This window comes from Callorhinus ursinus, unplaced genomic scaffold (genome assembly GCF_003265705.2).
Source record: "Callorhinus ursinus isolate GAN/ISIS: 27379988/994484 unplaced genomic scaffold, GSC_fseal_2.0 scaffold10, whole genome shotgun sequence".
In the NCBI taxonomy this organism is placed as follows: domain Eukaryota; kingdom Metazoa; phylum Chordata; class Mammalia; order Carnivora; family Otariidae; genus Callorhinus; species Callorhinus ursinus.
In genome coordinates this window covers 68,909,650-68,981,738 of record NW_027397072.1, presented here as the reverse complement: position 1 = coordinate 68,981,738, position 72,089 = coordinate 68,909,650, and the positions used below count along the sequence as shown (strand labels likewise).

The window sequence follows — 72,089 nt, the reverse complement described above, 5'->3', positions numbered from 1 at the left end:
AAATGCATTTTTTTTTTTTTAGAGTGAGGGAGAGAGGGATGGGGGAGGGGCAGAGAGAGTCCTAAACAGGTTGCATACCCGGCGCCAAACACCGACCTGGATCTCACAACCATGAGATCATGACCTGAGCTGAAATCAAGAGTTGGATGCTTAACCAACTGAAACACCCAGGTGCCCGAGAAAATGCAATATTTAAGGCAATCTTGGGAATCATTAGTAAGACATCAATTGTCTCTTTCTGAATTGGCAGAACGTGAGAATAGAGTCAAAGATTTCAAGAATTTAAAAATTAAATGGGCTGTTATTTGATTCAACCTCATCAATATTTTAGATGTAATGAACCATCTACTATTTCTCTTCTTTTTCTCTGTCCCACCAACTCTCTAGACCAGGGTTTGGCAAACTTTAGCCCACAGCCCAGCCACTTGCATTTCTAAGGAAAGTTTTATTGAAACATATTCACACCCATTTACTTATTTTCTATCTGCTTTAGTGCTGAAAGGGCAGAGTTAAGTGGTTCAACAGAGATCATATGATTTGCAAAGCCTAAAACATTTATTATCTGACCCTTTAAGAAAGTGTTGGATGATCTATGCTTGACATTCAAGATATGCTGGGCTTTTATATTTGGACTATTGATCAATTACTAGAGTTCATGACTACTGACTTCACGAGTCTTCCAAACCAAATGATCAACTGCTAGTACATTCATTCAAAAACTATCTGGTCAGAGACATCTCAGCAATGCATCACAGCAAAGGATCCGTAGTCTCATTAATGAAATCATATGTGAGTTAAGTGTGCTATATCTTTGACTTCATGAAAAATTTAAATATCTACACTAATTAGTTGCTAAGTTTTATTTATTGGTCACCTCATCACAAACTAAATAGTCTAGATTTTTCTTGAAAGTTTGAGAAGCTCAGGGCCCCTGGGTGGCTTAGATGGTTAAACATCTGCCTTCGGCTCACGTCATGATCCCAGGGTCCTGGGATCAAACCCCAGGTCTAGCTCTCCACTCAGTGGAGAGTTTGCTTGGGATTCTCTCTCTCTCCCTCTCTCCCTGCCTCTCCCATTGCTTGTGCTCTCTCTCTCAAATGAATAAATAAAATCTTAAAAAAAAGGAAGTTTAAGAAGCTTAATTATTTCCTATGTGGTCATATGCATGATTAATATTTATTGAGAAATCTCTTTTTATCCCATATAATTCAAAGCAACCAATGCACTGCCTTTAGATTTAGAAATTGGGTTTGCTTGATTTCTATTAATGAATATTTCTTAAAATATTCACCATGTCATTTTTCTTTCAAGGATCTTAGAATGTTTATATATTCATGTAGGTCTTTGTCATAATCTCACACTTTCTCTGTGTTGGTCAAGTTCTTCTGTTTTAACATATCATCAAGGATGCAGAAGTTTAAAGTTAAGATTAAGGTCAAATAATATGCAGTAGAGCTTAGGGCAGGACAAATTCAATTTTCCAAGATGGTAACATCTGTTTTGTCAATACAACTCTTATTCTTCCAAATGTGCATGTCAAAGTAAAATTTAGCATTTTAGAGAATAACTGAAATTGCCAAGAATATAGCATCATTTCTAAAATTTTACCAGCAGCTCATCATTTACTGTATGTTAAAATGTTTTGCAATCTTTATTTCCTGGAATTCAGTCACTGCTCATACACTAGTTTAAGGCAGATAGAATTTATGATATCACTTGCCCAAACACAAGTGGCAGCTAATCACTAAACCAGCAGCCACTAACCTCCAGTCAGAAAATAACTAAAAAAAGTAAAATAGGGACTGGGTGGCTGAGTTGGTTAAGCATCTTCCTTGGTCTCGGGTCATGATCCCAGGGTCCTGGAATAGAGCCCTCATCAGGTTCCTTGTTCAGCAGGGGGTCTGCTTCTCCCTCTCTCTCTGCCCCTCCTCCCTGCTTGTGTTCTCTCTTTCTCTCTCTCAAATACATACATACATACATACATACATACATACATCTTTTTTTAAAAAAAGTAAAATAATTCCAAGGTAGACTATTGAGTAACAGCATTAAAATAAATTTGCCTGATTCTAATTTTCTTAAGATGCGCATATCACTTACAGGTGGACATTTTCTTTCCCAGGACACAAACATGGAATAGTGCATGTATTGCATCCTTTTAAAATTTGTTAAAATTCTAATTATGCTTAATAAAAGTATTTCATTGGATTAAGTCAAGATATAGCTTTTCTAATATGTCCTTACCAGGGTGTGGGATAGGAAAGTTGATATTTAGGATCCTGACTGTAAAAAATCAGCAGCAGCAATAATAGCATAATCTAAAAAGTTACTGTAAACTCTTCTCAATTTAGTGGAATTTTCAGTCAGACCAGGTCCTGTGAATATAAGTTCCATATGTTTACTACCTACTGTGCAAAATAAGTGGTTACTCTATAGAGTTACAAAACCTCTACTTTCAATTCCAGGAGGTCCTTTCTAATATTATGGACTTAATGAAAAATAGAAGTTTACTGTAACCCTTCATTTATATTTCACATTTCAGAGCTAAAAGTACATTGAGAAAGCACAAAATTAAATTCTCTTATTTTTCAGGAGAAATTTAGTCTCATAAAATACTTTATCTAAGTATCAGAGAATAGTGATATATATATCCTCTAATAAAATATCCTTATAACTCTCTATCTTACCCATTCTTATCTTATTTTGCTTCTCAATGATTTCCTTACCTCACCAGGTATTCAGAAACAAATATTTGTAAATATTTGCTGAAAATATAGTAGTTGCCCTTTTAAAGTTTACGTTAGTCGGGAAGAAGAAATAAACAACAAACTATAAAACCAATAAATACATAAATTATGTAGTATGTAAAGATATGATAAATTCTACAGAAAAATTATAGGGTTAGAATGATGTGGTGTGGAATTTTAATAAAATAGTGATAGCTTCATTAACAAAATGACTTTTGAATACAGATTTGAAGGAGTTGAGAGAATTAACAGTGCAGATATCTATGCCACAATGCAGATGGCAGAGGGAGTCAGGGGAGGAATTTAGCTACTTGAGCATCAACAGGAGACCAGTATGGTTGGAGTAAACTAAAGAAAAAATCCAGAAAAGTTATGAAAATTCAGATAATGTGGAGTCCAGTAGGCCATTGTAAGAAGTTTGGCTATTATGCTGTAGGAATGGAAAACCATTGCATGAGTTTGAGCAGAGGAGCAAAATATCTGACTAATATATTCAAAGGCTCACTCTGGCTATGATATTGGGAATAGACTATAGACCACAGAAAGCAAATTATAAAGCAGGAAGACATTTTAGGAGGTTATTGCAGTAGTGTAGGTAAGAGATGATGGTGACCAGGGCTGTAGAAATATTTAAAAGACTTTAAAAAAGATATATTGTTTAAGAGCAGATAGGGTCAAGAACAATTTATTCACTCATTTAGGTGATACCTCAGTCTTTATGACCATAGGTTATTGGTCATGATGGTTAAGATTTGAATTCAAGAATCAGACATGCCTGAATTCACTGCCACTTAATGATTGCTAACTTTGGACAAGTTAATTGACTTCTCTAGGTCTTAATTTCCCCATTCCTGAAATTGACATGCTACTAGATAAAAATTTATGAATTTATCTTTTCAATTCTGATCTCTCCTTCAAGTTCTATTTCTATATTTCTAAATGTCTTATTAACCTCTCAACTGATTATACCATGAAAGTTGAAGTTTGATGTGAATTTAAAAAAAATCATGTATTATAAAAACTAGAGTAAAAGGTGGACAAGATATCCTAAGGGGGGGGAAAATGGAAACATAAACAAATAATTGTTTAGTCCACAAGAAGGCAAGAAAGTATTATGATAAAAGACAAAATCCTACTTTCTTTGGCAATACAAGAGCTACAGATACAGATGGATAGTAGGATGATTATATTACCAGGGAAATAAAAGGATAGTGACAGGAAAGCTTGAAACACACTTTTCTCACTGTACAGTCGATGGCAAAACAATACTTGGTGAGGGAGGTAGTAAAGTGATCAAAGAAATGGAAGAAGAAACAAGATACTCGTATGATTGAGAACAAGGAAGAGATATGTCAAAAAAAATGAGTAACTAAATGTATTGAGTGAGTCAGAAACATTAGTGAATAGAAAAAAAATCTTGTATTTAATGATTTTTCTAGACAATATTTTCTATTAAAAAAGTGGGAAAGAAGCCAACTGCACGAAAATATGTTAGGGGAGATGGGTTTATGTGTGTTCTGGGAGGGTGTTGTTTTAAGTTTTAGGATATAAATAGAAAATGGTGATTCTATTTTGAATTTTCATAGTGCCTTTTCAAAGTATTATCCCACCAGCTATATTTTTCTTCACAATAATCCCAAGAGGCCAGTAAAGCAAAGAGAGAAAAAATAAAAAACAGTGAGAAAAAAAGTACATATCTAGTAATACAGGGTTGATTAGTAGAAGAGTTGAACTAAATCTAAATGTCTGGAACCTTAGTCGAAAGTATTTATTACTAGATCCTACAGTTAATGGTCTTAAAGGGGGACAATATGTTACTCCAAAACATTTATCATTGCTTTAATAAGAATATAGAGATAAATATTTTCAGTGGCAAAAATGAGCCCCATTCTAAATAATTTTCAGCCTTGGATTGGGACCACAGTGACTATATCTGACAAAATCCTGAGACAATAAAAACAACCTTCAGGATGGGTCTATTCAGGCTCCCCAAGGATTTATAACACATAATGTCAGAGAGCTGGGAAGTTCAAAGGGTCCCAAAGAAAGAAGTAAATGGACTAATGATGTAAAATACAGTGGCTAACTGAACATAAAAAAAAAAAAAAAGTAAACGAAGGAAACTGAAAACTACAAGGACAAACCAACCACCAGCATGGTTCTCAGTGGGGATTGTGGTAGTCAGGGTGTTCTCCAGAGAGGGGAAGATAGATGTTTACATAACACATTACCTTAACTCCACTCAAAGAAACCAAGTGTGCATGATGGGTTTAGGTGGGGAACAGTTTTTTTTTTTAGGAGGTCTCTAAACATTATCTCCATATAGAAGCTTATTTGCATAATAATGTAGGTAACACTTCCCCATGGGCAGAAGGACCTGTGCATTAAGTGAATAAACTTTTTTTAGATGTCAATTTATAATGTATTCTGAGTATTGTTTGCTGCCAGGAGTGGTGTAGGTGAATGTGTACAGGTTACCCAATCATTGCTTACCAGAATACTGATAAAGGGTATATAAAGATGGCAAGTTTATTACTCGTCCTAGCATGAACAATTTACTAGTACCTGGAGGTAAAGTGTCAAAGTCTACCGAAACTATCTTGCCAAAATTGAAGTGGTAGAGCATTCCCTTGAAATCCTGCTAAACTCACTCATATTATTTATTTAATTTCAAGTAGGGGACAAAAGGAGAGAAATCCTAAGGCTAAACCAATTTCTGTGCAGAGTGAGGCTTCCACAAGTACAAATATGGTGAAAATTGCTATTAAAAGGGACTGGCACAGAATGGCTAAAATTAACAAGTCAGGAAACAACAGATGCTGACGGGGATGCGGAGAAAGGGGAACTCTCTACACTGTTGGTGGGAATGCAAGCTGGTGCAACCACTCTGGAAAACATGGAGGTTCCTCAAACAGTTGAAATTAGAGCTACCATACGATCCAGCAATTGCACTACTGGGTATTTACCACAAAGATACAAATGTAAGGATCCGAAGGGGTACGTGCACCCCAATGTTTATAGCAGCAATGTCCACAATAGCCAAACTGTGGAAAGAGCCAAGATGTCCATTGACAGATGAATGGATAAAGAAGATGTGTTATATATACACAATGGAATATTATGCAGCCATCAAAAGGAATGAGATCTTGCCATTTGCAATGACGTGGATGGAACTGGAGGGTGTTATGCTGAGTGAAATAAGTCAATCAGAGAAAGACATGTATTGTATGACCTCACTGATATGAGGAATTCTTAATCTCAGGAAACAAACTGAGGGTTGCTGGAGTGGTGGGGGGTGGGAGGGAGGGGGTGGCTGGGTGATAGACATGGGGGAGGGTATGTGCTATGGTGAACGCTGTGAATTGTGCAAGACTGTTGAATCACAGACCTGTACCTCTGAAACAAATAATGCAATATATGTTAAGAAAAAAAAAAGAAGATAGCAGGAGGGGAGGAATGAAGGGGAGTAAATCGGAGGGGGAGAAGAACCATGAGAGACGATGGACTCTGAAAAACAAACTGAGGGTTCTAGAGGGGAGGGGGGTAGGGGGATGGGTTAGCCTGGTGATGAGTATTAAAGAGGGCACGTTCTGCATGGAGCACTGGGTGTTATGCACAAACAGTGAATCATGGAACACTACATCAAAAACTAATGATGTAATATATGGTGATTAACATAACAATAAAAAAAAATTTTTAAAAGGGACTGGCAAATGAAACTATCTTGCTAAAAATTAATAATAAACAAACTTTAAGATGAAGAAATAAGATTAAAGTTTTGGAAATGCCAATTAGGCAAGCTTTGAAAGGAGTCCTCCCCTGCTTTTTTTTTTTTTTAAACTTAGAGATACCACATTCAGCTTCCAGTTTTATGCTTCCAGAGACTGCCTTTGGCTTAAAGGTATCATGGGAAACAAAGTCTGGTCAATTCAGGGAAGACTGGCCTACACTGTATGAGCCTGGTGCTGGGTCAGTTTCCCTACCTTCATGATGTATTAGGGAGAACAACAATGCCAGGCAGGGACCAGTAAAGAAGTAACAAATGCCGAACAGAGCAGACCTGACTGTGTATTCTCCTGGAGAATGTTGTAGTGAAACCTCCGTCAAATAAAAGACTCGGAGTGGTTATGTCATAACCATGTTTCTTGCATGGTGAGGGGTGATGGAACTTAAGTCTACTAACATTTATTAAGTGACCCCTATGGGTATGCCATTATTAAGGAGGTGAGATTGAATTCTAGCACCAAAGCAAGTAAACCAACAACCAAGTACAACCTACTTATCAAAATCTCAGTTTGGGTACTTCTTTCCACCAAACTGGATTTTCCTCAGAACTCCCCATCTCAATAAATATTTCTGGCCCCTAGACAAAATCCAGGTGTCATTCTTGACATCCTGACAATGACATTAAACAATATTTACAGTTTGTAAAAATGGGTGGGTGCAATGAAATTCCCACCAAGTTACCTTAAAAAACTACTTAATGGAAAATTCCCAATAAGGTTCTTAAAAGGGTTGTGCTGTCCTATATCACTAAAAATTTTGCTATTATATATGTTGTATTCATAAAGATAATAAAATAGATGAAATTGTTCATTAAGGGGCTCTACTTTAATTGGAACAGATCTGAGATATCCAGAATGTCTTAAAGAAGACACAAAGCCCAGTCTTTTGGAGTTGAAGTCAGACTACCCCTATTTCCTCAACTACATTTTTTTGCATTGTTTCAAATACACATCTTCAAAATGGTGAGGGTGGGTTCATGACTTTGGTGAGTGGCTGTGTGAAACAGTCTAAATTCTTAAAGGAAAAGATAATTGGAAGTGGCAACTGATATTCTAGTATTGAACTTGAAGCATCTGTAAGTCATATTTTCCCATTCATGTAATCTACTAATTGACTGCTGTATCAGTGAGTAAAATAAAATTTGGTGCTGATAGTACTCCACTAGCTGCACTGTAAATTCTGTCAGGTCAGAGATATTGTCAGTTATGTTTATAGCTGTTTCTTGCAATAGTTGTACCCAACACATAACTTCAAAAAGAACGAAAGAACTCCCATCTCCAAATCATCACCCAGTGTTGTTTATCTTATCTACTAAATAACTGTTAGTCTTGATAAATATATGTATTTATCTTGTCCTGAAAGCAAACACTAGGTTTTCAACTGAGAGGCAGAGTTAGTATTACTTACAGCAATAATCAGATTGGTTCCCCACACCCCATTCTCCCCTTTCAGGGTTGTGTGGTGACAGCCAGATGTCACCCTGCACATATAAAAGGGATTTTTTTTTCACTGAAGAAAGGAACCCTGAAATTATGACTCTGGGAGCTTATATGGGAGCTAGACGGCTGCCACTCCTCTCCCTCTGTGAGTGAGAGAGAGACAGAGAGAGAAATTTGGCTTTCTAACGTCTTACCATTCTTTGGAATGGAAATGGCTCATCTGGGTTTCATTGCCCTTTGAAATATAAACATATAGCTCTAGGGAGATGAATCTCTAAAATCTCTCAGGTGGTTTCTCATTCTCTCAGCCTTGCTATTCAGTTACCTTTAACTTCTAAGGATTCTCTTTTAACTGAGATTCTTTCCTCAGAAAACCCAACCATGAAGAAACATGAAAACACTCATATTGCTTACCAGAAGTCTACAGATTTCTACTCTTCTACCCTGTCTTCACTACCATGCTGTCTTATTTTCTCACCTGGACTGCTGCAATAGCCTTCTCCCCATCTTCCCTCAGCCCATATTGATTTTTCCCCTACCCAACATCTGGAAAGTAATTTTGCAAATGCAAAATGGATTATATCATACTTTAAATGGAACGTAGGTTATGAACTCTCTGATTCAGTTTTTTGGTCTCACTTGCCCCTTTAGCTTGGTTCACCTACCTTGCTTCCCTGCTAGAATAATCACCACTTTCCCAAGGTCCTGATGCCATCATTGCTCATCTCAGCACCACTGTTGGTCTCAGCACCCCCTTGGGGTGAACACAGTGTTCTGCATGGCCACCATCCTGGCCCTTGTTGAGAGACACTGCACTACCAGCTCCCAGTCCTCCTATCAGATCCAGGGAAGCTTTGTCTTCTCTGAAGGCTGCATGGGGCAAGGTGGGGGGTTGGGGGGAGGCAGGTAGAGAGTCACTGACATGTGCAACAGATGTTAACAAATAAGATTCAGGATATCACATGAATCTGCAGATAAATTGATTATTTCTTATTCCAGAGAGAAGAGAATACTCCTCGACTCAGTGACTCCATACAGCCTCTTGGGAAAGGTCTTGTGTGACCAAGAAATTGGAGGTGTTTTCTTTCAAACCTGGGGCCAAATCACTTACATACGTCTTGTATTGACTTTTGTGGTTTTCTTCCCTTACTTATCATTTTTCTTTCCCCTTCTTTCAATTTGAAACCCAAAGGAGATATTGGCAGATAAACTTGTTTCAGACTCTAGGAAATTCAGACTATGACACACTGCTCATTAAAATATTTCATTATTTATCATTTTAATAAGAGAAAACACTGGGATTTTTCACATGGCCTTTATGGTCATGCAAGGCCTGGTGCTTGCTTCTCTTGAGACATTCTTTTCCTTGCTTTCGAAACTCTGTTATGTTGTTGTTGTTGTTGTTATTGTTTTGTTTTTTTTTTGTTTTGTTTTGTTTTTCACTTCATTCATTGTATTAAAGATCTTTAAAACTGCAGGCTTCATATGCACCCGCCCTTTCCCCCCACTCTTACTCTTCCCCTTTGCACTGTAATTTATATTTATCTATCAGGTCTCAGATAAAATATTACTTCTTCATGGTTTCCCTTTTCTTACCAGATCTAGATGAAGTTTCTTTGATGTATGATTATATTTCCCTCTAAATATTTTTCAAAAATTTCTGCTCAGTGTTAAATAATCTGTGATGCAAATATTTGTCGTTTAATATTTGACACCCAGTTCACTCCTCCCACTGTAAATTCTATGAAGGCAGAAATTATGTCTTTTTTTAAAATTTTTCCATTGTAAACACAATGCTACACAGAGTCTGGCAAGTAGTATGCAATTCAATTAATATTTATTGAATAGGTGAACAAATAATTGGATAACTCAAAAAAGCCAAAAACACTTTCCTCACATTTTGAAAAGTGACATGGTTTGACCAGTTGTTTAATTACAAGAGTGCTTGATACACTGTAAAATAAAAAAGCACAAAGATTGACTTATTTCACTCAGCATAACACCCTCCAGTTCCATCCATGTCATTGCAAATGGCAAGATCTCATTCCTTTTGATGGCTGCATAATATCCCATTGTGTATATATACCACCTCTTCTTTATCCATTCATCTGTCGATGGATAAAGTTCTTGGCTCTTTCCACAGTTTGGCTATTGTGGACATTGCTGCTAAAAACATCAGGGTGCATGTACCCCTTCGGATCCCTACATTTGCATCTTTGTGGTAAATACCCAGTAGGGCAATTGCTGGATCATATGGTAGTTCTATTTTCAACTTTTTGAGAAACCTCCATACTGTTTTCCAGAGTGGTTGCACCAGCTTGCATTCCCACCAACAGTGTAGGAGGGTTCCCCTTTCTCCGCATCCCCGCCAACATCTGTCGTTTCCTGACTTGTTAATATTAGCCATTCTGACGGGTGTGAGGTGGTATCTCATTGAGGTTTTGATTTGGATTTCCCTGATGCCGAGTGATGTGGAGCACTTTTTCATGTGTCTGTTGGCCATTTGGATGTCTTCGGAAAAATGTCTGTTCATGTCTTCTGCCCATTTCTTTTTTTTTAAGATTTTATTTATTTATTCATGAAAGACAGAGGGAGGGAGAGAGAGAGAGAAAGAGAGAAGCAGAGGGAGAAGCAGGCTCCCAAGGAGCAGGGAGCCCGATGTGGGACTCGATCCCAGGACCCTGGGATCATGACCTGAGCCGAAGGCAGATGCTTAACCATCTGAGCCACTCAAGCGCCCGTCTTCTGCCCATTTCTTGATTGGATTGTTTGTTCTTTGGGTGTTGAGTTTGATAAGTTCTTTATAGATTTTGGATACTAGCCCTTTATCTGATATGTCATTTGCAAATATTTTCTCCCATTCTGTCGGTTGTCTTTTGGTTTTGTGGACTGTTTCCTTTGCTGTGCAAAAGCTTTTTATCTTGATGAAATCCCAATAGTTCATTTTTGCCCTTGCTTACATGTATCATATGACCTCACTGATATGAGGAATTCTTAATCTCAGGAAACAAACAGGGTTGCTGGAGTGGTGGGGGATGGGAGGGATGGGGTGGATGGGTGATAGACATTGGGGAGGGTATGTGCTATGGTGAGCGCTGTGAATTGTGCAAGGTCACAGATCTGTACCTCTGAAACAAATAATGCAATATATGTTAAGGAAAAAAAAAAGAAGAGAGCAGGAGGGGAAGAATAAAGGGGGGTAAATCGGAGGGGGAGATGAACCATAAGAGACGATGGACTCTGAAAAACAAACTGAGGGTTGTAGAGGGGAGGGGTGTGGGGGGATGGGTTAGCCTGGTGATGGGTATTAAAGAGGGCATGTTCTGCGTAGAGCACTGGGTGTTTTGCACAAACAATGAATCATGGAACACTACATCAAAAACTAATGGTGTAATGTATGGTGATTAACATAACAATAAAAAATTTTTTAAAAAGCACAAAGAAAGTAGAGCTTTTTAAGAATTGTGGCATAAATTGGAGAAAATGTCTGCATAAAGGTCTGTTAATGCTTTAATAATAGAGCTTAATGGGGTAGTAGTCCATTTGTTTCACCATTTCTTAATTAGAAGATAAAGTTTTTCTTTCCAAACGCATTAAAGCAAGAATACATTTATGTATCTGAGCTGAACTTGTGAAAGAAACACACATATATATACATTTAAAATGTGTCTTGACTTTTTTTTCATATGCCAAATCCCAAATTTTTATTCATTCAATTATTGTGAAAAACATAGTGAGTATGCAACAGTTAGGAGTTCGGAAATAATTTTTTCAGGCTAGCAACAAATTTTGTTTGGATTTCAGTTGATTATCAAAAAGAAGAAAGAAAGACAAAATAAGCAACATTAGTGATTAGAGCTTTGGGAAATTGAACATTTAAGAAAAAAAGGTGATTACTTATACTCCAGATTTTGGCTTCTGTTTTCAACTTTGATTTCATTTTGATAGGCAAGTTTCTATCTTGTCTCAGACTCAGCATTTGGATGAGAATGCAGGCATTACTTGGCAGGGCAAATGTTGCTGTAGACAGGAAAATAAATAATTATCATAAAAGTATGTGATTCAATATACAATAGAAAAATAGTTTGGTAGGCAGACTATTAAGATTATCCCCCATGGCATTCACCTTTTTGTAAGCCTGTCTCTTGAATGTACACAAAAACTTAGAGTATGCTATCACCACCACGATTAGATGGGGAGGGGATTTTTCAGATGTAATTAATGTAGCAGATCATCGGACTTTGAGGAAAGAAAAAGGGGATGAGGATGTATCATGAATAATAGATTGGGTCGGATTTAATCAGTCTTTTAAAAGCAGAGATTTTGTTTGTTTCTTTGTTTCTTCTCTTCCCATTTAGTCTAGAGGAAGAAAACAGTCATACTGCAGACTATATAGCGATGTGGCAACTAGAAGCTGAGAGAAGTCTCCAGTAAGTTAACAAGAAAGCAAAGATCTCAGTTATATAATCATAAGGAACTAAACTTGGCAGGTGCCTGGTTGGCTAAGTGGGTAGAGTGCATGACTCTTGATCTTGGAGGTGTGAGTTTGAGCCCCATGTTGGGTATGGAGATCACTAAAAGAATAAATAAACTTAAAAAAAAAAAAAAACAAGAAGGAACTGAATTTAGCTAACAACTTTAAATGAATTTGTATAATGACCTCAGCCCCGAGATGAAAACTGTGACCCCAGCTAACTTCTTGATTACAGCCTTGTGAGATCTGAAGGAAGAACCCAGCTAAGCAGACTCTAGACTCCTGACTATAGAAATTATGAGATAATAATTTAATGTTGTTTTAAGTTCCTAAGTTTATGGTAATTGTTACACATCAATTGAAAACTAATATAAGGAGCACAATCCGTTTTATTTATTTTTTTAAATCTTTTTCCCCACAAGCAAGCAGAATATGTCAATTTTAAGAAATAGTGGCTGCTACCCTCAAGGAACTTACAGTTTAATTTAAAAAAAGTTTTTTTTTAAATAATCAGGATTACACAAAGCCTTGCAGATTAACTTGATGAAGTCCTCCTTAACCACCTACATGATTAAACTGAATTGAACATTGAAAAGTTTAAGTATTTTATAGGAGAAGACAGTCCTCTGATATTATAGACAAATACAGAAATAAGAAATTAGTCCATCATTCTATCTTTCACTCCTTCTTCCCAAATGTCACACATTCTCAAAACCTGAATTCAGGATAATTATGACTGGTGATGAATATGATGTTAACTATTCATCTTGGTCTATGACTAGGCTGCTGAGTATTGAGTTTTTAAACTTTGGATTATTCTTAAGGGGGGGTGGGGGTTAGGGGTATAGCCGTACCTTAAAATATCACATGAGAACTCCCAGAAGGCCCACCCACAAGAAAAGGCCAACTTTTTCACTACTACTCAGCAAAAGGAAACCCACTTTCAACTCATTCATTCTCCTGCAAGCTGTTACATTAACTAGAGAATTATCTGTCAAAGAATTGGTTCCCCCAGTATATGCCATTAATAGTAGTAGGAGTTTAATCATTGCTTCGTCATGTTAATTAGTACTGTTGAACATTCTTGAGGCCGTATTTTGCTGTCCCATCAGGCTATCTCAGATTTATTGCACATTTAATACAAAACATGGGACATACCATATACAGGCAGATCTTTTTTTTTTTCTTTCATCTATTCATAATGTCTGACAGAAGTGGTTAAAGAAGTAAAAGGAAGGGGTGCATGGGTGGCCCAATCGGTTAAGCATCTGACTTCAGCTCAAGTTGTGATCTTAGGGTCCTAGGATGGAGCCCTGAGTTGGGCTCCCCACTCAGCAGGGAGTTTACTTGTCCCTCTCCCTCTTCCTCTGCCCCTGCCCCTGCTCATGCTCTCTCTGTCTTTCAAAATAAATAAATAAATAGATACTTTTTAAAAAGTAAAAGGAAAATTATATGGGGTTGTCATGTCCATAAGGGCCCTAATTTGAGTGAAACAGCACTCCCCCTCCCCTTTGTAATGAACTTTAAAGTAGATGGTTCACCTATGGAAAAGAGCAATACACAATTTTCTTATCAGATTCCATTTACCAGGGCTCAAGACTTGGCTAGTGAAAAGAATGTGGTCTGGATTTCAGGACACATGAGCTAGTCTCATTGGGAGCCCTGGAGAGAAAAAACACCAGGGGCACATCACAGAGGAGGTGATATTTGAATTTATTCCTGAAAGCTAAATAGAAATATGGATGAGAGAGATGGGGAAATCTGTGTATGTCTAGATAAAGAAAAAATATCCAAGCTTTAGGAGATTTGAAAGAGTTAATCACACTCCTGAACGTGGGGAAATGCAAGTAGTTGACTATGGCTAGAACAAAAATTTTTTTTTCGCCCTGGGATAATAGTAAGGTATGATGCAAAAGACATGTAGGAAAGGCATAGTTTGTGCAAATCTGTCATTTGTGATTTATATGTATCAGTGACCATCAGATGTTCTAGATAGTAATTCAGTAGGAGCTGATTTGTATGTAAAAGCAGAATCTCTCCTTGTGGGGAGGTGAAGGAACAGTAAGGAAAGAGAATTCTAAGTATTGGTACCAAGAATCAAAGTGGAAAGATACTTTTTAATGGAATGTAGTAATAGCCACACTAATTGCTCACACCTGAAATTATGATACAGAACATGGAAAAAGATGAACTATCCATGTATGGTATTAGTAGACTCAGTACCAGTGGCACTGGTAGAATAGAATATCATAATCTATATTAACAGCCGCTAGAAAAATTATCACAACATAGAGGAAGAGAAACGTGCTTATTAAATTACAGATTTCTGCTTCACAAATCAGCCTTAGTGAATTAGAATTTGGGGGGATAATTTCAGGAAATCTTATTTTTCACTGTCACCTCAAATGATTTTTTATAATTGCAAACCATAGCTCTATACTACACATTTTATGAAAGATGGAGAGTGTCATGTCTAACAGGTTTACTAGTATTTCCCCAAAGACTAACACATGTTATCTATTCAAACATATTTATTGAGGAAATTGGTGAAATCTGTATCTTCTTATCTAGATTATTTTCAAATTTGCAAAGTTAAGACTGGTAAGAGAAAATAATTTTTTTAAAATTTTTTAAAGATTTTATTTATTTATTTGAGAGAGAGAATGAGATAGAGAGAGAGCATGAGAGGGGGGAGGGTCCGAGGGAGAAGCAGACTCCCTGCTGAGCAGGGAGTCCGATGCGGGACTCGATCCCTGGACTCCAGGATCATGACCTGAGCCAAAGGCAGTCGCTTAACCAACTGAGCCACTCAGGCACCCGAGAAAATAATTTTTTAATGATAGGAGTGTTTGATACGTTTCTGAGAAAAATCATTCTTTCATAGGTAGCCATTTCAAAGACCAATCTGGAGATATTAATAAAAAGTGAAAAATGGATATCCTTTGAATTACTCAATCCACTTACAAGAATGAAACCTAAATGAATAAGTATGAAAATATATAAACATAAGGGTGTCCATTGCATTACTGCCTATAATAGAAAAAAAATCAGTAATAACCTAGATTCCCACTAAGTGTATATTTGGGAAATGAATTATGAAGCATTTATACTTTTGAAACTTAGCAGCTCTTATGAGAGAAATAAATGTAGTCTGATGTAGATAGATAATAACAATATCTATTTTGTGAAAATATTAACGGTGTATATATAACATAATACCATGTATAAAGTGCATTTTTAAAATGTATCTGATCTTTATACTCATAGAAAATACGTGGAAGCTTGCAAATAAAGTTGTCAGTAACAATGAGATAGGAAAAAACCTCAGTTTCCCATCCTGTGTTTGTTTGTTTTATTTTTTTACTCTCACATTACTACCACATTCACAACACTTGTGACACCAGATGCGTGGAGTTTTTCTCCCACCGAGTAATTCTCTGACAGTGGCTGAGTGTCCTGTAATTTAACTCAATCTAACACCATCTACCTAAAGATGGTGTCAGATTCCACAGGGTAAGGGATCAGTCCCATGAAATGACCTACTTCAGATGCCAATCACAAGTACTGTGTCCCAGGTTGCCCTTGCCTCCAACTTCTGTTCAACTTGGCTACAAATTGGAGGTTCCCATAATTCCTTCCTCAGGTTCAATTATTTGCTAGAGTGGCTCACAAAACTTAGGGAAACACTTATGTATACCAGTTTATTAAAAGCTTTGTAAAGGATATAGATGAATATCCAAATGAATAAATACATAAGAAGAAGTCTGAGAGATTCCTGAGTGCAGGAGCTTCTGTGTCTGTGGAGTTGGGGTGCATCACCTTCCTAGTGTGATGCATTTACCAACCTGGAAGCTCTCCAAATATTATACACTTGGGATTTTATGGAGGTTTCCTCACTTAACCATAATCAATTATTTACTCCATTTCTAATGCCTCTCCCCTCTGTAGGGAAGTGGGGGGTGGGGCTGAAAATTCCAAGTTTCTAACAATGGCTTGGTCTTTCTGGTGACCAGCTCCCATCCAGAAGCCATCCAGGAGCCCACTCGGAGTTACTTCATTTGAACAAAAGACACTCCTATCACCCAGCAGATTCCAAGGAATTTAGGAGCTCTGTGTCAGGAACCAGGGTCAAACACCAGATATTAAAACATAAGATATGCTTGGCACTCTCTTACCACTTAGGAAATTACAAAGGTTTCAAGGGATTTGTGCTAGAAACTGGGGGCAGAGACCAAGAAATGTATTTTCTATAATCTCAGTTATTTCTGTAAATGTGATTGGTAGGGGGCAAGTAAAGTATATACCTCTTACTCTTTAGAACTATTTAATTTTCCTATTTTCAACCACATACTGCTTATATAATATCAAATTAATACAGATTTTTAGATGATCTAGACCCACATGTACAGGAATTCTAACATTTTATCTTTGATATCTTCTCAGACATGGACAGATAGTTATGATAAAAACAATTCAATATATAACTTAGAGAAAAAAGTTAGGTAAAAAACAGCATTTTCCCCATATGTGAATACATGTTGTAGTATAGAAATAAATGGATAAATATACAAAATATTAATTTTGGGTAATGGGATGTTGGTAATTTTCATTTATGTATATTTTATTCTATGTTGGAATCTATGGAAACAAATTAGGAAAAAGATATTTTCATTTTGTTTTAAATAATTGATTTATGTATGTTTTTAGAATACTCTTGTAAGTCAATCTAACCTGTTTTCATATAAAAAAAGTTCAGCTGCTGATCTATTTTATTTTTTTATTATGTTGTTAATCACCATGCATTACATCATTAGTTTTTGATGTAGTGTTCCATGATTCATTGTTTGCATATAACACCCAGTGCTCCACGCAGAACGTGCCCTCTTTAATACCCATCACCAGGCTAACCCATCCCCCCACCGCCCTCCCCTCTAGAACCCTCAGTTTGTTTCTCAGAGTCCATAGTCTTTTATGGTTCGTCTCCCCCTCCAATTTCCTCCCCCTTCATTTTTCCCTTCCTACTATCTTCTTTTTTTTAACATATAATGTATTATTTGTTTCAGAGGTACAGGTCTGTGATTCAACAGTCTTACACAATTCACAACACTCACCATAGCACATACCCTCCCCAATGTCTATCACCCAGCCACCCCATCCCTCCCACCGCCCACCACTCCAGCAACCCTCAGTTTGTTTCCTGAGATTAAGAATTCCTCATATCAGTGAAATCATATGATACATGCTGATCTATTTTAAAACTCTAGTTATGGTTAGATGAATATTAAATTTACATCAATTAACACTTAAGCTATTAATTGAAATCCACTTAAATTTACTTCAGTTATTTTTTAGAAATTGAATACAATTCATATAATTTCTATCCTAAATTTAATGTGTTAACGAAAATGCATAGCATCTTCTATTATTCCTTTGATATTAGGTTAATTATTTGACAATTAGATTTATTCATGTCATAATCATTAAAAGTTAATGTACTTCAATATTCTAAAAGGATTTTGTTTCAAGTCAATGCTGAAACACACAATTGATTCTCTCTGGTTTTTCCATCTTCCAGTGAGTCAAATAGCCAACTAGAGTGGAATCACCCTTAACTGCTATCATCTATCAGTAGTTAACCCACCCAAATTTTCCAAAACTATTGTTAGATTTCTGAATTAAAAGAGAACATCAGTGGCTAATCACTTATTGGTCAAGCAGTCTTCTAATATTTTAGGAGAGGAAGAATCATAAAATATAGGAAACAAAATTAAAAAAATCATGTGTTATTGCCCATGTGACATAATTTTCATAGTGCTAACCCTTAGAATATTAAGTACACCATTAGCAATAGAGAGTAAGTATAGCTCATATTAATTCCAATAAATAAGCATTATTGGACTTATGTATATAGTTATTATATTTCTCTGTCAAAAATACCTATTCACAGACATAGTAAATGTTTTGTCATTTGAATATTTTACAGTAAAGGAAAATATCAGGTCAGTGTTTTAAATCTTCCAAATTATGAGGCTGTCTCCCTGCTTTAAAATCATATCACGAGGGGCGCCTGGGTGGCTCAGTCGTTAAGTGTCTGCCTTCGGCTCAGGTCATGATCCCAGGGTCCTGGGATTGAGCCCTGCCTCAGGCTCCCTGCTCCGTGGGAAGCCTGCTTCTCCCTCTCCCACTCCCTTTGCTTGTGTTCCCTCTCTCACTGTGTCTCTCTCTGTCAAATAAATAAAATCTTAAAAAAAAAGAAACCATATTACGAATCATTTAAATACAGAGATATGCAATTTTCAAGAACAAAGAGAAGACCAATGAAAGATTTTATCCTTTTTTTTTCTGTCTTTCAAGACATCATTTTAACAACCTAAAATTCTTTAATGAAGAATTGTTACTGCGCCACCTAGGTGCCCCGCACCCTAAGATTCTTTAAAAGCCACTATACTCACCTCTGCAAAGAGGCAGAGGCTGGGATCCCACAGTCAAATTCTCAAAGCATGTTTGAGTAAATGCTTCAAAGGGTGGGGCATTCTGGCCTTATTCTGACTACCCCACTGGATATTCACTCATAGTTCTCTTACATCATACAAAGTATATGCAAGAATGACAACTGTCTAACCTCATTTGGTTACCAAGAAATAGATGAATATGTTCTCTCATGGAATCATTAAATATGAGGTCAAGACAATTTTTGGATAAATATAATTTTACAAGCAAAGTTTGAAAACATTTTTTCTTCCCTTTACACAATAGACATAATTTCTCTTTGTGGAAGACAGACATATTTTAGAAAGGTCATTAGGAAAGGAAAAATGGGGGCACCTGGGTGGCTCAGTTGGTTAAGCGACTGCCCTCGGCTCGGGTCATGATCCTGGAGTCCCCGGATCGAGTCCCACATCAGGCTTCCTGCTCAGCGTGGAGTCTGCTTCTCCCTCTGACCCTCTTCCCTCTCGTGCTCTCTATCTCTCATTCTCTCTCTCTCAAATAAATAAATAAAATCTTAAAAAAAAAGGAAAGGAAAAATGGTTTTACTACCATGAATATGTTAAAAAAAACAAACAACTATTCATAATATGGTATCAGGAGGATCTTTCAACACCATAGAGAGTTGACTAAGGATCATCTAATGCTGTTAGATATATAGCATATTTTCTTTATTGATAAAATAAAAAAATACTAAATTAATTCACATTATCTGTAAATATTTCAAATATATTTTGACTGTGCACATGAGCAAAAGGGGACGGACTGAGGCTACGAAGAGGTGTAGCTTTTGCTATCTGCCCTTAGAATGTGATGACTAAGGACAGGACATAGACAATAAAGTCCTATTATATGAATTCAGTTCTCATTTATTATCTGTGTGACCTTGGACAATTTATTTAACCTCCCTATCCCTAAATATCCTTACCTAAAGGGCTATTGGATGACTGTGAAGATTCAGTGAATTAATATATATAGTATACTTCACATAATAACTGGTAGTTAAAAGTACATAGAATGCTTGCTATTCAATTAACCTGTTTAGAAGTCTGAAGAAATATATGAAACGATTAGCAATGAATAATGATAGAATATACTAAGCATCAGTCAAGTGGTATGGATAGGCATTTATATGTGTTCCCAGGGGAATGAAATGGAGCTTCTCATACTATACGCTTACTGTGAATTGCAGAATGGGTGGAATTTCATATAATGCATTTGTTTTCTATTGCTGTGTAACAAATTACCACAATCTTTGTGACTTAAAATATACCCAGTCATTAGTTTCAAAATTCTGTAGGTTAGAAGTCTCTAACCTTAGTTCCCTGTCAGGATATCACAAGACTAAAATCGATTGGCTGGGTTGAGTTCTTGTCTGGGGACCTGGAGAAAATTTCATTTCCCGTAGGATTGAGGACCTCAATGTTATGGGAAAAAGCATGGCCCATGCCCTTGAGAAAACTAGAAGAATACTATAGACATGCATGAAATAATTAGGAACAGTATAGAGTAAAAGCACATGAGAAGCTAAATATGGGCTAATAAGATATAATACTTTATGAATGCTGCGAAGAAGGAGCTGAGCTGGTTAAGATTCACCAGTGAGGGTCCCCAGGGTCTTGGGACCTAAATTGGGATCTTAAAGATGAGTAAGAGATAGCTCAATGATCAAGAATAAGCCAAAAATCCATGTAGAAAGTAGAAAATTAGTGGCACAAAACTAACACGTTACAGGGATGCCCGGGGGGCTGAGTTGGTTAAGCATCTGACTCGATTTTGGCTCAGGTCATGATCTCAGGGTCCTGAGATTGAGCCCCACATCAGACTCTGTACTGGGTGTGGAGCCTGCTTAAGATTTTCTCTCTCTCTGCGCCTCACCCTGCCACACATTCTCTCTCTCTTTCTCTCTCTCTAAAAATAGAAAAAAAATGGGGCACCTGGGTAGATCAGTCAGTTAAGCATCTGCCTTCGACTCAGGTCATGATCACAGGGTCCCAGGATCAAGCCCTGTGTCAGGCTCCTTGCTCATCTGGGGTCTGCTTCTCCCTCTCCCTCTGTTCTTTCTCTCAAGTAAATAAATAAAATCTTAAGAAAAAACAAACAAACAAAACAAAACAAAAAACCTACTAACACATTACAGAGGATAATATAGTCTGTCTTAATATTAAATGTTTAAGTAAGCATTTTTCATGACTGCCGGATCCAAAAAACAGTGATAGGGCAGTGCCAACCTCAATATTAAAATATAATTCACCTGGATGTTTTTGACAACATTAATTTGGTATGTAGTACATATTAATTCTGTTTCTAGAATACCATGAGAAGTCCTTTCAACAGTTGAATAAAAGAAAGACAAATTTCCAAGAACTATAAAATGAATGTAAGAGCTATAACCATTCTTAGAATTTTATTTTTAGTATTCTTGTGAGCTTTCACCCAGACTGCTAGTTTATGTCCTGTAAAATCATATCTTCATGAAAGAATTTATTTTCAGGAAAACAGTTGTGGAAATACAGGTGACATTGTTCTCTTTGTAAAAATGTAGTGAAATAAAATTTATTCTGGGAATATTTGGAGATTATAAGTGTTTATTTGTTTTGGGAAAAAATTCAACAACAAAAAAGTATATATAAGAGTAAAAATTCAAGCAGGCTTTAAATTTCACATAGCATAAGAGACTCTTAATCTCAGGAAATAAACTGAGGGTCTTGCTGGAGTGGAGTGAGGTGGTAGGGATGGGGTGGCTGGGTGATAGACATTGGGGAGGGTATGTGCTATGATGAGCGCTGTGAAGTGTGCAAGACTGTTGAATCACAGATCTGTACTTCTGAAACAAATAATACGTTATGTTCATAAAATAAAAAAAAATTTTGCATAGCAGCATTTCATGGTTAAAAAAATGGCATGTAAACATTATAAAGTCTTTCAGTGGAAAATGATCTAATAAATCTAATAACTGTACAACTGAGTTGTTAAAATTTTAGAAACAAAATTAAAAGTACATGAATTTCAGGGAAAATATACTTTAAATTTTTTTTAAAGTATTGGATGTCAAAATTCTACATACCAAAATATCACTAAAGAAGTCATAACAGTCATTGAATACTTTTATTTATAGATAAGGCTAAAAACTGTGAAGATTAGGAATATAGAAAAAAATAAATGTTAAAAATCTTGATAATGTAGATATTTGAATAGTTGGGAGGGAGAAGGAAGAAATATGAGGGAAATGTAACGATTCTGGTTTCCTCATTACATATAATTGAGGTCTGAAGATATTTCTATGTTAAAAATCTAGCATTAGTACTTTATACACATAAAGATTTAGAAGTAACCAGTAGTATAAATAGAATGTTTTATCTATCTACCTATCTATCCATCCATCCACCTATTCAACTATCTATCATCTATCTGTACAAAAATCTGAACAATGATAGGAAACTTTATTTTATCTATTTTAAACCATAAACAATCAAACAGGTAAAAAAAGTTGAAGGTATGGATTGACTATAAGTAAATTAAATGATAATATATAATCATAATGTAGAGAATGTATCTTCTATTTAAATTTCATGAAATAGTTACAAGAATGCATGGAAAGAAAAAATAAATTAAAAATAAGCATTTTATAGACCATATTACTTGTTGACACTGAAATAAAATAAGAAATTAGCAACAATTACTAAAGGGTGACTTTTTATTAAATTATTTTAATAAAAAAACACACAAATCTGATTCTTTAAGTGATCAGTAGCATAAAAAGGTATAAAGATACAGTAAATTTAAGGAAAAAAGAAATAAAATTATAGCTACAGATGGCATACAATGCAATAGAATAATAGACACACACTTTTCAACAAGTAAACTTGAAAGTTTTGATGAAATTCATGATTTTTCTTAATAAATAGAAACATAAATTCCACAGAGAGTAATGGAAATTAAATTTTTACTTTCCTAAATGTACACCAATCTCAAATGATTTTGTGTGTGAATACTACCAGGTTTAAAAAAAATAATAATTCCTACAGTATTTAAATTATTCCAGAGCATAAAAAAAACAAAAGACTTCCAGTTAATCCATACCAAAATCACATGAAGAAAGGACTTATAATATATGTGTGATTTCTATGTATATGCAACCATTCTTAATAGTTTCAAAATCTCACAATAAACATTAGCTTCTCCTTTTCTAACAACTTGAATTTAATCATCTACAAAATTCTATTGGAGTTCCCTGCAAAATATCTTTTGCTCTTTCCTCTTTGGTTTCCACTTTCTAAATCCAAGTCATACAACTCTGGCCTTACATGATGACCACAGTAATTTTAATAATTGGTGTCTGTGGTTCCAGTCTCTCATACCTCCAATCTTTCCTACACATTCCTTTCTTGAGATAATTTCTTTACCCCTTTCTTACCCTTGTTCAAAAATTTTCTTGTCTCTTCTCCAATTGGCACTTACAGTGTTCCTCTGTTTGTTACAACTTGTCCCTACAGCTTTATTTCTCAGGTCCCATCCAGACAACTCTAAACAAATTGTTCTTTTTACCATTCTCTAAAATATTCTGAGCTCTATGGATTTGTTTAATTTTGTAGTAATACTTAGAGTACTTTATTTCTCCCATTCTGGCTTTCAAACCCTTCTACAGTTAAGATTTTTTTTTAATTTTTATTGTTATGTTAATCACCATATATTACATCATTAGTTTTTGATGCAGTGTTCCATGATTCATTGTTTGTTCATAACACCCAGTGCTCCATGCAGAACGTGCCCTCCTCAATACCCATCACCAGGCTAACCCATCCCCCTACCCTCCTCCCCTCTAGAACCCTCAGTTTGTTTTTCAGAGTCCATCATCTCTCATGGTTCGTCTCCCCCTCTGACTTACTCCCCTTCATTCTTCCTCTCCTGTTATCTTCTTTTTTCTTTTTTCTTAAAATATGTTGCGTTATTTGTTTCAGAAGTACAGATCTGTGATTCAACCGTCTTGCACAATTCACAGCGCTCACCATAGCACATACCCTCCCCAATGTCTATCACCCAGCCGCCCCATCCCTCCCACCCCCAACCACTCCAGTAACACTCAGTTTGTTAAGATTTAACTTAAAATCCTGTAATCTATGAGAAAGTTCCCCTACCCCCTCAGTTGTATTGTTTATCTCTTCCATTTACACACAAACTTCTTTCTATATTACAGTATGTTTTTATTCCTCTTATATCAAAGTTGTTTTAACATGAAGCTCCTCCCTTACACTGGGAAGTCCTGAGAAGAAGTGATCATGTCTTAATTATTTCCACAGATTTCACAGCAAAATGATTGCACAGAAAAGTGATTAAGGAATGAAAGTATCTATGCTTACCCTAAATCAGTCTATAATATTTATCCTTAAAGCTGATAGTTTTAGCATTAGTAGAACTAATGCTAGTAAAAGATGGGTTATTAAGAGGAAGGTAGAATGTAAGATGCCTCAGGGTTTTCTCTTAACATCCATGTTTATCTTGTTAACCCTAAATGTTTTCAAGTGTGTTTGAGGAATGTGATATTGTAATTTTTTAATTAGACATTTTTACTTAAAGTTCACCTACCATTTTCTCCATAGTCAGTGTTAGCCGATTATTTCATTTTATTATATGGTGTTTTCTACATAATACTAGGATACATTCATGTATATTTATTTTACTGAGTTCACTATCAGTTTGTTTAGCCATTATGATCCATATGACTCATTTATTCAGCAAATATTTACAGGGCAACTACTAAATGGCAGAGACACTGTGTTCTATTATCCAGAATACTTGAAAAGGCATATTTGGTGCTGGGTGGAAAAATAAGGTTAGTTTACTACTTATCCAAGTAGGATGATATTTGGATGCCAAAAAACCAAAAGCCACAGTAATTTAAACAAGTTATTTATTTCCCTTTATGTGAATGAAGTCCAGAAGTAAATGGTTCAAGGCTGGAGTGGCCCTCTATGGTTTAAGGTTATCTTGTTGCTGTACCTTCTTTTTTTTTTTTAAAGATTTTATTCATTTATTTGAGAGAGAGAGAAAGGGAAGCAGGAGCTAGGGGAGGGACAGAGGGAGAAGGAAAAGCAAGCTCCCCACTGAGCAGGGAGCCCGATGCGGGGCTCAATCCCAGGACCCCAGGATCACGACCTGAGCCTAAGGCAGACACTTAACCAATTGAGCCACCCAGGTGCCCCATTGCTGTACCTTCTTTAGCACTTATATGTCAGACTAAGTCCAATCTGGAGAGAGAAATCACATAGGAAGCAAAACAGGGAAAGATGAATATAGTAAATTATTAATTGTAAAAGTTTTGGAATTAAAACATGTGGGCTAGTAAGACATTAAGATGGCTCTAAAGAATATTGAATAGTAGATGTGAAATATGTTTAATAGCAGATATGATATGACATATAATATGGTATGATATGTTATAGCCACTGTTCTAGGGCTGAGATAAAGCATTAAAAGAATTCCCCTCATCTACCTGCCCCCAATGAGGGATATAATCTGGATTTTGTTGGAGAGAGCAAAAACATAGCTCAGAATGGAGAGGAAGTTGCTGTGAGGCAACACTGGCAGAACATGTTGAAAATACGTTTTCTGTAAAAAAAAAAAAAAAAAAAAAGAAAATACGTTTTCTGTAACTTGCCAGAAATCGACACTCTAGGTTTCTGGGGAGGTGTCTCATCAAAGGCTCTCAGCTACAAAACTCTGAAGGAGGTTCCCAGGTAATTGTATGGCCACTGGGTGGTGCAAGATGCTGGATACTATATCTGGAGAAGCTGCAAACACTGCAAGGAGACTGAGCCTGGAGTTGTTGCTCATATTGGAGGATCTCAGTGCTAAGCAAACCATGCTCTACAGGAACCTGCATGGGAGACCTCAAAAAGGACTCCGGAACAAGATCAAACTCTTTCTTTCTGCAGTGTACTAACTTTCTTTCTCCAGCACTGTACTAACTAAGCTTAAGAAAAAAGGAAAAATATTTAAAAGGAACTGATCTAATTTTATAGAGCAGGCAAAAAGGGTGGATTTGGAGCTAAGAGGCATTAAACTGGAAACCAGCACACCCTGCGATCCAAAGTTGCAACTAGAGGAGGTATCACAATTCCAGATTTCAAGATATACTACAAAGTTGTAGTAATCAAAACAATATGGTACTGGTATAAAAATAGACACACAGATCAATAGAACAGGACAGAGAGCCCAGAAATGAACCCACATTTACGTGATCAATTAATCTATGACAAAGGAGGCAAGAATATACAATGGGGAAAATGCAGTCTCTTCAATAAGTGGTGCTGAGAAAATTGGGTGATACATGCAAAAGATTTAAACTGGACCATTTTCTAACACCATGCTCAAAAATAAACTCCAAATAGGTTAAAGATTTAAATGTGAAACCTGAAACCACAAAAATCCTAGAAGAGAACACAGGCAATTATTTCTCTAACATTGGCCATAGCAACATTTTTCTAGATATGACTTCTGAAACAAAGGAAACAAAAGCAAAACTAAACAACTGGCACTACATCAAAATATAAAGCTTTTGCGCAGTGAAGGAAACTATCAACAAAATGGAAAGGCAATTTACTGAATGGGAAAAGATATTTGCAATGATATATCTGATAAAGGATTAATATCCAAAATATGTAACAAACATGTACAGCTCAACACCAAAAAAATTAAAAAAGACAATCTGATTAAAAAATGTGCAGAGCATCTGAATAGACATTTTTCCAAAGAAGACTGATAAAGATGATAAATAAACACATGAAAAAAAATGCTCAACATCATTAATCATTATGGAAATGCAAATCAAAACCACACTGAAATATTACATTCTTCAGAATGGCTAAACTCAAAAAGACAAGAAATAACAAGTTCTGGTAAGGATGTGGAGAAAAAGGAACCCATGCACACTGTTGATGGAAATGCAAATTGGGTCAGTCAATGTGGACAACAATATAGAGGTTCCTCAAAATATTAAAAATAGAAATATCAGATGATCCAGTAATTCCATTACTGGGTATTTACCTAAAGAAAATGAAAAGACTAATACAAAAATATATATGCACCTCTACCATTATTTGCAATAGCCAAGATATGGAAGCAACCCAATTGAACATTTATAAACAAATAGATAAGGAAGATATATATATACATGATGGAATATCATGCAGCTATTAAAAAGGAGGAGATCATGCCATTTGTGACAAAATGGATGGCCCTAGAAAATCGTTATGTTAAGTGGCTAACTGACATAAATCAGACAGAAAAACGAATACCATAAGGTTTTACCCATATGGGTTATAAAAAAAAAATCCAAATGCAAAGCAGAATTGGACCTATAAATAAAGAGAACAAACTGATGGTTGCCAGAGTCGGGGGAGTGAGGGGATGGGCAAAATGGGTGAAGGACAGTGGTAGATAGGAGCTTGCAGTTATGGAATGAATAAATCATGAAAATAAAAGGTACAGCATAAGCAATATAGTCAACAATATTTTAATAGCATTGTATGGTGACAGATGGTAGCTATATGTGTAATGAGCATAGCATAATATATAGAATTGTCCAATCACTATGTTGTACACCTGAAACTAATGTAACATTGTGTGTCAACTATATTCAAATAAGCTATGAAGCTATGAAGAAGAATAAAAATGAACTTAAAACTAGAAAGCCCAATGGGGAAGGGGGTTTCTATTTATTTAAGGAGATAAATATATATGATATATGTGCATAAATATAGGAAAGGAGTAAGCCATTCTTCCCGAAACATGGAAGAATATTTGCAAATGCTGTGAGGTGGGAGGCATCTTGCTATATTTAAGGACCATTTAGGAAATAAATGTTGATGGAGAAATTAGTGGCAACACAGTAGAAGATGAGGTTTGGGAGACAACCAAGACCAGATCGTAGAGCTTTGTCAGCCATGGGAAGAAGGAATCTTTCTGATACATACAAAAAACATACAGTAACAGGAATGATTATCAGTTTTCCAGATCTTTGATCATTATTTAAAATCCATCCTCTCTTAAGTGTCTGCCTTTCATATTCATGAACTCTGGTAAATATTTCAGAGAATAGGACTAGATTTACAAGGCAAGGCGGGTTGACCACCAAATAGGGAAAGAACTGTATCCTGCATCTCCAAGCTGCTGTCTGAAAGTATCTGACCCAACAAGTGGCACTCTTAGATATTTGACTGATAAGCTATACTAAATTTGGGTATTTAGGCAGAAGGATGATATTTCACTTGTAACTTTTAATCTGAAGAAACCATTAAACATGGTGTTCCTCTTTCTCCACAGGCCTTGCATAAAGTTTTTTTTTTTTACATCTTTAAGGTTTTGAGATATACATTTTGTTGCATTTTAACCAGATAAAGTTAAAGATAGTGAAGTGATATATATTTAGTCTTACAGTTTATGAAGTACAGAAATTTGATTAAGAATGACAAGGGTAAATAATCTATGAGATAACACCAGACCAAGAAAGTGACGACCCATTATGAATGGAGATGTTGTAATTTAGCCTTCCTGAACCTTGTGAAGTTGTGCCTCAAATAAGAAAGAATTAAACCAAACAGAAAGAAGTTCATGCTATTTCTGTTTCATTTTGTTATTGTAATTTTGCTATATACACCTAAAAATTTTTTTTACCTGAAATAATACTCTTTTTCCTTCTGGGAGAATCAAATTAAAGTGTTGTTTGCTAATTCTCAGAATGCCATATTATCAACATTTAGGAGTCTAAAAATCCACAGGAGTGAATTTATGAGCCTAAAAACCTACAGAAGGAAAAACTAAGCTGCAAGAAAAAAAATGCCACCCAACCTACTTCTGTTACCCCCACAGCTGTATTTGAAAAGAACTAACTATTCTCACAAACCACCAAAATGTGGGACTAGAATGCACTGCTTTGAATTATACTTTATGATGACAGTGCATTGTGGCTTGTTTATTATTGTGTTTAGAGAGCTCCATAATATAAATTTTTTTTAGTGGTTTTCTGCTTTACCTGGCAGCTCCAAGCCACTTTCAGAGATACTACTACAGAGGATAATCAAGGTAACTTTTGATACTTCAATTCTTTACTTCAGGGCCATATTTTTCTCCATTTTAGACTACGAACCATCACTTTTTAGCACTAAAGCATGTTTGTGTGGTGAAAATATTTTTCACAGTTTTGATCTATTCTTAGGTACCAGGATCTACCTCTTTATTTGGTAGCTGAGTCCTTTGAGAATCCTCAGAAAAAAATATTACAAAGCCTAGGCACATGACAATGGATATATTTTCCTCATTTATCTCATCCAGTTCTCTATAATCTCTTATATCCAAGATATATTTAAGATACCTTCTTCACCACTGTATCCCATTATCAAAAGTAGTTCCTGATACATAGTGGCAGTTCAGGAATATATTTTAGTTGCATTATTTTTTTTCATTATATTGTGTCCCAGTGGGAGTTTTTATTATTCTCAGGTAATTAAGAAATATAAAGTAAGCCTTCCTTCCGCCCAATACAGCATCATGATTTTCTTGCAATTTCAATAACTTCTCATAAGCACTGACCATATCTTATTACCAGAAGGGAAGGGAAATGAGTCAAGGGGATAGTGAAGAGAATATTACCTGTAGAGGAACAAAGAATCACCTGCAACTTTGATCCTGTGGATGGGAAACAAGAAAAGAGCTGTGACAACTAATGCGGTTAGCTTTTGGCTGTAAGTGCTAAGAAGATCAGTCTTCATCACATAAGCAGTTGACTGCATCCTAAGGTAACACTTTTCTCTATTGGCTTCCACCATCACAATATATATCTTTGCGTTCTTAGAGATTCCAGTTTCTTTTTGTATGTGCATGGCTCCTCCTTTTCTGTCAATCTCATAATATGTGATTTCCCGAAGATACTTGTCTGAAGTTATTTCTTCTTCCCTCCCACTCTCCCTTTGTATGATATACGCTATGATCCTATTTGAGGATTGCTTTTAAACCTCTATTTCTATGGGTAATTTTTTTCTATCCTTTGGGTCCATTTTTCCACCAGCTTCTATTTCTAAATGGATATTGTAGAGATTTTAAGGGCAATGTAGTAAAATTCAACTTATCTTCTCTATAATATTTTTCTCTTACTGACATCTCATGACTTCAGAATGGTAAATTATTCTATAGTAGGGAGTGCAATGAATTAAAAGGGTGTCTTTTTGGTTAAAACAGTGATGTCCTCTCCAGCTCTGGTTTCCTCTACTGTACTATTCCTCCCCACTGACCAGACTGTCAGAGTCCCCTCATGCTTGAAATATCATCTAACATGATAAAATATTGCTTGTTGAATCTTGTGTTGCATATCTAGGGAGTAGGCAAAAAAAAATCACTAAATGAAGAAGGATTTCTACATTATGCACTAGAGTTTCTATCCTCCTACCCCACCCTCCCCCCCAAAAAAACCCAAACCAGGTTAAAATGAACAGAAAATTAAGCACATTTTATTTTTAAAATGGAGTCTTACCTAGAGGTCATGAGTAATTAAAGACATCATTTAAATCACAAATTTGAGGCACTGACCAGTACAAAGGACTGATTTAACTAATCAAGCAGCACTATTTAATTTACCGTAAAAAATTCCTCATTCTATTAAATGTTTCTGTTTAAGAGTTAACTGTGAACACATTTTGATTTGATATCAGCATCTGGAACAATTCTTAAGTGATTGAAAATTGAAGTCCAGCACATTGCTTATTAGCTATTCAATAGTTTCCTTCATTAATGGCTCAGTAGTCTCTAGGAATTGAAGAAAATGTTAGATTACTTAGCATTAAATGTTCTGAGATACTATCAATTTTTTCCACTGAAAATAAATGGTAAGCATCAAATGCATCCACATAATAATCACTCATGATATAAGTAAATTATTTTTAGAATACTATTAGAAACATATAATAAACAAATACAGAAGGTAAGTTAGATATCTAAGAAAAATTAGATAGATGCATGTATCATCCATTGTATTTGCTAGATTTACTTGGGTAACTGTTTATCCCAAGATGCTTTTATTAGCCAACAGCAACAATTCAAAAATCCAGTAGTATTGTCTATAGAAATTGCCCATGAATCACAGCATAGTTGCATCTTGTTTACCAGAGTGTCAAGCAGAGTCAAAACTGTGATTTTAATTCAAGTGGGGTTAAGAAGCGTTCTTTCTCCCAAGCATGTATTTAAATGAGTTGTATAGGGGCTTGGACTTTCTTGACTTACAAAAGGATGCAGTGAACCTTGTAAGTGCCCTTTGCCTAGCTTCTGTGTTTTTTGCTTGCAACATATTTCACCAAGGGAGCATTACCGTGTGACTACTGGGGCCATTTTGCACACATAATTAGAAGTTCCTTGGAATTTACATCATCTTGAGGCAGCTCTTAGCCAATGACTGACTGTTGCAGGAGTATAAAAACCTTCATCCCTTGTTTTTAGCCAGGACAAACAGTGAGGTGCAATTTATACCCTAGAGCTCCCCGGTAGAAAGAGCTTTAACTGAAATCACAGCTTTGTTTGGCTTCCTCCCCTTTCTTCTCTTGGTTCTCTTACACACTTAAAATTTTCTGTTTGGAATGCTTACTAATAAATCCATTGCATACTAACCTTCTTCTCATGACTTGCTTCTGACATTTAGCCATTTATGTATTTATTTTATGGCAGAGACGACCAGGGATGCAGGAAAAGGGAGAGGAGCATAGTATGGCATGGCAGTTCTCCCTGTTGACTCTCTTTCACTGATTTGGAATGCCAAGAAACTTCTAGAAGAAAGAGCTATTTTATGAGCTACTTTTTGAGATTCTGAAGTATCCATGATGATTTAAGACTAAGATGATAAATTATGGGAGCAAAGTTAGGGAGAGGGGCATTCTCCAAATTCTTGTGGCAGGCTCAGTATGTTTGAATACCTCAAGGACTGTTGGCTTAAAGCAAGAGGAGAGAATAATTTCATTGGCACTTGCAATGGAAGATTTTAGCAGTAAAGACAATGGTCGGGTACCATTAAGAGCAGTTCACAAAGAATATCTTCAGACTTGTAACTGAGCAAATGAGACACCATCTATGAAGAACAGTCAGAGCTTATGGAGAACCACAGAGAATAAAACTGTTATACCATTGGGAAGGCATCCTTTTGTATTCTACTAAGAGCTTGGTCAATCTACTTCTATAGTGTCTTAGAAAGATCTCATTAGGTATAACCTTACTAATTAAATAAGGATATCTTCTAAGAAACTTCTATTACATAATGTTAATTCTCATTAAGAACAAAAATAAAGAGATGCTAACTTTTTGTGGAATAAAAAGGATTTTTCCTATTACCCTAATTATAGAACTATGTGAAACTAAATTATTTTTTAAATTCCTCCAGTAAATCTGGTAGGAATATTAAACGTAAGTTAGCCTTCCCAATGTAACTCTCTTAGGCCCTTTTTGGAGCAGAAAAGAATAAAGAATTTCAACTCTCTGATGACAGCCATGTACAGAAGGGTCCTGGCTTTAGATCTAAGAATAGGAAGAAGTCATAAGGTCTCAAGACACTTGCCTGAAGGTTAATTAATCAGTATTAGTATTCATCTTCACAACTATATTTTTACTTGCTACCAATTGGCTGAGCAGATGGTAAAGGCTAGAAATCTGGCACATCTTAAAAAATAATCAGATCTCATCAAGTCAATTAGTTTTGGAAACTACATTAGAAATTCTTTGCTGACTTAAGGAGAAACAGTTTCCTAATAATGTTTGTTCTGGGACAAGATTTGTGCTGAAAACAATTCTTCTCTATTAATCACCTCCCCGTCCCCCCCACTACACACACACACACACACACACACACACACACACACACACACACACTTGTTGATGGAAACAAACAGAAGGAGGCTCACCCCCCCCAAAAAAAATAATAAAGGACATTTTATAAGCTAACTTAGTCTCTGGCTAGGAGAAGTCACCAGAATTTGATTCCTTCCACTTTGGCTTGCACCAATGGCCTAAAACAATTTCTTCTACCTTTAAAGGAACATATACACATACACAATAAAGAAAAAAGGAGAGAGAGAGAGAGAGAGAGAGATCTCAAAGCAGCAGAGAAGAATAAGAAAGAAACATAAGACATGTTCTATAAGGGAGTCAAATAGTCTCCTGCCAGCAAACCTGAGATGATTAATTGCCAGCTCCATAGAAGGTGGAAATTTTTAAAATAAGAGAAAAGAAGAAATGACCTGAGGAAACATTTAAAACATTAAACAGTTTAGCTTTCTCCAGAACTATTTGATAACCAAGTAAGAAAAGAGTATGACAGAATTGAATTCTATAATGCTCCTTTGGTAACAGGTTACAGATACTGATTATTTGAATTATCTCTTAGATGCCTACGAACTGACTGATGTACAAAGGTGCAAAAATACCAAAGAAGGTGATGGTGGTTATAATTGATTTGGAGGTGATGGTGGCAACTATGGTGGTGGTCCTGGTTATAGTAGTAGAGGAGACTATGGTGGTGGTGGACCAGGATATGAAAACCAAGGAGGTGGATATGAAGGTGATGGTGGAGGATATGATGGTTACAATGAAGGAGGAAATTTTGGAGGTGGTAACTATGGTGGTGGTGGGAACTATAATGATTTTTAAAATTATAGTGGACAACAGCAATCAAAGTATGGACCCATGAAGGGGGGCAGTTTTGGTGGAAGAAGCTCGGGTAGTCCCTATGGTGGTGGTTATGGATCTCGTGGTGGAAGTAGTGGATATGGTAACAGAGGGTTCTAAAAAAAAAATTCAGAAGAAAAGGGCTAAGTTCTTAGCAGGAGAGAGAGCGAGGAGTTGTCAGGAAAGCTACAGGTTACTTTGAGACAGTCATCCCAAATGCATTAGAGGAACTGTAAAAATCTGCCACAGAAGGAACAAGGATCCATAGTCAGAAAAGTTACTGCAGCTTAAACAGGAAAACCTTCTTGTTCAGAACTGTCATAGCCACAGTTTGCAAAAAGTGTAGCTATTGATTAATGCAATGTAGTGTCAATTAGATGTACATTCCTGAGGTCTTTTATCTGTTGTAGTTTTGTCTTTTTCTTTTCCTTTTCATTACATCAGGTATATTGCCCTGTAAATTGTGGTAGTGGTACCAGGAATAAAAAATTAAGGAATTTTTAGCTTTTCAAAAAAAAATACCAAAGAGCATTCAGATAATACCAAAAAATGTAAAGATATATAAAATAATATGGAGACCTATGATATATATTGGCCTCAATTTATTATTGTTGTTTGTTTTAGAGAGTCGTCATTTATATATTCACATATACACACATGTACACAATATGTTAGGCAGTGTTATTGGAGTTGTGGGAAAAAAACAGTGAACAAAAACAGACTAAAATCTCAACTTTTATAGGGTTTACTTTCTATTAAGATAACAGATATCAAACACTAAATTCAACATATAGTATATTATAATGTGATGACTGCCTTGGAGAAAAATAAAGCAGTGATGATGAATAAGGAGTGTTTGGAAGGGTAGTCTTAACTGTATATAGGTTGGTCAAAGGAGCCCTTATAGAAAAGATGACCTTTGAGGCAAGATCTGAAGGACATAAAGGTGAAAACTATCTGGGGGAGAGGAAAGAGTAGTTGGGAGAGCTAAGGCAGCTTGTGCCTGCCATTGCTTGAGTTTTAAGAGAGAGATACTACCATAATGTGAGCAAGGGGACAGTAGGAGGAGATGAAGAGAAAGAAATAAAGGAGACCAGATGATGCAATATTATCTAGATAATAGGCAGTGAGGTGGAGGACCTTGGAGAATTTTGAGCAAATAAATGACATGCTGTGAGTTATATTTTAATGAGAGTATTTCAGGCCTCTTCCTATGAGAGTAGATTAATAGGGGCAAAAGCTGAAGCATGAAGGCTGTTGGAAAAGTCTAGGCTCGATATATAAATTGTGGCATCAAAAGAAACATATGCATTGATAACACCTGACAATATTTGATTATTAGGTGGGCATCCAGGTAATATATTTTTTAAATCATCATGAACAATGAGGCACACATTCTGATAACTCTTAGAATCTTAAAAATAAGTGAAAATCTCTAAGTCTGTGTTGGAAGTGTGGAGAATATGGATCTGTTGCATGAATTGCAATTATATATTTTTTGTTACCTTTAAAACAAAAACTTGAAAATGTTCAATAAGTAATCCCATCTTAGGCATAACTATCACCTGGGACCTTGTTAGGAATGTAGATTCTGGTGCACTGTTCAAGACCTGCTGATTTGTATGCATATTAAAGTTTGAGCAGCACTGATCTATTTTATACAATTAAATTTATAGATGAAAAAATAAAGACCACAGATGGCAAGAGAGCACAGATGGCAAGAGAGCACAGACTCCCTGGATCCTTTACATTCATTTGTGTCTTTGGTTGTTTCAAAGATGTTTTCTTCCTAACAACATAATAACCACTCTGAGGCAAGTTTCTCATTACTGTAAAATCAATGGCGATAGGGATTTTTGCTTTGCTCAACACTGTGTCCACAGCACCTAGAATGGTGCCTCAACTTGAGTAGGTGCTTACAAACTTTGAATGAATTAATTATACACTGATTGTTAAGCATAGTCCTCAAGCTTACTGAAAACTCAAACCAACCACACGCAAGAATGGACAGGAAAATATAAGACCAAAGTATAATTAATTAAACAGATGTTGGCAAACGATATCTATCCTGCTTGCTCCAGAAACAGACACACACTTTCTCAAGTCCCTTTTATGGGACATTTGCTAACAGTTGGCCAAAGCAATTTAGATGGCCAAACTCAAAAATAAGATACAGGAACATAGATTTCACCTCCTGATTGCAGTAAGTGAAGTGTAAGTAAATAAGTAATGTAGGTAGAATATGAGATAAGAAATTTATTAGTTCGATTTGATGTATGGCTTTTATGTGCTAAACTTATACTTGGCTCATACAAAGCTGATTCACACCCATCTCAACCTATAAAGCTCCCCCCAATCATTTCATGCTCTGCTCAAATAGCCTCTTCATATAAACTTCCCTGATATCTCTAGTGTCAATTTTTCTCTGTTCTGTATGTGTACATGTTACTTTCTCCAAATCTGTAATTTAGCACTCCTTCTTGTACATTATTCTACTTACTTTGGGCTTCTTCTTTTTGCCTATCATTCCAACCAACCAATATTGAAAAAAACTGTTAAGTTGCCAAAATATAAGAAAACTCTAACTCAAAGAGCGTCTAGGAGAAGGGAATTCTCTGTATTGTTAAAGGAAGGGGAGGGGGGATATGCTTATAGTTTCTATCCTTCCTCTTCAATTTTAGAGGTCCTTATGGAAATTCTGTTTTCACAAATTTACTTTGGAAACAGCCTCTTGAATCAAGGGTTATTACAAATCCATGATGCTCACACAGAGTCTGTATAGTTTCTAATTTTGTCTCACCTTGATTTCCCAGGATGCTACTGTTTGACAGAGTTTGCATTTATCTTCTCCTCTATCAGTTTCCTCGTTTCCCAAGCATACTTAGTATTGGGATGAACTAAAAGTCATTTTCTTGTAATTAAATGCACTTGAAATAAAGTTCACCAAGCATAAAAACTCCTCTCATCTTCTGTCAACAAAGCCCAATAATGAAATCTATCAGAAGAAATTCTTAAGTTTAAACTCCAGAGGTCAAATAAGTGGACTTTAAAATAATTTTTAAAATCACTGAAGTGAGAGGGGTAATTTACCTACTATTAAGACATAGGAATATTATTTATGAAAATGAAATTGTATAAAATTTCGACTGATGGAAACAAGCCATCATGAATGGCAATAGATAAGCATTGAGCACTTATCCCAAGGCTTGGTGCTGAGGTATAGAATAGAAAGCCGAATATGAGCAGGCATTCAATTAGCCACTTATGCTACTTATGCTCTACATGGTGATGAGAAATGGAAGCCAGCTTTCTGTTATCACAAAGGTGACTGTGAACATTTATTTGTGTATCTATAACATCCCTCCACTTGTCAAAGTCACTTAAGCTTCTTCTATGCCCAGGTATCTTTCTTTTTTGCTGAGGAGAAGCCAAAAGGGATTGATAACAATCTGACTTCATAAAGTAGCTCCTTCTTGAATGATTTTTGTTATTAAGGGTATTCATGAATTAGACCCAAATGGGACAGACCATTGAATTATACCATTTGGATAGAACTAAAACAAGTTAATCTGTTTCTGAAATCAACCCTTGCTATTGGTGTGTATCCTGAGATTTAGTTTAGGATTTGAATTTTTTTCTTTTTTAACTAAAGAGATTACCATTTTTTTTCTTTTCTTTTTTTTTTTAAGGTTTATTTATTTTTTGAGAGAGAGTTAGAGAGAGCACCCGACTCAGGCTGCACTAGGGGCTCCACTGGGTTCAATCATAAGACCCAGAAATCATGACCTGAGCTGAAATTCACAGTAACCCCTTAAGGGACTCAGCCACTCGGGCATCCCACCATTGTTTTTCAAAGAGACACTCTTTATGTTAATATTCATAAGGAACAAACACATAAGTGGTTGGATACCATGGTAGTGGGTTATCCCCAAATTAAAGATGAGCAGAGGACAATGGTTTATGTGACATGCCTAAGGTCATGATGGCAGACTTGGGAAAAAAGCTCAGCTTTTCTGACTTTATGTTTAATATGCTTTCCATTAAAAACAACTATAGTTACCTTTATCAATGCACAGTACTTGAAAATCTAGTTATGCATTAAAGGCCTCAGGTAGATGGGTAAGTGCTTTTTTCTCATATATTGAAATTAACCTATCTCTCTGAATTTTATGGCAAAATATTAGTATGAAACACTGATAATGTGTATATAATGCATGTATTTTATTTGCTTTGTGGTTATCTTTGTCCCAATATCTTCACTGAAGATTTGTTTCCACTACTTAGTCATTTTCACAAATAAATTAGTTGATCCATGGACTGGAAGAAAATAATTTGATGTAGAATAACCAAAACTTATGTCAGGCCAAAAAAAGAAAAGAATGCTTCTAGTTTAATTATGATGATAAGTTTTAAGGTAATGATTTTCTAAGATTAAGGGTAAGGGATGTGGAAATTTTTCAACGTAGGGCAGCTTCTTAATAGCTGTGTATCTTTGGCTAAGTTATTAAACCTACTTTACATATTAATGTACTGCTCTACAAAATGAGGACAAAAATAATACCTACCTCATAAGCTTGTAGTGGATTGAATGCACTAATATGTGTAAAGCACTTAGAACCATGTCAGGTACATAAATATGTACTCAATAACATACTTTTATTACAGTCTTAGTTAAAATGCCTAGGGGAATTAAATATAGCGATTTTATTTAACTGAGGCTGAGATGTTCTTTTTCCATATACTTTTTACTAGCTGTCATAAATCTTATCATCAATATGTTTTTTTTTTACTCTTGGAATTTATAAAAATAAAAAAATGTCTGCAAAAATTATATAGTTCTTTATTTTCATGAAATTTTGCTGTGAATAAAAATTTTCCAGACAGATAACTACTATTTAATATAACTGTAAAACCTTCAAAAATATAATAAACCCAAAACTAGAGCAAGTGGTGTGAGTTGTGATAACATTATTATTCAATGTGGGACCAAATGTGTTTAAAGATAAAGAGCAGTTGCAGAGCTGTGGAAGTGGTTGATGGATTAATTAGATGTTTATGATAAGCGTTAATACATAACTCAAGGAAATAGAGGGATTAATATAAGTGTTTACTAATGGTTCATAATACCCAATCCTTGATTTATCTTCAGTCGTCCTTTCCAAAGGACTTTCTCATTTCTTTCCCTTTCCTTTATATGTAGGCATCTCAGCCTCCCTTCCTTTGAGTTTCTCTTCCACTTTTATTCCCCATTTTGAATTTCATTCTTTTATATTTTTAGCTCCTTCTACATTCTTGTTTTATCCACTAATACACTGAAGAAAAACAAAAAGTGGACATTGTTATTTTTAAACAAGTTCATTTCTTGTTCATAGTTCTGTAATTTGGATACTATTGTGTATATGTCCCATTACAAATGAGTCCCTATGTTTCTGTATGACTTTTCATCATTTCAAAAGGGCCTATGAGTCTATGTCATATATAACTTCCCAAAAAAGGTAAAGTCTAAATTCCCATTTAGATGAAGGTAATCTTGATTTTACTAGTTTTCTCAGCTTTCTTAATTACTATTCTTACACTCACTTCTAGATTAAAGAACTGCTGTGATGTTCATTTGGCATTTGCTCTTCCCTGGAGAGCCTGGGAGGTAACACTTATAAAGTAAATGATAATTTCCTGTATCTCTACTCTTTTTTGATCCTATTCCTTGGGGGTCAATAAAACACATGGTTAGATTGGTTTTCTGAGGCCCCTAAACCTGAAGTCTTTGTTTTTCAAAGAATCCTTTGATGCTATTGTGGTTTATGAATGCTAAATGGCATTCTTGATCTATGCCAATATTCATGCCTGGTCAGATTGTCATTAACTTTCACCTTTATTGCAAACTTTCATAGGAAGCCACATGGAGGTGATACATCAATTTGAAAATAGTTAATTAGTGGCCTGCTACTCTTTGCAGTTCTCTCCAACAAGGGCATACACATCAACAGATTAATATTCCCATGGCACTAAGTCACCATTAAATTTAGTATGACAATTGTATTTCAATATGGGCATTGGTCTTTTCCTTAATGTGTTCAAAATGAAAAATGTGTGTGAGGCATCAAATATTCAGCACATTAAGTGAATAATTAGGAACATGATTTAGATATTATGGGGAATATATTAAGAAACACTTTTACTCCTCCTGCAACTAAAGTACAAATTTGGAGAAACATTAATATTCTTATAAAAACGTTAAAACAAAAAAAGTTAAAATATCTTATGTAATGTGTACATAAACACATATGTAATATGCTTCCAAAACTGGGTATGGCATGCTATTAAACCTATAAATTATGGTATTTTAAACATAAAAATGTGTACTTGGCCAGGAGAGTGATCTACTTCATGGGAAACTCTAGTATGCATTTAGCATGTAAGAGTGTATGAAATCCACATAATTCATATAGACAATAACCAGTAATGTTCTATGTCACCACATATACAACTGTTATTGAAAATCATGACAAAATTGAGAGTGATGCATATATTCTCAAGTGTCTGATGAATTCGTTTTGTTACATAGGAAATATTTTATTCTTTAAAAGTTAAAGTTATTCTTTAATTAGTTAAAAACATCTTACAAGCTTCTCAGATTTTGGTTAGTGTTTTATTGTGGGCTTTTTTGGGGTGTTTTTGGCACAAAAGGTAGGAGCATGAAGTAAATTCATGAACACACCTGTGGAGGAAATTACACGAAGATGACAGGATGATGGGCACAAATAGCAATAATATGGGGATTATTGCTAAAATCACTCTTTGTGCTGAGACATTATCATTTTAACAATAAGTTGCTGATGCCAGTTGGAGGTTGGATACAAAAGGAAAATTAAGTATTTGTTCTTATCTTCAATATTCTCGGTATTTTGTTCAAATAAAAATATACAAGTGAGATCATTTGGTGCTTAATAACTTCTAAATTATATAGTAGTTATTAGAGACAAAATTGGATTACAGAGGAGTAGAGGTTTGGTTGGGCCCAGGTAAATTGAATAATTAGTGTGATTGGTGAAACTCTCTAAACAATTGTAATATATGGATGCTTGTTTTCAGTGGAGAAATGGAATGATTTTATATGACTGAAAAGTAATTATAGGAGCAATAAGGAACTGAGAATGAATGCTTTATGTCCTGGATGTATTATAAGAAGTACCAGTTTCATCCAAGGGAAGCTTTGATATATAGAAGAAAAAATGTGGAATTTGGAATAAAACATTTCGAAATTTTTGTTCTGCTACTTAGCAGCTGTGTAATATGGACAAGTTAGTTGACATCTTTCAGTCTTAATTTTCTCATGGGCAAATTAGAGTAAGTGATAAATAATTTAGAAGTATTTTTTGAGGATTGCATGAAGGAACAAATGAAAAAGACCAGTACAATATCATAGGAATTGCATGAACATTTCCTAAAGATCCCTAAAGTGGTGAAAAAAAAAGTTCAAAAAGAGAGGTCATATTATGTTCATAGATTGGAAAAACATAATAAAAATGTCAGCTGTCCTCAAATGAATATTCAAGTTTAATGTAAGAGAGAGAGAGAGATTTTTTTCTAGATACTGTTTATTCTAAATTGTATATGAAAAAGCAAGGAACTAGCTCAACCAGTACATTCTAAAATGTATATAGAGGCGAACTTGGGTGTACTCAGTGGGTTAAGCATCCAACTCTTGATTTCGGCTCAGATCATGATCTCAGCGTCCTAAGATCAAACCCTGTGTGGGGTGCTGCACTGGGCATGGAACCTGCTTATGATTCTCTCTCTCCCTCTGCCCCTCCCCCTCCCACGAATTTTTTCTCTCTCTAAAAATAAATGAATAAATACATAATAAAAATAAAATGTGTATGAAAAGGCAAAGAAGTAGCTCAAAAGAGTAGCTCAACGAATTTGAAAAAGAACGAAGTGACAGAATCAGTCTAATCTATTCCAAGCCTTACTATATACCTTAGTAGTAAAGGTTATGGTATTGATGAAGGGATAAACACATAGATCAGTGGAATAGTATAGAGATTATGGAAACTGACCCACAAAAATATGCCCAACCAATTTTTCAGTTTTGACAAAGATGGAAAATTGATTCAATGGAAGAAAGAGCATTTTTAACAAATGGTGCTGGAGCAGTTGGCCATTCATAGACAAAAAGTGAACCTTAAGTGTTATGCCTTATACAAAAGTGAACTCAAATGGATAAATGTAAAATGTAAAACTGTGAAAATTTCAGAAAAAATGAAGATCTGCAGGATTATACTAGGGAGAAAGTTAGACTTTATACCCAAAGCATAATTTATATAAGGAAGCATTCATAAATTGGACTTTATGAAAATTTAGAATTTTTGCTCTCCAAAAACCCTATGAAGAGGATAAGAAGACATGCCAGAGGCTGGGACAGTGTAGTTGCAAGCCACATATCCAGCAAAAGACTTTATCTAGAATACAGAAAGAATTTTCAAACTCAACAGTAAAAAAAAAAAAACAAATAATTCAGTAAGAAAATAGGCAAAAGATCTGCACAGACATCTCACAGAAATAGATATACAGATAAATATAGAGGGAAATAACACATGAAAAAATATTAAACATCATTAGCCATTAAGAAAATTTAAACTAAAATCACAAGGAGATTATTGCACACGTATCAGAAAGGGTAAAATAAAAAAATAATAGTGACAGGGCGCCTGGGTGGCTCAGTTGGTTAAGCGACTGCCTTCGGCTCAGGTCATGATCCCGGAGTCCTGGGATCGAGTCCCGCATCAGGCTCCCTGCTTGGTGAGGAAACTGCTTCTCCCTCTGACCCTCTCCCCTCTCATGTACTCTGTCTCTCTCATTCTTGCTCTCTCAAATAAATAAATCTTAAAAAAATAAAAATAAAAATAATAGTGACAACATCAACTTCTGGCAAAGATGTAAAGAAATTGGATCACTCATAAATTGTTGATGGGAATATAAAGTAGTATAACTATTATAACTACTAGTATAACTACTCTGAAAAACAGTGTTTCAGTTTATTAGAGAACTGAACATGGAACTAACCTACAACTCAACAATTGCACTAATGGACATTTATTCAGAGAAAAAAAGTTATAGTCACACAAAAGTATTTACATAGATGTTCATAAAAGTTTAACTCATAATATGACCAAACAAACAAAAAAGTATTTTCTAAAAGTGCTATTAGTCACATGGCCATATTCTTTTTAAGTGTTCATAGTAGAAGAGAAGCTTCAAAATTGTGGCAGAAATAAAGAAAATGCTGAAATTACATGCTATCAATGTAAGGATAAGGTCATAGTTGGACAATAAAAAATAAAGAAGTGGGTGAATGAGAAATGACAAATTTTTTTAAAAAATTAAAGTTTGTATTAATAATGGTGAGTAATTTGAGAAATAATTTATTGATTTTTATTCTAACAGCCAACAAATAACATATTGTGCTGTGTATCTACTTGCCAGAAAAAGCTTTTCAGTCATTGACAAGGAATATATATTAGACAACAGGTGAAGTCAGGCTTTTACACAGCTAAGCTAAAACACTCAAGTCAAACTTAATGTAAAAATGAAATTGGCAGAATATATGAAATCCTTTCCCTTTCTATCAGAGGTGCTGCTGACTGTATTAGATGAAAATGCTAAAGGAAGTAGATACCGTCAAATATTATAGGCATAAGGGTACAAGAACATAAATGCTAGAAACAATATTGCAGCTCAGTTTTTTTTTAATAGAATATAAGTGGAAAATTATTACCAGGTTATTCTTCAATAGAAGGCAACAAAAATCAAATGTATGTAAGACTTTTCAATCAGTCTTAGAATAAATGTCATTTTAAAGGTTGTGACATTTAATTTTCTTAAGAAAAGAGAGAAGATTTTTTTTTTAATTTTAGTGAATGGAACAATTTTAAAAATGAATAACAGAGGGTAAATAAAATTGTTTTTGCTTTCTGCCCGCAGCTACTATGCAATACTCAAAAGAGTTTAAAATATCTGAGGCAGAATGAGAAATATTCTCTGAGCATCTGAAAAAAAAATACATATACACACACATACACCCACTATAAACACACAAATAAAATGCTCTGTCATGTTATTTACTTGCCAGAAATAGTTTCAATAGCTGAAGAGAAATAGATGTGTGAGATCTTTCCTTAGTTTAGAGTTTAGACTAAGTTGTTGTTACAATCATCATAAAAGTGGGAGAAACAGGTATTACTATACTGAATAAGTAACTTCATTACAGTGAGAAATACAAGTATAGATGCAATGATATTATTTATTTAAATAAGCAAAATCAGTACATTTAAGTAGAAAAATCTACTAGTAAAATTGTTATAGAATCTCATTTCTTAAAAAAGGAATTTCAGAGATAATTATATTAATATTATATTAATAATATATTAATATTAATTTTAAGCACAGAAAAATATTTTAGAAAATCAGTTCTTAAAATGTTATAAAATATCACAAACTCAAAGGGATCAAAGGTTGATACAGTGCAGTACTCTCTCAAATGTGTTATAGTTGTGAAAACTAATTATAGACTACAATTTAGCTTTAGAATTCAGTCAAATTCACGATATGTTAACTAAAGATGATATAGTATTATATACCTAGTCTTGAATCCGTTACTATCATTTTTTGAAAAATAATAAAAGAAAGATGAATTGATCAAATGCAAATGAGAATTCACATTTATGAAGGGCTTTTAAAGGGCAATAAATTCATATCTACAATGTTATAACAACAGAGTGCTAATATTTAATAAATTCCCATATTCCAAAATAAATCTTAATAGAAATGTTAAATAGGAAGAGTTTTGCATAGCTTAGGAGAAATTCTGTTCAACACCAAATATGTTGGGTATCTGCCAGAGTCAACCTTCATGTTTCTTCTTAAATAATATTGTAGAAAATAAGACCAGATGAAAAAAAAAAAAAAGAAGACCAGATGTATGAAATAAGTTGTTGTTTTTTGTTCATTCCTCATTTTTATGTGAAAAATTATCAAATACTTGCTGAGCAAGCATGTGCAGCTTTGTACTAAATGCTACAAATTAAAAATGACTGAAATTTATTTCCAGCCCTCAATTAGTTTATGTATAATAAAAGGCATGAAGATAACCCAAATGAAACAAAAATTATAAGGAAAAGCAAGCATCTCTCTGTTGAAGTCAGAGGCCACATCTTTTTCATCTTTGTTTTTTTGACACATGATATGAGTTATTTATACAATCTGTGGTTGTTGAATGAACTAATAAAAATGTCATCTGGAGATAAACCTTTGATTTCTCAATTATTGAGGGGAAGTAGCTATGTGGAGTATTTGGAATTTTCCATAAAGTACTCTTGTCACTTCTCTTCAGTTTATGTATTTACTCATTTGTTTATATAATTATGAACTTGTATGTATTTATTTAATTCATTGGGTTATAATTGGCTTATATATTATTTATTTTGTTGTTCAGATTTTCCAGCTTTAACAAGTGGGAGTTCTTCCAGTTTGATTTTTGTGTCCCTGTAACATACTCCATTTTTCAGTTTTTAAAGCACTCCTTTTTTTGCGTCAGGCTCATCTTACATTTTCCTTTTTGTAACCATGGAATAGGTCATCTCTCCAAACAGTCCCTGATTCCTTTAAAAATTCAATAATAAGACCCTTTCCCTACTCAAAAAAAAAAAAAAAATCACATAGGCAGAATTTTGATCAGATACTTCTCAAAAAAAAATTCACTAGTTATCAGACAAATGCAAATTGAAACCACCATTTAATACCACTGCATACATATGAGAATAGCTAACATGTAAAAAAGACAGACTATGGTCTGTTTAGGATGGGGAACGACTCCAAATCTAGATACATTGCTTGGAGTCAAACACAAAAGACTACATATTGCATGATTCCCCTTATATGAGTGAAAAATTGAACAGCTACTTTGGAACAGTATGACAGTGTCTAATGAGATATAATATACACTTACCATACTACTCACAAATCCCATATTTAGGTATTTAACCATGAGAAGTGAAAACAAATATCTACACAAAAATATTTTCTCCAGCTTTATTGAGATATAAATGACATAAAATACTGTCTGAGTTTAAGGTGTGAAATGTATTGGTTGGATACATTTTCTACTGGGAAATGATTATCACCATGACATTAACTAGCACCTCCCTCTCATCTCATAGGAACATGCATATATCTGTATATGTATCTTGTTTCGCATTTGAAGTGATCACCTAAGGCATGGCCATAGTAGGTCCCTCAGTAAAGATCTGTTCAATAGAAAGCTTTAATTAAGTTAAGAAAAAGTATATTTGCTCCTAGACAATCATATAAATCATATATATACACAAATTATATAAATTATATATATACAAATTATATAAAATATATATAAATAAAATATATAAAAATATTTTATATATGCATATGTATATATCTTATATAGAGAGTATATTATATATATATATATATATATACTGCATAGTAACTATTAAGAGTGTTAGAAACATTTTTTTCTAAATATAATAGCAGTTGTGGATATTATGACATGAATTTATTTTTCTAAAAGAAAACTTAATTTTCTCTTCCAACTTTTATGGATCGAATACCTGATTTTTATATTGTATTTGAAGGATTCATGTAAAATCTCCAATATTCTTTGTGAGTGAAGATGAGGAAAATATAAGTAAGAAGGAAGGGAAGGATGATAAGAAGGAGGAAAAAGGGGAGAAGGAAATGAAGAAAGAAAGCAGAAGGAATGACATAAAAAAAGGATGCTAGTTAATTACAGTGTGTCAAAAAGTGAACATTCTTAAAATTAGAAGAATAAAAACCGATCATCCTAAATACAGGTTCTCTGGTGTTAAGTGAATTTGCTCAACATTTTCCCAAAGTAACCAAAAGAAAACTTGAAAGTAATACAAAATTTTTAAAAAGAATGATTCTATTTTAGGAAAGGGCAAAGAGAAAAAACTGCTAATGTCGCCATAGTGTTGAGATTCCTTGGCAATGTACCATTTTTTTTTTCTTTTAGAAAGCATAACAGGAAAAGTTACTCATATACATATAATTCTCCAAAATTCACATGAAATGTCTGAAAATAGCACCTACCTTAGAAAAATGTACTTTTTTCCAGACCAATGGATATGTGATTGAAGCCACCATTATACAAGCTATAATCACATTTCCTTTGCAGCTGATGTGAATTATCCTTAAAGGTTGTTGGCAACACATTCATTTGGAATAGGAATATATTCAGATTTTGAAATGTAGATTTTTCTCTTGGGCATTCAGTTTAGTTCTCCATCATTTGTCTTCCATTCTTTCTTGTATATAGATCAGAAGAGACTCCCAAATCCTTTTTTTTTTTCATATATATGTAAGAATCCTTGTCTGCAAGTGTCTGGAGACTACCCAGAAATGCTATTTTTAGAATGGCATTTGTTTGCCTTAGAAGCAAAAAATAATTTTTTGACATGTTTTTCAGATAATAATTAGGTAATAGTGTTACGGGGCTCTTTGCAAATATTAGCCAGAATACATTTTATGAAAGATTACTCATTTTCTTAGATTTACTGGGGTAGAAAATTAGTCCTGTGTTGAAGCACTATTACATTTTCCTCACAAATAATTTGAGAATTCATTGAAAATGCTGTTAAATAGTAGTAACCAAGGGGTGCCTGGGTGGCTCAGTTGGTTAAGTGTCTGCCTTCAGCTCAGGGGTCCTGGGATCAAGCCCACTTTGGCTCCCTGCTCAGTGAGAAGCCTGTTTCTCCCTCTCCCTGCACTGCCCCCACACCCATCATGCTCTGTCTCTTGCTATCTCTCTCTCAAATAAATAAATAAAATCTTTAAAAAAATAGTAGCAACCAGTGTTCACTTGATAATATTTCACTTTTTTAGTATTATCGAAGAATACTGGATTCCACTGAAATTAATTTTTCAAGCAGTTAAGGTTTAGCTTTTTAATTATCAAATTTTCATTGGGAATAACATCTTATTTGGAAGTCAATTGTAATTTTTTTATTTTTTGTAATGCTCTTAAATACTGAATTATATCTAATTTATTGGAAATGTGTTTCTATACCAGTATTTCGGCTAGTTTCTGTCAGTCAGTTTTTTTATTCATGTAGTAATGGAGATTTAAAGAATTCAAAACTACCCTAGTGTTTATATAAATATGCTTTATAGACTGCTACTATTACATGTAACTAAGATACCTGTTAAAAATGTTGATACTTATGCCTATCTCTCAGAGATTTTGATTCAGTAGTCTAGGTTATGACCTAAGAATTTATATAATTAACAAATAACTCAACATGACTTTTATGCATTAAAATTAGAAAATTACCTAGCTATATTTTGTAAGAGGTGATATTAATGGAAATGAGTGAAGAATGCATTCTCACCATCTCAGAGAACAAATTTGATATGCAATTTTATGTTACAAGTGGTAAATAAAAGGTGTTTTAATTTTCTTTTTTTTATTATGTTACGTTAGTCACCATACAGTACATCATTAGTTTTTGATATGGTGATCCACGATCCATTGTTTTCATATAACACCCAGTGCTCCATGTAGTACGTGACCTCCTTAATACCCATCACCGGGCTAACAACTCCTCCCTCCCCCCTCCCCTCTAAAACCCTCAGATTGTTTCCCTGAGTCCATAGTCTCTCATGGTTCATCTCCCCCTCTGATTTTCCACCCTTCATTTTTCCTTTCCTTCTCCTAATGTCCTCCATGCTGTTCCTTATGTTCCACAAATAAGTGAAACCATATGATAATTGTCTTTCTCTGCTTGACTTATTTCACTTAGCATAATCTCCTCCAGTTCCATCCATGTTGATGCAAATGTTGGGTATTCATCCTTTCTGATGGCTGAGTAATATTCTATTATATATATGAACCACATCTTCTTTATCCATTTGTTTGTTGAAGGGTATCTCGGCTCCTTCCATGGTTTGGCTATCGTGGACATTGCTGCTATGAACATTGGGGTGCATGTGGCCCTTCTTTTCACTACATCTGTATCTTTCGGGTAAATACCCAGTAGTACAATTGCTGTGTTATAGGATAGCTGTATTTTTAACTTTTTGAGGAACCTCCATACTGTTTTCCAAAGTGGCTGTACCAACTTGCATTCCCACCAACAGTGTAAGAAGCTTCCCCTTTCTTCGTACCCTGTCCAACATTTGTTGTTTCTTGCCTTGTCAATTTTTGCCATTCTAACTGGTGTAAGGAGGTATCTCAATGTGGTTTTGATTTGAATTTCCCTGATGGCTAATGATGTTGAACATTTTTTCATGTGTCTGTTAGCCATTTGTATATCTTCTTTGGAGAAGTGTCTGTTCATGTCTTCTGCCCATTTTTTTGACTTGATTATTTGTTTTTTGGTGTTGGTTTGAAAATTTCTTTATAGATCTTGGATACCAACCCTTTATCTGTAGTGTCATTTGCAAATATCTTCTCCCATTCTGTGGGTTGCACTTTGTTTTGTTGACTGTTTCTTTTGCTGTGCAGAAGGTTTTTATCTTGATGAAATCCCAGAAGTTCATTTTCACTTTTGTTTCCCTTGCCTTTGGAGATGTGTCTTGAAAGAAGTTGCTGTGGCCAATATCGAAGAGGTTACTGCCTATGTTCTCCTCCAGGATTTTGATGGATTCCTGTCTCACACTGAGGTCTTTCATCCATATCTTTGTGTATGGTGCGAGAGCATGGTGGAGTTTCATTCTTCTGTATATTGCTGTGCAGTTTTCCCAACACCATGTATTGAAGAGACTGTCTTTTTTCTATTGGATATTTTTTCCTGTTTTGTCAAAGATTAGTTGACCATAGAGTTGAGGGTCCATATCTGGGCTCTCTGTTCTGTTCCATTGGTCTATATGTCTGTTTTTGTGCTAGTACCATGCTGTCTTGGTGATCACTGCTTTGTAATATAGCTTGAAATCAGGCAACGTGATGCCCCCAGCTTTGTTTTTCTTTTTCAACATTTCCTTGGTGATTCAGGGTCTTTTGTGTTTTAATTTTCTTAAGAAAATTTCCTTTGGAGATTATAGCACAACTCATTTAAATGAAAAATGGATGCTGTTAATTCCAAATGGGTCTTATCTAGTCATCAAAGCTGGCCTGGCAGAATCTCTACATACAAAATACTTGACAGCACATAATTGAACTGAGTGCTTAAGGAATATAAAATGGTATTTATTTACAACTCAAATTCCTCCAAATAAATAAATAAGTTCTAGTTAGTGAGGTGGTAAAATATGAGATACCCCCCCAATATTTTCCCTTTATCTAGAGATTCCAAGGCAACAAATTTTACTTGTAATATATAAAACATATCATATCAATTTTCATATAATGCCTCTATGTACTTCAATTATGCTTCCTCAACATATATCTAAATGTCTTATACTTTTTCCATGGTAGAAATTCAATTTAAAATTATATTTAATGCATATAAATAAGTTATTCCTGTGGTTTCCTAAAAATAATTGAAAAAGCAAACAGTAGTTATTTTTGAACAATTGTTATATAATATTTTTTTCTGACTTGTTTCCTATAAATAGAAAAAAATGGGGAGGAGAGACCTCAAAACCTCAAAATTGGAGTGAATATATAAAAAATATTTGGTATAACTATTTTGAAAGCTCTATGTAATTTATTATTGCATTCACATACACAAAATACTCATTACCTGCTGAAATACTGAATTTCTGTAGGAACATTTTAAGAAGTCAGGAAAGAAAGAATGATAGAATAAATTCTTGGGTACATTCAAAGACTTGTGAATTTCTTGTGATTAGATGTTTCTATACATTTGTGGTAGGTTCAGTAAAAATTTAGTATGGGAAATAAAAAATACATTAGACTTTGCAACAGAAGAAATTTAAGATAAGGAATCCATCATATTTCATTGTGAAATGTGCTTTGGATTTCCATGGTTGGGGCTGTATACATAGCAGCTCTATAGCTGCTGCTAGTAACTAGGTGGTGGTCCTGGGTGTAGTCCAAGGATTATTGAAGAGACTTGTAATAGAAATTATAAAAATGGCAGGAGTCTACAGTCAAGTGCCAATGCCGAGTGAAGTCTAGTTTCTTCTAGTGAGGCTAATTCCTCTTGCTGGTGCCATGTTGACAAGAAAGTGAAGATTCTTCTTCCTTCATGCCTTTGAGTCCTTTTTAAATTCCCTCCAGGCAAAAGCTAACAGGAAATCAGATGGCAAAGGTATCTGGGAAATGTAGTTTGCAGAGTTCTAAGCACAGCTTCATAGCTCACAGAAGAGAATAGTGAATTTAAAGGTACAAGACAAGGAACCTTTATTGTCCTTACAAATGTTCAAAAGGACACTATATATATATATATTTATAATAACCTTTGCGTAAGAGCCCTGATATGAAAAGAAAGGCTATTTGTGATAGTTTCAGATGCTGGAGGGGCATGTAGAGGATTGTCTGTTTACTGTAAAGGATTAAGAATATATCATTATTAGACTACTTGTTGCATTTTTCTTAGCTGGTTACCTGACTGGTTTTCCATTAAAACATGATATTTCTATGGGATCTTAATATTTGTTGTGCATAGCATTTTGGGATATGGTGAGTGCTCAGAAATTTTGAATGAATCCATGAGGACATGGATTGACTCAGAATGTTACCTGAGATTTGGAGATAATAACATCATATCAGTTTCATAATGCTGAGGAAATAGAACTTTCTTCTGTTACTTCACAACTTCTGTGTTTGATTGAAATAAGAGGTGTCTCCTAATTAAATATTAAGAGAATTCAAAGGAATCATAAGCAATATTTAATCAAAATGAGAAGACTATGGGTAAAAGAATGTAGTTTTATTTTCTACACATTATCCTTGATTATACAACATTGAAAACCAAATGACTATTTTAAATTTAGTAGCAGGATTCTTTTATTTGTATATGTCTGCCTATACATGAAACTTGGTAAATGTTTATTGTGACAAAAAATTAGTGCTTTTCTTCAAAGCAGTCAACAGTTTCCTTTTTTTCCTCCTTTTATTGTCTCCTTAAATGACTTTACAAAGGAAATTTCATGCCAACTCCCACATATTCCACATTTAAGTTATCTTCACTGCCACACATTTTCCTTTATTTTTCCTACTGGAACTTGACCCTGTCTAAGCATGAAATCATCAGTCTGAGTTTGAAATCAGGTTCCTTATCTTGAATATTAGGGCCATATGCTCCAATTAGGTGTCATAGTGATAACTGGGAATTGTGTTTGTACTATTTTAAACTAAAATTGACATGTATGGAGAAAATAATAATGAAATAATTTGTTTCATTCTCCCCTGTCTTTCTTGCCCTAGTGCTTTGCCTTTCTGATGATGTGGTCAACCACAAGCACGGTTATGTGAAGACATAGATGTATTGTTTGTAAATACCTTACATATGAGACCATTTCCGATAATTGCTCACATAGGACATTTGAAGTAACACTAAACTCTTTCATTTAATGTATGTGTAATTACTCTAGAACTTAGTAGCATACAATAAAGATTCCTTAGGTTCATAGATACCACCTTTTAATAGAGAAGTGTCAACCTCATATTTAAAGAGGACATGTAGCAATCAGAGAAAGACATGTATCATATGACCTCACTGATATGAGGAATTCTTAATCTCAGGAAACAAACTGAGTGTTGCTGGAGTGGCGGGGGGTGGGAGGGATGGGGTGGCTGGGTGATAGACATTGGGGAGGGTATGTGCTATGGTGAGCGCTGTGAATTGTGCAAGACTGTTGAATCACAGATCTGTACCTCTAAAACAAATAATGCAAGATATGCTAAGAAAAAAGAAAAAGAAGAAGATAGCAGGAGGGGAAGAATGAAGGGGAGTAAGTCGGACGGGGAGACGAACCATGAGAGACGATGGACTCTGAAAAACAAACTGAGGGTTCTAGAGGGGAGGGGGATGGGGGGATGGGTTAGCTTGGTGATGGGTATTAAGGAGGGTACGTTCTGCGTGGAGCACTGGGTGTTATGCACAAACAATGAATCAGGGAACACTACATCAAGAACTAATGATGTAATGTATGGTGATTAACATAACAATAAAAAAATTTAAAAAAAAAGAATAAGTTGGGTAGTGGTTACCCAGGACTGGGGATAGAAATGAACAGTAACCAAAAATGGCCATGAGGTTACTACAATTATAATTGCAGTGACAGTTGTCAACCTTGTAAATGTAATAAAATTCACTGAACACTTAAAAAAAAATAAAGAGGACATGTAGGATGGAGTATTTATTCGTGTGGCTATCTTTTAAAAATATAGTCTGCCACAGGGACTAATATTTTCTGCTTAGATGAGCCAGATACTACACTAGGCCTTAAGATACATAGTATACTAAATAATTCTCTAAGGAAGTTATTAATAACTTTTTATAAATTGGAAAAGCAATGATTTAGAGATGTTAGGAAATCTTCCAGTTATCAATTTATTTATAATGTATTTATTAAGGCATTAATTTAGTTTATTTAGATTACTTGAAAGCCTCTATTTGCCATGTACTTCACAAGGAAAAGAATAAAATAGAGTCCTACTCAACAAGGAACTTAAAATCTGGTTGGAAAGATAAACCCTGGAAGATTGTTGTTATGAAATGTAATGCATCTACCATTGAAGAATCAGACAAGGCATTTCAACAGGTTGAATTTCAAAGGTTGAATAGAAGTTAGCCAGTTAGAGTAAGGAAAAGGTAAATGTGAAAAAGGAAGGAAAAAGATAAGTAATTCTGAATAGATTGGACTAAACCAAAAAGACATAGTGGAAGGAAATATAAAGTGTGTAGCATTTCAGTAATTCTAGAGAGTAATATGCAATGCAAGAATGAACAGGAAGGGAGCAGGAAAGGAAAGCAAAATTCAGTTCATCAATAGGCACATGAATAAATGGACTTTATCCTTAAGAGTGTGATGAGTTCAGATGTGTAGTTCACACAGATCTCTGTCATATCTATGTGGATAAAAAATGTGTTTAAAGAAGAAGGTAATAGAGGCAGAGGGATCACTGACAACGCAGGAGGAGCATGTGGGATCAGAGTGTGTGCATTTGAGGGGTGTGTGTGTGTGTGTGTGTGTGTTCGTATCTGTATAAAATGGGAAAATAAATGATAATTACATAAAACATAGGGGAAGCATTGATGATTCAGGAGGAGAGAAACAATTATAGAAATACATTCCTAGCTATTCAGTAGTAAGGAAAGTATTGCCCGAGCCAGGAAAAAGTGGACTCATCAGGAATGTTGAAGGACACTTAGTGTAATGGAAGTCCTTCAAATTCTGTTCTGGGGGTCGGAGAAGCCAAGCTTCAGTAGACTGAGTGAGTAGGAAATAAGAAGGAAATTTTGTGACACCTCTTTGTTGAATTTTGAATAAAAGGCAGTGTTTTAGTTCTGTGGGTCTGAAAGAACATGCCCCAGAATCATGCCCCTGGGAGGCCAGATATCTGCTTTAGCAGTCCACCAACTCCCCTCCCTCAGTGGGTGAGCATTTTCCCAGGGTGTTAATTCTCTGGGAGTTTCTGATCTGCCCTATAGAGAAGCAGGTCACACTCTGATTGCCCAGTTGCCTTGAGGCAGGGGGTCTCCTGGAAATTATTTTCTTTCTCTGATTATAAAGATGGCACACATTAATAGACAAGTCAAACAATTTAAAACAGTAGTATAGTTTAACTTGTTCCTCTAGGAGTTACATCTAAAGTTAGATTTATGTTCAATTTTGCAGCCAAGGATAATTTAATAGGGATGCTACATACTTCCTGTTGCATTGTATTATGAGACATATAATGCTTTAGAAAGGAAATGATTTGGATTTTATCTTGTCCATATGTTTGTCATGTTATATTTTGTATAATCTGAGAAATACTACAACACTTTCCCTCAGAGTTTAAATAACTCCCCATTGGGATTCTGAGTTATACTGGGAGAACCAGTATTTATTCTGTGTTGAATTTTCCTATCAAAACTCCTACTTTAACACATGTTTTCAATAGGAAATAACTTAAATGTAATCAAGCAACAGATCATCTGTTGAAATGGTCCTTTTCCTTTTATTTCTTGATATATGTTCTAATAAAAGACTTCCTAAAATGGAGCCATCAGAAATGATAATAATTTGAAAGTAATGCATTATGGTTTTGATTTTAAGAATATGTTCTGCTCTTATTTTAATTAAGATACACATTTCATTTATTTTTATTTCCTTATTTCATACAATGATGTCTTGTAAAAATATTCAGAATTGTTTCTTTATTTGCCATAATATACTTTCAATACTAAAGGAATTATCTTCTTATTTGGAGATTTGATATAATTTTCTGTGAAATTTATCAATCTGGAATTTCTTTAAGAAGTAGGTTTTTGACAAACACATTACTGCTTTGTTTTCTCAAGGTTATGCATCTACTTATTTTTTTCTCTCTTCTTCACCCATGTGGTACCATGGGAACTATAGGGATGCTGTATATCTAGGAAGAATACAGCTGTCATTTACATCACATATTTAGATAAAGGCAAGGGGAAATTTCACAGAAAGACATGGTCGGGCTAGTGCATTTTTTCAAAAAGATTTAGAAGTTTTGTGAGAAAACAAAGCAAAATTTATTTTTTTCTCAAAGTTTTAAGCAAGAATAATCAGGCATATGAATGAATCAACATAGAAACTAGAAATAGAACAAGATATGTGTGGTTATGTCATTTCCACAAGAAATAGTTGAAAGTTCCAAATCATCCTGCCCTCCCCCGCTACCCCATATCTCCCATGCTGTGGTATTTCCCGAATATTGACCCCTGTTTTGAAATGCCAGGTCTGAATTTCTTTCATATGGTTCTGGCAGCATTGCATTGCTCTGCCAAGCAGACAATTATAGATAGTTCTTTGCCTGATCATTCTATCTGACAAAATGTTTGCGTCCATTCTAGTTGATTTCTGAAAGGGGAGGTGGGCAGCTAAACATTTATGCCAGCTTTTAGACAGTTAGAGGGGAATCTTTCTACATAGCTTGCAACCCTTGGTTGGGGAGGGAGGAAGATCTCAAGTAGGCTCAGGAAGTATTGACTGTATAGTGAGAGTAAGGGCATGGACAGAGACCAGCTCTCAGAAGCATCCAGATGGGTTAGAGTCAAGGGCTAAATGGAGAAGCAGGGAGTAGCCAAGGGTTGGAATGCAGGATACTCTGAAACTAAATTTTAAAAGGTAAGTGTTACCTGTAATATACCATTTTTTCTTCAAATTAAAAAAAAATTCTATTTGCTTTTAGGTATCCTCTTTTATATGGGGTCGGAAGTTACCAGAACAAATCCCTACAGGCTGATTTTATATGTTTAACTGTTAGGATATAGTCTAATAGATAGAACTCTAGCTCAATCATAAATCTGTTGCCTATAATGATGGGGCAATATATTTGATCACTATTCATGTTCTCAGTTTTCCACAAAACTGTCAGAAATTTATGTATTTAGAGTGAATGAAGACAGATTGGATATATAGTTACGATGTCCAGAAATTAGTCAGGAGAGCTGGAAAGAAAGCAATGACCAAGAATAGTTTAAAAAATTGTCAGGAAGAACTAAAAGCTCCCCTGAATTTGGAGACATTTAATGGGTAACAGTTCCAGTCTACTGTTTTGTTTGAATGTTTGTTTGTTATTTTTGGTATTGGTTCAGTGAGCTAATGTTGATAGAAAAAAATGACAATAGTTTTGAAGAAGTGGGTTTGCAACATCAGAAAGAACCACAGATAATTTTTGGTATCCTTGAAAAGAGGAGGTCTTAGGAAAGCCTTCCCCACTGCCATCATTGCCGTCATTATTGTTGTTGTTACTACATTTGTCATCTTGCTTTGTTTTTTTTCTGATAAATAAGAATTATATTAAACATAGTTCAGTATTTCACAATTGCATCATGTTTTTAACTGGTTAAAAAGCACAACTGAATTAGTCTGTTATCCACGTGGTTATCTGGTTCTATAAGTTTAAGTTACCTGGCTAAGGTCACAGTAATGGAAAGCCCCAGATCCAGGACTAGAACTCTATAGTTTTGTCTACTACACAAGGACATCTGTCCACTTATTGTCAAAGAGTCCTAGCCATTTAGAGGTCACTCAGAGGCTTGTACAAGCATTTCCAAAAAACAAGTGAAATAATTTCATAAATTAGGACATTCTAATGTGTCTATGAGTTGTAATGAGTAAGCTGATGTAATAGTTCTTCATTGTTATTATTTAATGATCTTGTTATTATGAAAGTTATATATATAAATGCAAACATATTTTGTTCACACAAAGAGATTAATAAACATTTTTCTCACTTAGTAATATGTGAAATTCTTTCTATATCAGCATATATTGATTTGTTCCAGCTATTTTAAGGACAGCATAGGAACATATCATATGGAAATACAATGACTAATTTATCACAATTGATTATAGCCTCCTTCTGAAACAATCTCTTCTCCAGGCTTTTGTCATTCTTCTGAATCTACCCTACTGTCTGCAACTCCCCTGCTAATTAATATGGAAACAATCCTGGGACAGGTCCTCCTTTTTCTCTACTTTATCTATACCCTCTTCTAAATGATGGCCAGGAACACAATGCTTCTAGATATTGTTTATGTTCCAATGACTCCCAAAACTATATCAAGACCATATATCACTATTTAATAGGAATCTCAAAAATTTCACAGACAAAACAGAATTCCATACTGCAAACCCCCATCCCACACTGTATGGTTTCTCTGCTTCCTCATGTTACTATTATCATACCATTGTGCATCCTGTTCCACAAATCAAAACCTAGAAATCCAGTTTTAATTCTTGTCATTGCCTCACCTCTTACTTTCGGTACATCTGTAAGTTTCATTAGCTGTCCTCAAGATATATTCTACATCTTTCTACTCGTGATTTTCTCCATAAAGTCACTGTCATCTCTCTCCTATATATAGCTATAGACTATTTTCCTTTCTTCTTCCCTCCCTTACAATCCAATCTATACATTGCATCTAGAAGTACTTCAAAATATAAACCAGATTACAGTTCCCCCCAGCCCCATTTTCAATTCCAGTGTCTTTCTATTGCATGTAGCATAAAATCCAAACTCCTTGCCCCAAATAGCCCTGCGTCGGCCCTTACTTACCTTCTCAGCCTCATCTTATAAAATTTTCTCCCAAAACTGAACTGGCTTGTCCAACTGCAATTCATTCCTTCCTCTAAAGATGAGAGAGCTAACAACTACTTTCCCTGGGCTTCCCTCCAGCCTTATTTCTGGATGAATTTCAGGATTGCTGATTAGATGCTCTTGTGCAAGCATTTGGAAGATAGAAGTGAGACAGTGGGCACCTTTCTGCCCAACTGGCCTTTTCCTTCTGCCAAATGAATTTGAGGATCCAAGGCTTCTCATAGCAATATTCAAGCGTCCATCCTCCAGTTTCCTGGTTGTTGAGAAGCAGGTGTGGTGGAGGCAGTGGCCAGATTTTTCTTTCTAGTGTCTAGTGTCCAGCTTTGTGGGTGTGGAATATCAACAGCTGTGTAATTTATCTTGGCTCACTACATAAGAGCTTTTGGCAGCATGTGTGGAACTAAGCAGATCCAGTAGTAGTCTCAAGAGACAGATTCCCTTGCAGGTTGGTTCCCTGGTATGCTGATGGCCATTCCTGGAAACCCAGCTCATTCTTCCAACAATTACAAAGGCCCTAATTCTTAGAAAGTCTGTTCTGGTGGGGTGCCTGGGTAGCTCAGTTGGTTAAGAGTCTGACTATTGATTTCAGCTCAGGTCATGATCTCAGGCTCTGCACTCATTGGGGAGTCTACTTGGGATTCTCTCTCTCCCTTTCCCTCTGCCCCTACAACCCCACTCTAAAAATAAACAAGTGAATCTTAAAAAAAAAAAAGTCTGTTCTGTTTAAATGACCTGCTGTTGCCTTTTACTAGTACAGAAAATTTACTGAAACATGTACCAAACTAGTCTTGATTATCTTTGTCTTTGAACTGGCTCTTATCTTGAACGTGCTACCCTCAAAGTTTGCAGAGCAGCCTTCAAAGTATTCTTAAGCTTTCAGCTGAATTATCTCCTCAGAATGGTTTTCCCTGAACATCCTATCAAAACTATTCCCTCAAAAAAAAAAAAAAACTATTCCCTCAATATGTAGCTTTCACATTGCTCTATTTTTTGTCTCCACAATTATCAACAAAAAAGATGATTTTGGGGGGCTTATTTTGTATTGTTTGTCTCTCTCCATCTCCCTCTATGCCCTTAGAATGTAAATTCCATGAGAGCAGTGTCTTTGTCTTCTTTACTATTGATTCTCAGCCCTAGAAGAGAACCTATAATATCAAAAATAAACATTTGTTCATTAAGCAAGTGAATGAATGAACAAATGAATGAGAACGGCTTGTTCATAGCTTGATGAACAATAAACTTATGAGTTTTTATGGTAATATAAAGAATTTGTGAGTGAGCACTTTGCAGAGACCATCTTTGTATAGTTAGTTATGCAAGCATATCTACAGGGTGACATTCTAGAAGTAGGGATTTTGGGGTAAAAGAGCACATTTTAATATGTATTGCCAAATTCACATGCGCATGTAATTTTAACATGTATTGCCAAATTCCTTTCAAAGATGTTACACCAATTTCCACTCCTATTAATGATATACAAGTGTCCGTTTAACAACATGAGCCACAGCTTAAGTATTGCCAAAATTTTAAACCATTGAAGGATGAAACTGGTTTTCATTATGATATAATTTATATTTCTCAATTATAAGTGAGGTTGAGTTTATATTAACGTTTTGCAGTTATCTTTATAAATTCATGTGTTTGTCCATTTTCTATTTTTTGTATGAATTATTTGTTTATTAAGACATTTGTCATGTGTTGCAGATTTTTTAATTATATCTTGGTTATTTTATTTTTGATGATATTCTCAATGCAGGTGCATTTTATTTCTTTTGTAGTTTTTGGTTCAGTTCTCATTCTTCACACCAGTGTTCTGCAGGATTTTATCTCTGTATCAAATTTTTTTGTTTATTTTGTTTTGTTTTTTTATTGTGGAAATTTCAGACGTATGGCAGGCTTGCAGAAAGTTATAGCCATGTGCTCTTGGGGATAATATTTTTGATTGCTTATGATAAAGGAAGCTATTGAAGCATAAGCTCCAGATCGACTTTAAATGATTTCCTATTTTCTCTAACTTAATTTTTCCTTTTATTTTCCCTTTCACTTTATAATGTGCATATGACTATTGATTTATATCATTTTGTCATATTCAGCTATGAGAAATAAAGAATCAAAATAACAGTGGTATAAACAAAATAAAAATTTATAAGCAGTCTAAGGCTAGTATAGCCTCTACTCTGTGAAGTCTTTGGGGAATCCAATTCTTTCTAATTTATTTTTTTCATATATTCTTAGGATGATCTTTGGATTGTTCACATGGACCAAGTTGTAGACAGATCAATGTTCCTGAAACTAGAATAGAGCAAGGAATGATTGAGGAGGGACAGAGTTTATACATCAGCACACTCTCTTAAGGAATGTTCTGAAAACTGCTGCAGAACATTTTTGCTTTAGATGGCATTAGACAGAATTTAATCATGTGTTCGCACATAATAACGCTAGCAATTGTCCATCTTGGTGGCCATTTTACACGATATAAATAGAAAGTTTTATTATGGAAATAAAGGATAATACTATTTAGGAATATCTAGCAGGGTATTTCTGCTTTAGATGGCATTAGACAGAATTTAGTCATGTGTCCACATCTAGTAGTGCTAGGAACTGTCTGTTCTTGGCCATTTTACTTGCTACAAATGGAGAAAAGGAAAACAACTACTTTTGTCTGACAAAATTAACCTTATTCATTTCTTTTTCTTTCTACCTAGCTCTTCTAGGTCTTTTGATTTTTTTTTCCTCAAGAACACAAGAAGTTTAGAGAATAATGTATTTTTAAAAAATTTACATAGGCGGGGCGCCTGGGTGGCTCAGTCGGTTAAGCGGCTGCCTTCGGCTCAGGTCATGATCCCAGGGTCCTGGGATCGAGCCCCATGTCCGGCTCCCTGCTCAGCAGAGAGCCTGCTTCTCCCTCTCCCTCTGCCTGCCACTCTGCCTACTTGTGCTCTCTATCTCTCTGTCAAATAAATAAATAAAATCTTTAAAAAAAAAAAATTTACATAGGCATATTCATCAGATTTAGAGGTAGTCAACACGGGTGAAAGGGTTGCAATTCAACAATACGAGAAGTTTTCATTTTACATTTCAGTACAAATGTCTGTTTTCCAAGACAATTCCTAAATATAATTAGTATGACACCTAATAATTAAAACAGATTAATAAATTCTATAGAAGAAATTATGCTAGATTATGACCCAATTCAGTATTATAACAAACTGGAATTATATCTTTCATGTGACTTGCTTAATTTCTATTTTGTTGATAGCATTTTTTATTATGTTAATCACCATACATTACATCATTAGTTTTTGATGTAGAGTTCCATGATTCATCGTTTGCGTATAACACCCAGTGCTCCACGCAGTACTTGCACTCTTTAATACCCATCACCAGGCTGACCCATCCCCCCACCCCCTTCCCCTCTAGAACCCTGTTTGTTTCTCAGAGTCCATAGTCTCTCATGCTTCATCTCCCCCTCCGATTTCCCCCCCTTCATTTTTCCCTTCCCTTCCTAAAACATTTTAATATGGTTATAATTTGCTTTATTACATTCATTTAAAAATGATGAAATAAAAGCTAGTTATTTTTCTCAAATTTATACATAAATTTTTAAATGAGTTTGAACTAGAACTATCAGTGTGTGTTTCTTTTTTTTTTAAAGATTTTATTTATTTATTTGAGAGAGAGAGAATGAGAGATAGAGAGCATGAGAGGGAAGAGGGTCAGAGGGAGGAGCAGACTCCCCGCCAAGCAGGGAGCCTGACGTGGGACTCGATCCCAGGACTCCAGGATCATGACCTGAGCTGAAGGCAGTCGCTTAACCAACTGAGCCACCCAGGTGCCCTCAGTGTGTGTTTCTATGATTGGAAATTACATAAACTATCTCAGCCCCAGTTGCTTCACTGATATAATGAGAACATTTTACTTTAAATCCTTGAATGTTTGCTTTTTAACCAGTTTATATTTCATGTAAATAAAACTTTTGTTTCTGTGGTTTATGAATTCCATTTTGGTATAATTTTCTACAACCATTTTTGTTAATACTATAAAAAGACTGCATGATTTATTATAACTCATATTTTCATTTTTCTCAACTGAATGATGCAAATATTTACAAATATGTTTATTTTGTTTTCTACTACTGTGCTAAATATTCACCTGTAACATTCTAATTAGAATATATTATTTCAGGAATGAATACTACCACTCTAAAAATAATCACCACTGTTCTCATTTCCTGTTTGTTTGACTTACAAATCATTCAGAGATATTTGATCAAATAAAATGACATTCTGCAAAACTTGTGCTTCTCAGAAACTCAGCTGGAGACAAAGGAAAATGTCATCTGTAGGATGGGTGTTGTTTCAATTTTTTTTGTTTTTGTTTTTTGTTTTTTTTTTTGGTTAACAATTCAGTCAGTGTTAATATGAAGATTAATTCAGGGCGTTAAAAGGAGAAGAAATCTATTTGTATCATCTTAATTTTCCTCGTCTGTGTTAAACATCTCTTGGGTGTGGAATGATCAGACTCCCGCTTGCTCATAGGGCTGCCAAGGAAACAAACAGTTTCTTCCCAGGATCTGTTAACATTTCATCCTTTATCAGAGTCTGGGGCCTCTTTATTAACGGGGTGTCTGGGGAAAATTACAGGAAGATCCAGATGCCTGGATGTGACTTCCTTGTCATCACTTAGTACCCATTCTGAGGATTTTAGATTGATTGTCACTATCTTTTCACATACAAGCTAATTTAGCATGCCTCAGGTATGAACAGTTGTCAGTTATATGTTAGCAGTGAATAAAATATCTGACAGACTTAGATTTGCTATCCCAGTGTAGAGAAAATATGATTCAAGATTATAGATATTTATATTTGTAAAATGCTTTGTAAAGCTATAAGTTATAATGTAAACTTTGATTTAAAGCTGAAACTAATTAGAATTAACAATTGTTATATGTCAGAAAGAGTCATATACATCAAAATTTCAAACGTAATTCCTTATCTTACCTAATTAACTTTGACATATAATCTTTTAAAAATAAACTTGATCGAGGCACCTGGGTGACCCAGTTGGGTAAGTTCTGTCTGCCTTTGGGCCAGGTCATGGTCCCAGGGTCCTGTGATTGAGCCCTGTGTCGGGCTCCCTGCTCAACAGGAAGTATGCTTCACCCTCTCCCTCTGCCCACCCCTCACTTATACTTGCTCTCTCTCTCTCTCATGCTCTCTCTCTGTCTCAAATAAATAAAAATAAAATCTTAAAACAAAAACGACAACAACAAAAAACTTGATCTGAGTCCTACTCATGCCCAGATTGTCACTATACTACCAAAATTTGTCATTTACTCATTGTAAGCTATCCTTAATAAAAATAAATGCTTGGGGCAATTGGGTGGCTTAATGGGTTAGGAATCTGACTTCGGCTCAAGTCATGACCCCACTTGTGCTCTCTCTCTTTTTCTCTCCCTCTCAAATAAATAAATAAAATAAATAAAATCTTTAAAAATAAACAAAAACAAATAAAAATAAATAAATGCTTTTATTTAAGTGAGGCAGCAAGTTATGGTGGAAACAGCATTGAGTTTACAGCCTAATTGGTTTTAATCTTAACTCTTTTTTAAAAAAAATTTATCTATTTATTTGAGAGAGAGGAAAAGCACACAGAGGGAGAGGGAGAAGCAGACACCCTGCTGAGCAGGGAGCCCGATATAGATAGATAGATTAGATAGATAGATAGATAGATAGATAGATAGATAGATAGATGATAGATACATGATACTCAGCTCCATCCCAGGACCTGAAGATCATGACCTGAGCCCGAGGCAGATGCTTAACCAACTAAGCCACCCAGGCTTCCCTCTTAATTCTTTCTTTAACAGACTCAATGTCATATTGAGTCTGTTACATTAATATTCCTGGGAACATTTTTTTCCATCTGTCAATGGGGACAGTGTTATCTGCTTTAAAACGTTATTTTAAGGATTAAATAGATGAAAATATATAAAATATATTAACAGAAATTCAATGCTTGCCACATAACAGGCAAATCATCTCCTAAAATTTCATCCTCATTCTCTTAATCCAAATACATAAAATTAATTTCACATTATATTCTCTCTCAACTCTAACCATTTCTTTTTCCTAGAGATATCTTCACTATCACAGGTATTTCATTTGTGGCATTATTTCTTCATAGTTCCGTCAAACTAACCAATGAAGCTGTACTGACAGTTGATAGAATCCCTTAAATGGGGGCGCCTGGGTGGCTCAGTCGTTAAGTGTCTGCTTTTGGCTCAGGTCATGATCCCAGGGTGCTGGGATGGAGCTCCGCATCGAGCCCCGCATCGAGCCCCGCATCGAGCCCCGCATCGAGCCCCGCATGGGGCTCCCTGCTCCGCGGGAAGCCTGCTTCTTCCTCTCCCGCTCTCCCTGCTTGTGTTCCCTCTCTTGCTGTGTCTCTCTCTGTCAAATAAATAAATACAATCTTAAAAAAAAAAGAATCCCTTAAATGCTCACCTTTTTTTTCTTTAGAAGAGGAAATATACACAAACTATAAATCAATGTTAATTAAGAAGTTAATTAAAATATCTTCTTACTTTAGAGATATGGTAGTTGAAATTTGAGTATAAGGTAATAAATGAAAACTGATTATAATTACATAAAATATAAAAGAGAAAATTGAAATGCTGAACTCAAAAATAGTAGAAATGTGAAATCATTGTAAGAGGTATTATTTTTCACTTTCTTTTACTTCATCTCCTGTATGCAGTTTGTTATTAAGTCCCTCTGGTCAGAAAAGATAGGATAGTCTCCTAGGATAGTTAGACTCATTTTATTTGTGAAGCCTTCACAAGTATAAAGTCAAATTTTTAACAATGTTCTTATTTTCATTAAGCTATAAGCACCAGGATATGGTGAAGAAGAGTACAACTTCCTTAAAGTATGAAGTATGGTATAAGGCCAAGCACAAACCAGGACATACTTCCATGAATATGTAAGGAAGTTGAGGACAAACTATATTTTATTCAAAGGTGATATAGCACTGAAAGTGACCAAGTGAAAAATGCATGGAATGTCTTTTTCTATCCCTGCACTCTGAGACTGTATATCTTTACAGCTGAGGTGTGTCTTTTAGCCAGCATATGCTTGGGTCTTGTTTTCCATCCATCCAGCCAATCTATGTCTTTAGACTGGAGAAATCCACCCGTTTTTATTTAGAGTAATTATTAATAGGTAAGGGTAATAGGTAAGCTTATTTATGCAATCTTATTCATTGTTTTCTGACTTTTATAATTCCCCTTTTCCTTTCTTTCTTGCTGCCTTTCTTTGTGAATTAATTTTCTAAAGTAGTATGCTTTAATTCCTTTCTCTTTATCTTTGTAAATCTACTGTAGGTTTTGCTTTTTGGTTACAAGGAGGTTTACATAAAACATTTTATATATAGAATGATCTATTTTAAACTGATAACAACTTTGCATACATACCCTTTATTCCCCTTTTTTATATTTTTGATGTCATAATTTAGCTATTTTTATATTGTGAATTCCTTAGCAAATTATTGTACCAATAGTTATTTTTAATACTTTAACCTTTATAGGTTAAATGGTTAATACCTTGCTATACTATAGCATTAGAGTATTCTGAATTTGACTATATGCTTACCTTTACTAGCATGTTGTGTTTTTTCATATATTTTCTTGTTACTAATTAGCATCTGTTCACTTCAGCTTCAAGAACTCCTTTCAGCATTTCTTGTAAGGCAGGTCTCATAGTTATGAACTGTGTCAGCTGTTTGGGGGAGTCTTCATCTCTCCTTCATTTCTGAAGTACAGCTTTGCTGGGTAAAGTTTTCTTTGTTGGTAGTTTTTGTTTTGTTTTGTGTTCTTTGCTTTCAGCACTTTGAATACATCATCCCACTCTTTCATGGCCTATAGGGCTTCTGCTAAGAAATCTGCTGATAGCCTTAAGGGGGTTTTCTTGTAAGTCACTAGCATTTTTCTCTTACTGTTTCTAAGATTCTCTTTTTGTCTTTGACTTTTGACACTTTATTATAATATGTCCTGCAGAGAATCTCTTCAAGTTGACTCTGTTTGGTTTCCTATGACCTTGATGGTCTTCAATATCCACGTGTCCCCAGATTTGCAGAAGTTCTCATTCATTATTTCTTTAAATAAGCTTTCACTCCTTCTTTTATTCTCCTCCAGTGATGTCATGTCACCTTGATTTTTATGTTCCTTGAGGTTTTAGGTTGCAGTCTTTGCATTTGATGCAGTATTCACCTCCTCCAGTTTTTACTAACTGCCTTTGGGAGAGAAATACCTTCCATTTACCCTGCTAGAGATACTGAGGCTATCTCAGACTTTCTATGGGTACATTGCTCCATGCTTCTTCCTCCTTCTTGTGGCAGAATTCCTAAGCGTGTATGCCTTCTGGGGATCCTGCAAAGCACCAGGCCAAATACTGACAGACTCTCTTTTGTTTTCCGAAAGTTAATACTAAAGCACAGCTTTGTGGTCACTCCCTGGCCCACAGATTTAGGCCAGCATTTTGCAAATGCTCATTAGCCACATGCCAAAGCTAGCTCTTACTCCTGCTGTCAGGAGCACATACAGGGATCCAGCCACAGGGTGAGGGTGTGTGGGGTTGAGACACAGGGAGGGCTTGGGATGCCCCTGGGCCACTGGGGGATCTGTGGGTAAAGTGTTCCCAGTGATTCATGGATGGGCTTTTTGATGGAGTCTACAATGTGCTTAGTAGAAGCTGTGTCATTTTCATACCCTCCAAGTATTCTATTTACCACTTCTCTGGTTTCTTCACACTCCCCAGTCATATACCTTAAGATTCAGTTCCCTGGATAAGATGAGAGAGAAATGAGCTCCTTCGGTTGGGGCTCATAAAGTTGGGGAAGCTTAGTGCTTATTCACATGCTCTCCCTTTCCCTGACAGGGGAAATCACAGGTCAAGAAAATATCTCTTGGCCCTGAACTATGCTGGCTTGGTAGAGGAGTGAACAGGTAAAATCAAACTGTTCCTCTTACCCACTTCAGGGCATTCAGACACTTATTCTTTTGCTTAACGATTGTGCTGGAAATTTGCTTTGGAAACTACGACTTCCACAAAGGCTCTCATCCATGGGTGATTGTCTAAGACAGTGTTTCCTAGAGACCCCCAGACTATTCCAAGAGAGGCTAGAGCTGGATCACAGGCCACTGCAGGATCCCACAGCCAGGACCAGGGTCTGTCTGCCTATTATTTCATGTAGAAGTAAACAATACCTTTTCCCAGCCCTTTGACATATGAGGCTAGATCTCACAGTTCCCTCAAAGGCACTTTTGTTCATGCGTGGATGCCAAATTTTTGCTGTTGAAGGAGGATTCAAAAACAAGAGCAAGGGACATCCTATGCTACCATGTCACTTATGCTGATCTCTCTCTCTCTCTCTCTCTCTCTCTCTCTCTCTATATATATATATATATATATATATATATATATTTAAGTATGGTCACTGGATAAAAGCACAGGACACCATTTTTATTTGGTATCAGATAAATTTAACAAATAACTTTTTAGTATAATTATATTCCAAATATGGCTGGAGACATATTTATACTAAAAGCTGTTATCTGAAATTCAAACTTAACTGGGTATCTTCCATTTTTGTATGCCACCTCTGTCAAACCTGCATTTAGGTACTTATTCCCCATCTGTGTGTGTGTGTGTGTGTGTAAGAGTTACACTTTCACTTTTATTTCGAATTATTTTTTATGCTTTGTCATCAGTTTTCCATCCTCACTTATGTGCCATGCTAAACTTGAGATATATATTAATTCCCTATTATACTTTATTTAAGAGTACAAAGATAGGTTGTCTAGGCTGGTAAGGAGGCATTATCATCCTCAATTCTTGTCTTCATATTTGTGTCCAAACAGCTATTCCAACTCTTTCATAAAGACTACATATAGCATGGCAGGAAAGAAGAAAAGAAGGAGGAGTAAGACCACCTTAATTTAAAGGACATACACTGGAAGTGAAACATATAATTTCTATTGACATCCTGCTGTCCAAAATTTAAATATATGGTCACATCTGGATAGAGAGAAGACTTTAGAGCATTTAGCTGGACAACCACTCCTTATTCAACTCTATCATATGGAAGAAGGGGAAAATGAGAAAGCTAGTAATGTCTGTCACAATATTCTTTATGCAATATCTTCTGAGACACAGGGAACAACTGTAAAACCATATTTCAGTTTGAAATCTATTAGCTAGAATTCAGGAAATACACCTTCATTTCACCATACCATACCTTTTAACCTTTAGACTAGTCGTTTTATAAACATTTTACATCTGAAGTTAATTGAGGTCAGAAGAAGTACCCCTTTTCTGGTCCTTGAAACCATACGAGCATGTTTCTCCCTAGTATTTTACCTAATACATTTTTTAAATAATGTTTCCAAATCAGACACACTCCAATGCCAACTGATAATTAGATTTCTAAATACTTTCATTCCATCTCTTGCTGAGCTCTATCAGTCTATCTTAACAATGTAAATTATTTGCAAAGCTTGTATACCTAATCTCATTAAATAAAAAGCTTCTTTATTATTGAAGCAACAGAAAAGTTAGATGTCTATAAAAGCTCTCTCATAGGGTTTCAAACAAATACAACTCAGAGGTAACCTACTTTAATGTATTCATCCTATTGCCAAAATCATTCCCTGTAATCAGAGGTTTTCCCTCTGTGGTTGAATTTATCAACCAGTAGGGACTTAAAGAGCACACTAGAATGATTTTTTTTCCCCAACACATTAATCTGAGGCTTACATGCTGAAAATGAACTAATTTTTTTAAAAAGATTTTTTTTATTTATTTATTTGAGAGACACAGAGAGAGAGAGAGAGAGCACAAGCCGGGGTGGGGCAGAGGGAGAAGGAGAAGCAGAGTCCCCCCTGAGCAGGGACCACCCCCCCAAAGGCAGGGCTCAATCCCAGGACTCTGAGATTATGACCTGAGCAGAAGGCAGACACTTAACTGACTGAGCCACCCAGGTGCCCCTCAAAATGAATATATTTTAATCAGCTATCATTTATGTGTTTCGTATTTACTAAAAATATGACACTGTACTAGACACTGTGTAGAATACAGAAGTTGACTTTACATAGTGCCAAACATCTATATTATTAATGGGAAATAAACAGGTTTCAGAAGGCAAACTATTATAGAAAGGTACTAATTACAATATAGGGACAGTGGAGGAAGAGATTATTTCTGTCTAGAGGCATCTGTGAAGGTACAGTCATGGAAGAAATGTGACTTGAAGAGGGCATTGAATAATCAACTGATGCCCAGGGTGTGATATAAAAGATGTTTATAACCTTCTAAACAGAATTTTATAAAATCTCTTCCTTGCCTTACTAATTCAATAATCAGATAATCCCTAGACTAGTTTATCCAAATGAGTTACAGAAATCTTCACCAACCAACCATCATATCATGTGATTAATTTCATTTTAACATTGGAAAAATATTTTATATAGATTTTTAGTATTTAGGCAAGGTCTAATGAAATCAGTGTCAAAATGCGTGAGAAAATCAAATATCAAATGGTTCACTTATTTGAATAAGTTTACTAATTTGTTTCATAATTACTGACAATATAATGATATTTAAAGGATGCATTTCTAGAGAAGATGGATCCAGGATGCAAAGAGGCTGAATTCCCAACTATATCAATAAATTTCATGACCATGTTTTTCCTAGGAAATGCTCAGGAATAGACATTTCATTTTTCCTTCAAAACCAGACAGGTTTTTTCTGGTCATTTTTATTCTACTAACCAAATAATGTAAAGGCAAAGTCTAAAGGATGGCTTGTATGACAAAAAGCACAGGTAAAAAGCACCTTTATAATGCAGAAATAAATCTTGAGTAAAAAAATTAAAATATCAGAGGGGGGGCAAAATAGAACAATTAAGAGTATAAATTTGACCTTAAACCTCTACAAAACAGTTATTGTCTCTACATCTTCTTCTACAAAACTACCTTTAGTAAAATATCACTACAATGAACTGCCCTGTAAGTGAATTTTGATGATAAGCCAAGGAAAAGAGAAAGAAAGAAGAAAGAAAGAAAGAAAGAAAGAAAGAAAGAAAGAAAGAAAGAAAGAAAGAAAGAAAGAAAGAAAGAAAAGAAAGAAAGAAAGAAAGAAAGAAAGAAAGAAAGAAAGAAAGAAAAGAAAGAAAGGAAGGGAGGAAGGAAAGAAGGGAATTAGAGTGTTTAGGATCTCTGTGCCAGGAACTAGGGTGGGTAGAGACCAAAATATATTTTCTATTATCTCATATATCCCTAGGTTTTTGATGCATGGGTCAATGAAGCTTCTATCTTTCTGAGCCACAATAATAGAACTTTACTTTTTTTTTTTTATTTGAACCAGCTATAGTCCTAACAAGCAACTAGCACTCTATAATGTGCTACAATTAGTTCCATTAGGCTGGTATTAACTTTCTATGTGAGCATATTTTTCCCCTTAATGAGCGTAAGAACCTTGAACACAGGAGGTTTTTATAAAATAGGTATTTAATACATATCCACAGCTTTAAATACTACTTACATTTCAACAGTTCCAAAATTACTATTTCTAAACTAAAATTATCTTCTCAGATCAAGCCTTATATAACCAACAGATTTTGTTATAGCTCCCCTTGGATGTCTGACACAAATTTCAAATTTAACACATCCAAAACTGAATGCTTAATCTTACCTGCCAAATCTTTCTCTTCCTCCAGACTTCAGAATCTCCACCTATTTTGTTACTCAAACAGCATGTTGGGTCACTTCCTCTTCACACCCATCATTATCAAAATGCAATATGCCACCAATGTCTCTGAAGTATATCTCCAAAATGTTGCTTTCCCGTTCTCTCCACCTCTATTTTAACACCATAGAACATGTCATCATCTCCTACTACTGGCTCTGCAATTTTCTTCTTAAATTAAATGCCCAATTTCCCTTCCACTTCCCTCCAATTGATTTTCTATACGAGAATGATCTTTTAAAAATATAAGTTGAATGTTACTACCTCTCTTAAATACTTTCAAAGTCTGTCTGTCTTACTATAAAAATGTGGATATAAAAACACCCTATATGCCCAGCTCCTTCCAACTTCTTCATCTTAATCTTATCATTTCCCTGCTTGTTCATTATGTTCAGGAAATCATGTGGTTTTTCAGTTCCTGAAACACTCCCAAGTTCTTTTCTACCCAGGAGACTGTATGTTGCCTCCTTCACTAAATTTCTCCCTAGATAACTATTACTTTTCGTGTAGGTCTCAGTTTTAACATTATGTCCTTTTGTAGAGAGTCCCTCACTGATACTCAATCTGAGTTAATAGTTTCTCCTCATTTCTCACCACTTATGTAATTAGTCCCTTTGACCGCTCACAGCACCATTACCTTTTCCTTTATAGCACTGTATTAAAAAGGCAGAGGCCATCTCCATTTGTTGCAACACCTTAAGTATACACTGTTTTTCAGATAGCGTATGGCACATAGTAGGTGTATAATAAAAGTACGGGCAATAATAGATGCATGTGTGACAGAATGAGTTTACTGAAATGCATTGCCAATGGTTGTATGAGGGATTACGTAAGTGAGAGGGCACAGCAAATAGCACCAGGACATTATTCATATTTCTGGAGTATTTTGATACCATAGAATCTGAAGCTTTAAAACTCAATGGAACAGCAGGGTTCAACACTTGATTCTTGCTGCTTTTCTTTTTCTTTCTTAGAAACAAACACTTAAGGGGCAAACTAGCAGTTTGGAAATCACCCTGGATACTGTGAACACTACATCCTATAATCATTTGCTATCAAGTTTATAGATAATGGTAACCACAGGAAATGGGGTTAAGGACATGATGAAATTGTTGGAGACATAGCCCTTGTCCTGAAATTTGCTTGCAAAATAACTTACATTAAACCTTCTAACAGACTTGTACAAAACAAAATCAAAATCATGTAGCCAGCATGAAGAGCACCCCATGCTCTCTAAATTCATGAATTGGCAAGGGTGATCCATCTATTAATGCAGAAGGTATAAAAAGAGACTAAAGGAACAGACTCCAATATTGGAGGCTATCACTTCAAATCTGTACATTTTGACAGACAGAATTTTATTATTCATTTGTCTTAATTTTTGAATGAAAAAAGATCTTTTGCTTA

The 72,089-nt window shown here is 35.1% G+C and overlaps 1 long non-coding RNA gene across 1 annotated transcript; it reads right to left on the bottom strand.

The window, feature by feature from the left end:
- Positions 1-11,842: 11,842 nt before the first annotated feature.
- Positions 11,843-71,012, bottom strand: LOC112821475 (uncharacterized). Its single transcript, XR_003207464.1, has 3 exons — positions 70,629-71,012; positions 46,776-47,067; positions 11,843-11,992 (listed from the first exon to the last, which is right to left on the bottom strand). It is a non-coding gene; the product is annotated as an uncharacterized lncRNA (long non-coding RNA).
- Positions 71,013-72,089: the final 1,077 nt, after the last annotated feature.